The sequence below is a fragment of the Mya arenaria genome, chromosome 14 (genome assembly GCF_026914265.1).
Source record: "Mya arenaria isolate MELC-2E11 chromosome 14, ASM2691426v1".
In the NCBI taxonomy this organism is placed as follows: Eukaryota; Metazoa; Mollusca; class Bivalvia; order Myida; family Myidae; genus Mya; species Mya arenaria.
Window position 1 is genome coordinate 51,837,823 of NC_069135.1, and position 65,377 is coordinate 51,903,199.

The window sequence follows — 65,377 nt, forward strand, 5'->3', positions numbered from 1 at the left end:
ACAGACATCCCCGGCCCATTCTACCCCACCTTTGGTTGAGAACACAGGCATCCCCGGCCCATTCTACCCCACCTTTGGTTGAGAACACAGACATCCCCGGCCCATTCTACCCCACCTTTGGTTGAGAACACAGGCATCCCCGGCCCATTCTACCCCACCTAAGGTTGAGAACACAGACATCCCCGGCCCATTCTACCCCACCTAAGGTTGAGAACACAGACATCCCCGGCCCGTTCTACCCCACCTAAGGTTGAGAACACAGGCATCCCTGGCCCATTCTACCCCACCTAAGTTTGAGAACACAGGCATCCCCGGCCCATTCTACCCCACCTTTGGTTGAGAACACAGGCATCCCTGGCCCATTCTACCCCACCTTAGGTTGAGAACACAGGCATCCCCGGCCCATTCTACCCCACCTTTGGTTGAGAACACAGATATCCCTGGCCCATTCTACCCCACCTAAGGTTGAGAAAACAGACATCCCTGGCACATTCTACCCCACCTATGGTTGAGAACACAGACATACCTGGCCCATTCTACCCCACCTTTGGTTTAGAACACAGACATACCTGGCCCATTCTACCCCACCTTTGGTTGAGAACAAAGACATCCCCGGCACATTCTACCCCAACTAAGGTTGAGAACACAGGCATCCCTGGCCCATTCTACCCCACCTTTTGTTGAGAACACAGACATCCCCGGCGCATTCTACCTCACCTAAGGTTGAGAACACAGGCATCCCCGGCACATTCTACCCCACCTTTGGTTGAGAACACAGGCATCCCCGGCACATTCTACCCCACCTTTGGTTGAGAACACAGACATACCTGGCCCATTCTACCCCACCTTTGGTTGAGAACACAGGCATCCCCGGCACATTCTACCCCACCTTTGGTTGAGAACACAGGCATACCTGGCCCATTCTACCCCACCTTTGGTTGAGAACACAGACATACCTGGCCCATTCTACCCCACCTTTGGTTGAGAACACAGGCATCCCCGGCCCATTCTACCCCACCTAAGGTTGAGAACACAGACATCCCCGGCCCATTCTACCCCACCTAAGGTTGAGAACACAGACATCCCCGGCCCATTCTACCCCACCTTTGGTTGAGAACACAGGCATTCCCGGCCCATTCTACCCCACCTAAGGTTGAGATTACAGACATCCCCGGCCCATTCTACCCCACCTAAGGTTGAGAACACAGACATCCCCGGCCCATTCTACCCCACCTAAGGTTGAGAACACAGGCATCCCCGGCACATTCTACCCCACCTTTGGTTGAGAACACAGGCATCCCCGGCCCATTCTACCCCACCTTTGGTTGAGAACACAGACATCCCCGGCCCATTCTACCCCACCTAAGGTTGAGAACACAGACATCCCCGGCCCATTCTACCCCACCTAAGGTTGAGAACACAGACATCCCCGGCCCATTCTACCCCACCTTTGGTTGAGAACACAGGCATCCCCGGCCCATTCTACCACACCTTTGGTTGAGAACACAGGCATCCCAGGCCCATTATACCCCACCTAAGGTTGAGAACACAGACATCCCGGCCCATTCTACCCCACCTAAGGTTGAGAACACAGGCATCCCCGGCACATTCTACCCCACCTAAGGTTGAGAACACAGGCATCCCCGGCCCATTCTACCCCACCTTTGGTTAAGAACACAGACATCCCCGGCCCATTCTACCCCACCTTTGGTTGAGAACACAGACATCCCCGGCCCATTCTACCCCACCTAAGGTTGAGAACACAGACATCCCCGGCCCATTCTACCCCACCTTTGGTTGAGAACACAGACATCCCTGGCACATTCTACCCCACCTTTGGTTGAGAACACAGACATCCCCGGCCCATTCTACCCCACCTAAGGTTGAGAACACAGACATCCCTGGCACATTCTACCCCACCTTTGGTTGAGAACACAGGCATTCCGACCCATTCTATCCCATCTTAGGTTGAGAACACAGGCATCCCCGGCCCATTCTACCCCACCTTTGGTTGAGAACACAGGCATCCCCGGCCCATTCTACCCCACCTAAGGTTGAGAACACAGGCATCCCCGGCCCATTCTACCCCACCTTTGGTTGAGAACACAGACATCCCCGGCCCATTCTACCCCACCTAAGGTTGAGAACACAGGCATCCCTGGCACATTCTACCCCACCTTTGGTTGAGAACACAGATATCCCCGGCCCATTCTACCCCACCTTTGGTTGAGAACACAGACATCCCCGGCCCATTCTACCCCACCTAAGGTTGAGAACACAGACATCCCCGGCCCATTCTACCCCACCTAAGGTTGAGAACACAGACATCCCCGGCCCATTCTACCCCACCTTTGGTTGAGAACACAGGCATCCCCGGCCCATTCTACCCCACCTAAGGTTGAGAACACAGACATCCCCGGCCCATTCTACCCCACCTAAGGTTGAGAACACAGACATCCCCGGCCCATTCTACCCCACCTTTGGTTGAGAACACAGACATCCCTGGCACATTCTACCCCACCTTTGGTTGAGAACACAGACATCCCCGGCCCATTCTACCCCACCTAAGGTTGAGAACACAGACATCCCCGGCCCATTCTACCCCACCTAAGGTTGAGAACACAGACATCCCCGGCCCATTCTACCCCACCTAAGGTTGAGAACACAGGCATCCCCGGCACATTCTACCCCACCTTTGGTTGAGAACACAGACATCCCCGGCCCATTCTACCCCACCTTTGGTTGAGAACACAGACATCCCCGGCCCATTCTACCCCACCTAAGGTTGAGAACACAGACATCCCCGGCCCATTCTACCCCACCTAAGGTTGAGAACACAGACATCCCCGGCCCATTCTACCCCACCTTTGGTTGAGAACACAGGCATTCCCGGCCCATTCTACCCCACCTAAGGTTGAGAACACAGACATCCCCGGCCCATTCTACCCCACCTAAGGTTGAGAACACAGACATCCCCGGCCCATTCTACCCCACCTAAGGTTGAGAACACAGACATCCCTGGCACATTCTACCCCACCTAAGGTTGAGAACACAGACATCCCCGGCCCATTCTACCCCACCTAAGGTTGAGAACACAGGCATCCCCGGCACATTCTATCCCACCTATGGTTGAGAACACAGACATCCCCGGCCCATTCTACCCCACCTAAGGTTGAGAACACAGACATCCCCGGCACATTCTACCCCACCTTTGGTTGAGATCACAGACATCCCCGGCCCTTTCTACCCCACCTAAGGTTGAGAACACAGACATACCTGGCACATTCTACCCCACCTAAGGTTGAGAACACAGACATCCCCGGCCCATTCTACCCCACCTAAGGTTGAGAACACAGGCATCCCCGGCCCATTCTATCCCACCTATGGTTGAGAACACAGACATCCCCGGCCCATTCTACCCCACCTAAGGTTGAGAACACAGACATCCCCGGCCCATTCTACCCCACCTTTGGTTGAGAACACAGACATCCCTGGCCCATTCTACCCCTCCTTTGGTTGAGAACACAGGCATTCCCGGCCCATTCTACCCCACCTTTGGTTGAGATCACAGGCATCCCCGGCCCATTCTATCCCATCTTAGGTTGAGAACACAGGCATCCCGACCCATTCTATCCCATCTTAGGTTGAGAACACAGGCATCCCCGGCCCATTCTACCCCACCTTTGGTTGAGAACACAGGCATCCCCGGCCCATTCTACCCCACCTAAGGTTGAGAACACAGACATCCCCGGCCCATTCTACCCCACCTAAGGTTGAGAACACATGCATACCCGGCACATTCTACCCCACCTAAGGTTGAGAACACAGACATCCCCGGCACATTCTACCCCACCTTTGGTTGAGAACACAGGGATCCCTGGCCCATTATACCCCACCTTTGGTTGAAAACACAGACATCCCCGGCACATTCTACCCCACCTATGGTTGAGAACACAGGCATCCCCGGCCCATTCTACCCCACCTATGGTTGAGAACACAGGCATACCCGGCCCATTCTACCCCACCTAAGGTTGAGAACACAGACATCCCCGGCCCATTCTACCCCACCTATGGTTGAGAACACAGGCATACCCGGCACATTCTACCCCACCTAAGGTTGAGAACACAGACATCCCCGGCCCATTCTACCCCACCTAAGGTTGAGAACACAGACATCCCCGGCCCATTCTACCCCACCTTTGGTTGAGAACACAGGGATCCCCGGCCCATTATACCCCACCTTTGGTTGAGAACACAGGCATCCCGACCCATTCTATCCAATCTTAGGTTGAGAACACAGGCATCCCGACCCATTCTATCCCATCTTAGGTTGAGATCACAGGCATCCCGACCCATTCTACCCCACCTTTGGTTGAGAACACAGGCATCCCGACCCATTCTATCCCATCTTAGGTTGAGAACACAGGCATCCCCGGCCCATTCTACCCCACCTTTGGTTGAGAACACAGGCATCCCCGGCCCATTCTACCCCACCTTTGGTTGAGATCACAGACATCCCCGGCCCATTCTACCCCACCTTTGGTTGAGATCACAGACATCCCCGGCCCATTCTACCCCACCTAAGGTTGAGAACACAGACATCCCCGGCCCATTCTACCCCACCTAAGGTTGAGAACACAGACATCCCCGACCCATTATAACCCACCTTTGGTTGAGAACACAGGCCTCCCCGGCCCACTCTACCCCACCTTTGGTTGAGAAAACAGGCATACCCGGCCCATTCTACCCCACCTTTGGCTTAGAACACAGGCATCCCCGGCCCATTCTACCCCACCTTTGGTTGAGAACACAGGCATCCCCGGCCCATTCTACCCCACCTAAGGTTGAGTACACAGGCATACCCGGCCCATTCTACCCCACCAAAGGTTGAGAACACAGACATCCCTGACACATTTTACCCCACCTTTGGTTGAGAACACAGGCATCCCCGGCCCATTCTACCCCACCTAAGTTGAGAACACAGGCATCCCGACCCATTCTACCCCACCTTTGGTTGAGATCACTGGCATCCCCGGCCCATTCTACCCCACCTTTGGTTGAGAACACAGGCATCCCCGGCCCATTCTACCCCACCTTTGGTTGAGAACACAGACATCCCCGGCCCATTCTACCCCACCTTTGGTTGAGAACACAGGCATCCCCGGCCCATTCTACCCCACCTTTGGTTGAGATCACAGGCATCCCCGGCCCATTCTACCCCACCTAAGGTTGAGAACACAGGCATACCCGGCCCATTCTACCCCACCTAAGGTTGAGAACACAGACATCCCCGGCCCATTCTACCCCACCTTTGGTTGAGAACACAGGCATCCCCGGCCCATTCTACCCCACCTTTGGTTGAGAACACAGGCATCCCCGGCCCATTCTACCCCACCTTTGGTTGAGAACACAGGCATCCCCGGCACATTCTACCCCACCTAAGGTTGAGAACACAGACATCCCCGGCCCATTCTACCCCACCTTTGGTTGAGATCACTGGCATCCCCGGCCCATTCTACCCCACCTTTGGTTGAAAACACAGACATCCCCGGCCCATTCTACCCCACCTTTGGTTGAGAACACAGACATCCCCGGCCCATTCTACCCCACCTTTGGTTGAGAACACAGGCATCCCCGGCCCATTCTACCCCACCTTTGGTTGAGAACACAGGCATCCCCGGCCCATTCTACCCCACCTAAGGTTGAGAACACAGGCATACCCGGCCCATTCTACCCCACCTAAGGTTGAGAACACAGACATCCCTGGCCCATTCTACCCCACCTTTGGTTGAGAACACAGGCATCCCCGGCCCATTCTACCCCACCTTTGGTTGAGAACACAGGCATCCCCGGCCCATTCTACCCCACCTATGGTTGAGAACACAGGCATACCCGGCACATTCTACCCCACCTAAGGTTGAGAACACAGACATCCCCGGCCCATTATACCCCACCTTTGGTTGAGAACACAGGGATCCCCGGCCCATTCTACCCCACCTATGGTTGAGAACACAGGCATATCCGGCACATTCTACCCCACCTAAGGTTGAGAACACAGACATCCCCGGCCCATTCTACCCCACCTATGGTTGAGAACACAGGCATCCCCGGCACATTCTACCCCACCTAAGGTTGAGAACACAGACATCCCCGGCACATTCTACCCCACCTTTGGTTGAGAACACAGGCATACCTGGCCCATTCTACCCCACCTTTGGTTGAGAACACAGGGATCCCCGGCCCATTATACCCCACCTTTGGTTGAGAACACAGGCATCCCCGGCCCATTCTACCCTACCTAAGGTAGAGAACACAGGCATCCCCGGCCCATTCTACCCCACCTAAGGTTGAGAACACAGACATCCCCGGCCCATTCTACCCCACCTTTGGTTGAGAACACAGACATCCCCGGCCCATTATACCCCACCTTTGGTTGAGAACACAGGCATCCCCGGCCCATTCTACCGTACCTAAGGTTGAGAACACAGGCATCCCCGGCCCATTCTACCCCACCTAAGGTTGAGAACACAGACATCCCCGGCACATTCTACCCCACCTTTGGTTGAGAACACAGGCATCCCGACCCATTCTATCCCATCTTAGGTTGAGAACACAGGCATCCCCGGCCCATTCTACCCCATCTTAGGTTGAGAACACAGGCATACCTGGCCCATTCTACCCCACCTTTGGTTGAGAACACAGGGATCCCCGGCCCATTCTACCCCACCTTTGGTTGAGAACACAGGCATCCCCGGCACATTCTACCCCACCTTTGGTTGAGATCACAGACATCCCCGGCCCATTCTACCCCACCTTTGGTTGAGAACACAGGCATCCCCGGCACATTCTACCCCACCTAAGGTTGAGAACACAGACATCCCCGGCCCATTCTACCCCACCTATGGTTGAGAACACAGGCATACCCGGCACATTCTACCCCACCTAAGGTTGAGAACACAGACATCCCCGGCCCATTCTACCCCACCTTTGGTTGAGAACACAGGCATCCCCGGCACATTCTATCCCACCTTTGGTTGAGATCACAGACATCCCCGGCCCATTCTACCCCACCTTTGGTTGAGATCACAGACATCCCCGGCCCATTCTACCCCACCTAAGGTTGAGAACACAGACATCCCCGGCCCATTCTACCCCACCTAAGGTTGAGAACACAGGCATCCCCGGCCCATTCTACCCCACCTTTGGTTGAGATCACAGGCATCCCCGGCCCATTCTACCCCACCTAAGGTTGAGAACACAGGCATACCCGGCCCATTCTACCCCACCAAAGGTTGAGAACACAGACATCCCTGGCACATTTTACCCCACCTTTGGTTGAGAACACAGGCATCCCCGGCCCATTCTACCCCACCTAAGGTTGAGAACACAGGCATCCCCGGCCCATTCTACCCCACCTTTGGTTGAGATCACAGGCATCCCCGGCCCATTCTACCCCACCTAAGGTTGAGAACACAGACATCCCTGGCCCATTCTACCCCACCTTTGGTTGAGAACACAGACATCCCCGGCCCATTCTACCCCACCTTTGGTTGAGAACACAGGCATCCCCGGCCCATTCTACCCCACCTATGGTTGAGAACACAGGCATACCCGTCACATTCTACCCCACCTAAGGTTGAGAACACAGACATCCCCGGCCCATTCTACCCCACCTTTGGTTGAGAACACAGGGATCCCCGGCCCATTCTACCCCACCTATGGTTGAGAACACAGGCATACCCGGCACATTCTACCCCACCTAAGGTTGAGAACACAGACATCCCCGGCCCATTCTACCCCACCTATGGTTGAGAACACAGGCATACCCGGCACATTCTACCCCACCTAAGGTTGAGAACACAGACATCCCCGGCACATTCTACCCCACCTTTGGTTGAGAACACAGGCATACCTGGCCCATTCTACCCCAGCTTTGGTTGAGAACACAGGGATCCCCGGCCCATTATACCCCACCTTTGGTTGAGAACACAGGCATCCCCGGCCCATTCTACCCCACCTTTGGTTGAGAACACAGGCATCCCCGGCCCATTCTACCCCACCTAAGGTTGAGAACACAGACATCCCCGGCCCATTCTACCCCACCTTTGGTTGAGAACACAGGGATCCCTGGCCCATTATACCCCACCTTTGGTTGAGAACACAGGCATCCCCGGCCCATTCTACCCCACCTAAGGTTGAGAACACAGGCATCCCCGGCCCATTCTACCCCACCTAAGGTTGAGAACACAGACATCCCCGGCACATTCTACCCCACCTTTGGTTGAGAACACAGGCATCCCGACCCATTCTATCCCATCTTAGGTTGAGAACACAGGCATCCCCGGCCCATTCTACCCCATCTTAGGTTGAGAACACAGGCATACCTGGCCCATTCTACCCCACCTTTGGTTGAGAACACAGGGATCCCCGGCCCATTATACCCCACCTTTGGTTGAGAACACAGGCATCCCGACCCATTCTACCCCACCTTTGGTTGAGAACACAGGCATCCCGACCCATTCTATCCCATCTTAGGTTGAGAACACAGGCATCCCCGGCCCATTCTACCCCACCTTTGGTTGAGAACACAGGCATCCCCGGCACATTCTACCCCACCTTTGGTTGAGATCACAGACATCCCCGGCCCATTCTAACACACCTTTGGTTGAGAACACAGGGATCCCCGGCACATTCTACCCCACCTAGGGTTGAGAACACAGACATCCCCGGCCCATTCTACCCCACCTATGGTTGAGAACACAGGCATACCCGGCACATTCTACCCCACCTAAGGTTGAGAACACAGACATCCCCGGCCCATTCTACCCCACCTATGGTTGAGAACACAGGGATCCCCGGCCCATTCTACCCCACCTAAGGTTGAGAACACAGACATCCCCGGCCCATTCTACCCCACCTTTGGTTGAGAACACAGACATACCTGGCCCATTCTACCCCACCTAAGGTTGAGAACACAGACATCCCAGGCCCATTCTACCCCACCTTTGGTTGAGAACACAGGGATCCCCGGCACATTCTACCCCACCTAAGGTTGAGAACACAGACATCCCCGGCACATTCTACCCCACCTTTGGTTGAGAACACAGGCATACCTGGCCCATTCAACCCCACCTTTGGTTGAGAACACAGGGATCCCCGGCCCATTATACCCCACCTTTGGTTGAGAACACAGGCATCCCCGGCCCATTCTACCCCACCTAAGGTTGAGAACACAGACATCCCCGGCCCATTCTACCCCACCTTTGGTTGAGAACACAGGCATCCCCGGCCCATTCTACCCCACCTTTGGTTGAGAACACAGGGATCCCCGGCCCATTCTACCCCACCTTTGGTTGAGAAAACAGGGATCCCTGGGCCATTCTACCCCACCTTTGGTTGAGAACACAGGCATCCCCGGCCCATTCTACCTCACCTAAGGTTGAGAACACAGGCATACCCGGCACATTCTACCCCACCTAAGGTTGAGAACACAGGCATCCCCGGCCCATTCTACCCCACCTAAGGTTGAGAACACAGGCATACCCGGCACATTCTACCCCACCTAAGGTTGAGAACACAGACATCCCCGGCCCATTTTAGCCCACCTTTGGTTGAGAACACAGACATCCCCGGCCCATTCTACCCCACCTAAGGTTGAGAACACAGACATCCCCGGCACATTCTACCCCACCTTTGGTTAAGAACACAGGGATCCCCGGCCCATTCTACCCCACCTTTGGTTGAGATCACAGACATCCCCGGCCCATTCTACCCCACCTAAGGTTGAGAACACAGACATCCCCGGCCCATTCTACCCCACCTAAGGTTGAGAACACAGGCATCCCCGGCACATTATATCCCACCTTTGGTTGAGAACACAGGGATCCCCGGCCCATTCTACCCCACCTAAGGTTGAGAACACAGACATCCCTGGCACATTCTACCGCACCTAAGGTTGAGAACACAGACATCCCCGGCCCATTCTACCCCACCTAAGGTTGAGAACACAGGCATCCCCGGCCCATTCTACCCCACCTAAGGTTGAGAACACAGGCATCCCCGGCACATTCTATCCCACCTATGGTTGAGAACACAGACATCCCCGGCCCATTCTACCCCACCTTTGGTTGAGAACACAGGCATCCCCGGCCCATTCTACCCCACCTAAGGTTGAGAAAACAGACATCCCCGGCCCATTCTACCCCACCTATGGTTGAGAACACAGGCATCCCCGGCACATTCTATCCCACCTTTGGTCGAGAACACAGACATCCCCGGCCCATTATATCCCACCTTTGGTCGAGAACACAGACATCCCCGGCCCATTCTACCCCACCTTAGGTTGAGAACACAGACATCCCCGGCACATTCTACCCCACCTTAGGTTGAGAACACAGACATCCCCGGCCCATTCTACCCCACCTTAGGTTGAGAACACAGACATCCCCGGCCCATTCTACCCCACCTTTGGTTGAGAACACAGGCATGCCCGGCCCATTCTACCCCACCTTTGGTTGAGAACACAGGCATCCCCGGCCCATTCTACCCCACCTTAGGTTGAGAACACAGACATCCCCGGCACATTCTACCCCACCTTAGGTTGAGAACACAGACATCCCCGGCCCATTCTACCCCACCTTAGGTTGAGAACACAGACATCCCCGGCCCATTCTACCCCACCTTTGGTTGAGAACACAGGCATCCCCGGCCCATTCTACCCCACCTAAGGTTGAGATCACAGACATCCCCGGCACATTCTACCCCACCTTTGGTTGAGAACACAGACATACCTGGCCCATTCTACCCCACCTTTGGTTGAGATCACAGACATCCCCGGCCCATTCTACCCCACCTTTGGTTGAGAACACAGGCATACCCGGCACATTCTACCCCACCTAAGGTTGAGAACACAGACATACCCGGCCCATTCTACCCCACCTTTGGTTGAGAACACAGACATTCCCGGCACATTCTACCCCACCTTTGGTTGAGAACACAGACATCCCCGGCCCATTCTACCCCACTTTTGGTTGAGAACACAGGCATACCCGGCACATTCTACCCCACCTAAGGTTGAGAACACAGGCATCCCCGGCCCATTCTACCTCACTTTGGTTGAGAACACAGGCATCCCCGGCCCATTCTACCCCACCTAAGGTTGAGAACACAGACATCCCCGGCCCATTTTACCCCACCTTAGGTTGAGAACACAGACATCCCCGGCCCATTCTACCCCACCTAAGGTTGAGAACACAGGCATCCCCGGCCCATTCTACCCCACCTTTGGTTGAGAACACAGGCATCCCCGGCCCATTCTACCCCACCTTTGGTTGAGAACACAGGCATGCCCGGCACATTCTACCCCACCTTTGGTTGAGAACACAGGCATCCCCGGCCCATTCTACCCCACATTTGGTTGAGAACACAGGCATCCCTGGCACATTTTACCCCACCTTTGGTTGAGAACACAGGCATCCCCGGCCCATTCTACCCCACCTTTGGTTGAGAACACAGGCATCCCCGGCCCATTCTACCCCACCTTTGGTTGAGAACACAGGCATCCCCGGCCCATTCTACCCCACCTTTGGTTGAGAACACAGACATGCCCGGCCCATTCTTCCCCACCTTTGGTTGAGAACACAGGCATCCCCGGCCCATTCTACCCCACCTAAGGTTGAGAACACAGACATCCCCGGCCCATTCTACCCCACCTTTGGTTGAGAACACAGTCATCCCCGACCCATTATAACCCACCTTTGGTTGAGAACACAGGCATACCCGGCACATTATACCCCACCTTTGGTTGAGAACACAGGCATCCCGACCAATTCTACCCCACCTTTGGTTGAGAACACAGGCATCCCGACCCATTCTACCCCACCTTTGGTTGAGAACACAGGGATCCCCGGCCCATTCTACCCCACCTAAGGTTGAGAACACAGACATCCCCGGCCCATTCTACCCCACCTTTGGTTGAGAACACAGACATCCCCGGCCCATTCTTCCCCACCTTTGGTTGAGAACACAGACATCCCCGGCCCATTCTACCCCACCTTTGGTTGAGAACACAGTCATCCCCGACCCATTATAACCCACCTTTGGTTGAGAACACAGGCCTCCCCGGCCCATTCTACCCCACCTTTGGTTGAGAACACAGGCCTCCCCGGCCCATTCTACCCCACCTAAGGTTGAGAACACAGGCATCCCCGGCCCATTCTACCCCACCTAAGGTTGAGAACACAGGCATACCCGGCACATTCTACCCCACCTAAGGTTGAGAACACAGACATCCCCGGCCCATTCTACCCCACCTTTGGTTGAGAACACAGGCCTCCCCGGCCCATTCTACCCCACCTTTGGTTGAGAACACAGGCATCCCCGGCCCATTCTACCCCACCTTTGGTTGAGATCACAGGCATCCCCGGCCCATTCTACCCCACCTTTGGTTGAGAACACAGGCCTCCCCGGCCCATTCTACCCCACCTTTGGTTGACATCACAGGCATCCCCGGCCCATTCTACCCCACCTTTGGTTGAGAACACAGTCATCCCCGACCCATTATAACCCACCTTTGGTTGAGAACACAGGCCTCCCCGGCCCATTCTACCCCACCTTTGGTTTAGAACACAGGCCTCCCCGGCCCATTCTACCCCACCTAAGGTTGAGAACACAGGCATCCCCGGCCCATTCTACCCCACCTAAGGTTTAGAACACAGGCATACCCGGCACATTCTACCCCACCTAAGGTTGAGAACACAGGCATCCCCGGCCCATTCTACCCCACCTTTGGTTGAGAACACAGGCCTCCCCGGCCCATTCTACCCCACCTGTGGTTTAGAACACAGGCCTCCCCGGCCCATTCTACCCCACCTTTGGTTTAGAACACAGGCCTCCCCGGCCCATTCTACCCCACCTAAGGTTGAGAACACAGGCATCCCCGGCCCATTCTACCCCACCTAAGGTTGAGAACACAGGCATACCCGGCACATTCTACCCCACCTAAGGTTGAGAACACAGACATCCCCGGCCCATTCTACCCCACCTTTGGTTGAGATCACAGGCATCCCCGGCCCATTATATCCCACATTTGGTTTAGAACACAGGCATCCCCGGCCCATTCTACCCCACATTTGGTTTAGAAGACAGGCAACCAGGCACATTATACCCAACCTATGGTTGAGAACACAGGCACCCCCGGTACATTCTACCCCACCTTTGGTTTAGAACACAGGCCTCCCCGGCCCATTCTACCCCACCTTTGGTTGAGATCACAGGCATCCCCGGCCCATTATATCCCACATTTGGTTTAGAACACAGACATCCCCGGCCCATTCTACCCCACATTTGGTTTAGAAGACAGGCAACCAGGCACATTATACCCAACCTATGGTTAAGAACACAGGCATACCCGGCCCATTCTACCCCACCTAAGGTTGAGATCACAGGCATCCCCAGCCCATTATATCCCACATTTGGTTTAGAACACAGACATCCCCGGCCCATTCTACCCCACCTTTGGTTGAGATCACAGGCATCCCCGGCCCATTCTACCCCACATTTGGTTGAGAACACAGGCATCCCCGGCCCATTCTACCCCACCTTTGGTTGAGAACACAGACATCCCCGGCACATTCTACCCCACCTAAGGTTGAGAACACAGGCATCCCCGGCCCATTCTACCCCACCTTTGGTTGAGATCACAGGCATCCCCGGCCCATTATATCCCACATTTGGTTGAGAACACAGGCATCCCCGGCCCATTCTACCCCACCTTTGGTTGAGATCACAGGCATCCCCGGCCCATTATATCCCACATTTGGTTGAGAACACAGGCATCCCCGGCCCATTCTACCCCACATTTGGTTTAGAAGACAGGCAACCAGGCACATTATACCCAACCTATGGTTAAGAACACAGGCATACCCGGCACATTCTACCCCACCTAAGGTTGAGAACACAGACATCCCCGGCCCATTCTACCCCACCTTTGGTTGAGATCACAGGCATCCCCGGCCCATTATATCCCACATTTGGTTTAGAACACAGGCATCCCCGGCCCATTCTACCCCACATTTGGTTTAGAAGACAGGCAACCAGGCACATTATACCCAACCTATGGTTAAGAACACAGGCACCCCCGGTACATTCTACCCCACCTTTGGTTTAGAACACAGGCCTCCCCGGCCCATTCTACCCCACCTAAGGTTGAGAACACAGGCATACCCGGCCCATTCTACCCCACCTTTGGTTGAGATCACAGGCATCCCCGGCCCATTATATCCCACATTTGGTTTAGAACACAGGCATCCCCGGCCCATTCTACCCCACCTTTGGTTGAGAACACAGGCATCCCCGGCCCATTCTACCCCACCTTTGGTTGAGAACACAGGCATCCCCGGCCCATTCTACCCCACCTTTGGTTGAGATCACAGGCATCCCCGACCCATTATATCCCACATTTGGTTTAGAACACAGACATCCCCGGCCCATTATACCCCACCTTTGGTTGAGAACACAGACATCCCCGGCCCATTATAACCCACATTTGGTTGAGAACACAGACATCCCCGGCCCATTATAACCCACATTTGGTTGAGAACACAGGCATCCCCGGCCCATTCTACCCCACCTTTGGTTGAGATCACAGGCATCCCCGGCCCATTCTACCCCACCTTTGGTTGAGAACACAGACATCCCCGGCCCATTCTACCCCACCTTTGGTTGAGAACACAGGCATCCCCGGCCCATTCTACCCCACCTTTGGTTGAGATCACAGGCATCCCCGGCCCATTCTACCCCACCTTTGGTTGAGAACACAGGCATACCCGGCCCATTCTACCCCACCTAAGGTTTAGAACACAGGCCTCCCCGGCCCATTCTACCCCACCTTTGGTTTAGAACACAGGCATCCCCGGCCCATTATATCCCACATTTGGTTTAGAACACAGGCATCCCCGGCCCATTCTACCCCACCTTTGGTTGAGATCACAGGCATCCCCGGCCCATTCTACCCCACCTTTGGTTGAGATCACAGGCATCCCCGGCCCATTCTACCCCACCTTTGGTTGAGATCACAGGCCTCCCCGGCCCATTCTACCCCACCTTTGGTTGAGATCACAGGCATCCCCGGCCCATTCTACCCCACCTTTGGTTGAGAACACAGGCATACCCGGCCCATTCTACCCCACCTTTGGTTGAGATCACAGGCATCCCCGGCCCATTCTACCCCACCTTAGGTTGAGAACACAGGCATACCCGGCCCATTCTACCCCACCTTTGGTTGAGAACACAGACATCCCCGGCCCATTCTACCCCACCTTTGGTTGAGATCACAGGCATCCCCGGCCCATTATATCCCACATTTGGTTGAGAACACAGGCATCCCCGGCCCATTCTACCCCACCTTTGGTTGAGATCACAGGCATCCCCGGCCCATTATATCCCACATTTGGTTGAGAACACAGGCATCCCCGGCCCATTCTACCCCACATTTGGTTTAGAAGACAGGCAACCAGGCACATTATACCCAACCTATGGTTAAGAACACAGGCACCCCCGGTACATTCTAACCCACCTTTGGTTTATAACCCGGCATCCCCGTTCATTTTTCCCAATCTTTGGTTTAGAACACAGAGTTCCCCGTTCCATTTTACTCCATCTTTAAGAACACAGGCGCTTCCCCGACCAACTCTATCCAACTTTGGTTCACGTCAACGACATCCCTGATACATTCTATCTCACTTTTGGTTTAGAACACAGGTGTCCCCGGTCAATTCTATCCGACCTTTTGTTTATAACGGAAATGAATAAATTTTGAAAAAGTAACCTTAATTCTGGAAAAAAAGTTTGTAGGAATTTTAGGAAATGTCAGGCTTTGCATACTCAAAAACATGTTGAAATTGATTAACTAATGGCTGTTTTGATATGTAATTGACTTATTGTAATTAAACCTATTTTTAAGCAATTAATTATTAAACACTTATAATTTATTTTCGAACAAAATGGTTGAATCAAGTACATAAGTCATTTATGTTAGGCTTGATGAAAATTATGCTCCCCCGCTGAAGACAGTGAACTGTTAAGATTCGGAAATGTTACATGATTAGTTGGTGGCATTTTTGTTATACGACATGATATTACAATTTGTTTTACTTATTTTTTCAGTTATTGTAATTCACTGGTTTCTACCTATGTAGTATGTACGGCAAATTGAAATTGGGGACACTGCATATGACATTGAAATCGCTACATAAGGAAAGGTCCGTTACATTAATTTGGTGTTAATTTGTAGGGTTTTAACATGTATTTTGTATGACTAAGACTATTAATTGCCAGGAAAGTGCATTATTTCATAAATAATTAAGACCACAAAGGGTAAAGGCATTAACTGTTTACTGTTTAACTGTTTATTTGAAATTACTATGCGATTTGTTGACAGCGTAGTTAAATGTAAAGAGTCGTACATTGTAAACCGTTCACATACATCCAAGGTTGTTTTCAATGGAAAGTGGCCTAGGTGTTCCGAATTGTTCGAGCATTGTTGTTTTTCAAAACATCTTTGAGAGCAAAAACTGTCGAAGGTATCCGGTAATTTAAATGGCGAACTGGTATCGGTCAGGCCAAGAATGATAATGACTCGTAATTATGGATGTTAATTGCTTTTGGCATTTGTCATATGTTTATAAAGGGCTATACACTAAATTAAAGAAACACATGTTTTACTATATTGCAAACACAAGATAAGCTGTCGAGATAGCGGAAACATGGGATTTTATCTATGATTTTTTTCACAAGATGTATTTATAAAACTGCCCTGTACACATTGTCATTGTAATATCCGAAGCATTTTAAGTTATACGCCCGTGTTCTCGAGCAAAACGTCTGTAACAGATTAAGAAAAATGTGCTGCAAACCGGGTCTCGAACCCGGGACCTCCTGACAGGGCAAGTGCTCATCCAAGCCGTTTGCACCCCTCTGCTAACATGCCCCAATGCGTGTAAAGGTAAGATTACCATGACATACTCCCCTGCCAAGTGAAAGGATAGAAAATAAGGTAGAGATGAGTTCAACGAAATCACGGATGGAGGTGGGGTCGGCTTATCCGACAGAATATGATCAGGAATTCCAATGAAATAATTATGTGAGTGATACAAATGAAATTAAATATTCAAAGCTGCAATATCACAGATTGAAAATGAAGACGTAATTTAAGATTATGACTCAGAATCAGCCGATTTTGGTATAATTGTCTTTAATTCAGTCCAATAAGATATCTCACAGTATACCATATCTCAATTGTTTGGAAAACTGCCGAAACTTTCATTTTAGCCAATAGACATCAATCATCAAACGTAGATATGAAAAACTGCGGTCTGATCTTTGCCAGCACCCTTGTGTCACTGGTTTGAAAAAAAATACTCAGAAATGGCTCGTTCCAAAACAAAAAGAAAAGTTGCAAAACGGTTGACCTGTGAGAGTGCAGCTTTAACACACATAATCGAACAAATTGCGGAAACTATCCAATAAAGATCTTATAGTTTTGAAACAGATACCATAACTTATCAGAAATATCGATTGGAAAAATCAATTGTACGATACTTGCGTTGATAAGCCCCATTAAGAACACTTTCAGCCACGGTTGCCCGTTTTGCGCTCAATTAAGAATACGTTCAGCCTCGGTCCCCCCGTTGGCCGCTCTATTAAAAACACTTCAGCCACGGTCCCCCGTTAGGCGCACCATTAAGTACACGTTCAGGCACGGTCCCCCGTTAGGCGCCACATTAAGACACGTTCAGCCACGGTCCCCGTTTGGCGCTCCATTAAGAATACGTTCAGCCAAAGTACCCCGTTGGGCGCTCTATTAAGTATACGTTCAGCCACGATCCCCCTTTTGACGCTTCATTAAGAACACGTTTAGTCACGGTCCCCCGTTGGGCGCCCAATTAAGAATTCGTTTAGCCACGAATCCCCGTTGGGCGCCCAATTAAGAATTCGTTTAGCCACGGTTCCCCGTTGGGCGTCACATTAAGCACACGTTCAGCCGTGGTCCCTCGTTGGACGCCATATTAAGAATTCGTTTAGCCACGGTTCCCCGTTTGGCGCCAAATGTGACAGGATGGAAAAAATGTGCAGACATACTAGCGCTCGATACTGTGAAACGTGCTGAATTAAAGCTATTCGTGATTTACCGAGGGACTTAAGACGGTAGACTTAATGTGAACTACTATAAGAAATTGAACTGTTTTACTTAAAAGCATTATGTGAACTAAATTAGGCTTTAAACGGTGTAACCTTTAATCTTACAATTTACTTCTTTAAGGCTGTAGACGGTGTAACCTTAAAGCTTTGAATGAACTGCTCTAAGGCTTTAAACGGTGTTATCTTAAAGCTTTAAATGAACCGCTCTAAGGCTGTAGACGGTGTTACCTTAAAGCTTTGAATGAACTGCTCTTAGGCTACAGAAGGTGTTACCTTAAAGCTTTAAATGAACTACTCTAAGGCTTGAGACGGTGTTATCTTAAAGATTTAAATGAACTGCTCTAAGGCTTTAGACGGTGTAACCTTAAAGCTTTAAATGAACTGCTCTAAGGTTTTAGATGGTGTAACCTTAAAGCTTACAATTAACTACTTCAAGGCTTAGACGGTGTAACCTTAAAGCTTACAATTTAGGGCTCTAAGGCTTTAAACGTAAAGGATATGAATATTGAGACAGTAACATGTGATAGAAATATGCCGCCAAATATATTTAAATGGTTTAATATCTTGTTTGGCAAACGGTAACTCGACATGTTTATTGATGAGTTAATTCTTATCAAACCAAATCATTTAGATGTGCAAACAAACGAATGATAACCGGTGGACATTTTATCAGAGTTGTATGCATTTGGCTGGTACATGTAATTGCTTTTGTGCGAAGATTGGAGGGTTAAAACAGTCCATTTTGAACTTATTAGTTATTATGAATAGTATTATGGACAGCACGTACATTACACCATTAAATTATATAAATTAATGTGAAACTCTAAAAATAAAAGCATTCTACAATTGATGGGAAAAAACACCATCATATGCATTTAATGTGAATGCAAAAAAAGGCAGGAATTGTGATTGCAAGCTTATCATTTTGCTTGGTAATAGATGCATGTGCCAGTTCCTTGTTGGCAGTATATGCATGCGGTCAGTTCCGTGTTGGAAGTATATGCATTCGGTCATTTCCGTGTTGGCAGTATATGCATGCGGTCAGTTCCGTGTTGACAGTATATGTATTCGGTCAGTTCCGTGTTGGCAGTATATGCATGCGGTCAGTTCCGTGTTGGCAGTACATGTATTCGGTCAGTTCCGTGTTGGCAGTATATGCATGAGGTTAGTTCCGTGTTGGCAGTATATGCATGCGGTTAGTTCCGTGTTGGCAGTACATGTATTCGGTCAGTTCCGTGTTGGCAGTATATGCATGCGGTTAGTTCCGTGTTGGCAGTACATGTATTCGGTCAGTTCCGTGTTGACAGTACATGTATTCGGTCAGTTCCGTGTTGGCAGTACATGTATTCGGTCAGTTCCGTGTTGGCAGTATATGCATGCGGTCAGTTCCGTGTTGGCAGTACATGTATTCGGTCTGACAGTTCCGTGTTGACAGTATATGCATGCGGTCAGTTCCGTGTTGGCAGTACATGTATTCGGTCAGTTCCGTGTTGGCAGTATATGCATGCGGTTAGTTCCGTGTTGGCTGTACATGTATTCGCTCAGTTCCGTGTCGGCAGTATATGCATGCGGTCAGTTCCGTGTTGGCAGTATATGCATGCGGTCAGTTCCGTGTTGGCAGTACATGTATTCGGTCAGTTCCGTGTTGGCAGTATATGCATGCGGTTAGTTCCGTGTTGGCAGTATATGCATGCGGTTAGTTCCGTGTTGGCAGTACATGTATTCGGTCAATTCCGTGTTGGCAGTATATGCATGCGGTCAGTTCCGTGTTGGCAGTATATGCATGCGGTTAGTTCCGTGTTGGCAGTATATGCATGCGGTTAGTTCCGTGTTGGCAGTATATGCATGCGGTTAGTTCCGTGTTGGCAGTATATGCATGCGGTTAGTTCCGTGTTGGCAGTATATGTATGCGGTCAGTTCCGTGTTGGCAGTATATGCATGCGGTTAGTTCCGGCAGTACATGTATTCGGTCAGTTCCGTGTTGGCAGTATATGCATGCGGTCAGTTCCGAAATGGCAGTATCTATATTCGGTCAGTTCCGTGTTGGCAATACATGTATGCGGTCAGTTCCATGTTGGCAATACATACATGCGGTCAGTTCCGTGTTGGCAGTACATGCAAGCGGTCAGTTCCGTGTTGTCAGTACATGCATGCGGTCAGTTCCATGTTGGCAGTACATACATGCGATCAGTTCAAACTTGGCAGTACATGTATACTTGTCAGTTTGAAACAGTCGAAACATCAAATGTATATTTTTCACTTTATTGAAATTTTAGCCCGCCTTCAGTTTCGAATCGAACGACAGAGTGCACAGGGCTAGGGCAACGACGCCATTTCCGAAATGACGTTCCGTGTGCATACAAATTGGCGTGTTTTTCTAAAGAAAATAATTAAATGATATCTCCATTTTTATGCATTTAATTAAATTAAAAAAAAATCGTTTCCAGTAAGATAGCAATGTACCCTGTGATCACTCGAGGCTTCGTTATCCTCATCATCATCATCATCATCATCGTCGTCGTCGTCGTCGTCGTCGATTTTTTTGTTATTTCTACCATTTCTCTTGTACAAAGTATTGAATCGTTTTTATCATGAAACATATGATGAAAAAAATCAATATACGTAACTCAAATCAACAAGCAAGGTTAACTTTCCTGTCCAAAAGGGAATAAACTAATTAACTATGAAATAATTATAGGTTAATTTTGACAAATCGTGAGTTTCAAGCTATAACAATTACAGGAACACCCATATATATCGACAGAATTTTCAAAGCTGTTAAGTGGGTATTTGGCATGTTAAATTGAATAGTGTAATACAAATGATAATCTATTTTGAATAGAAAGTACGATTAAATTCGAAACTGACTTTCCGGTCCAAACTGGAATGAAGTCCTAGGCAATAATAGGCAAATAATGTGTTCTGTTGTACATAATTATATAATCACATTTTGACAATTGTGAAGATTTTACGTAACATTTCTGCTTTAACTTCCTGGTTTATATTTAGCGATTACGTGTCACCATTAATACGGATTAATCTATAATATTACCATCGAATATTGAAAAAGAGGGTGTTTAAGTTTTTAACACAATATTTGAAGTAATATTAACACATGACACTTAATATATAACTTTCCGAAAACATTTGGTTTAATTGCAAATGATAATGTCTACAGGGGCGGTTCTATGATTTGACATAAGAGGGAGCGTATCTTAGGATCACAACCTCTTGACATTCGCCCTTCCTTAGATTTTTTTAATGTTGGCAGGTGGTGGGGGTTGGTGTACCCCCTAAGAATTTCTATTCCGAATTGGTGCATTTAGAGCGTATTTCATTGCATCATTTTTTCCAGCATAAAGGTAGGCGTTGACGATGTCATATATATAATTTATAATTATTTAATCATTTGTTGTTGTTGTTGTTGTTTGTTTGTGTGATTTGTTTTTTGTTTTTTGTTGTTGTTGCGTTTTTTGGGGGTGGGCTTGCGGCGGGTGTCCCCCGCCCCTGAATCCGCAAGTGTACATGACTGTTGTCCTTTAACTAGGGAAATCATATGTACTTGTACTTCGACCTTAACTTTGAGCCGGCATGCCTGACGAACGTTAAACTTCAGAGTCTTGAACATTTCTTAATGACTTAGGAGATATACAGCAGACATGAAGTATATAACTCTAACTATTTAACTTAAACTGCGACTTTGACATGGAACCGGTGCACCTGTAATGTGGGTTTTGAATGTCATTTCAATACAGTAAACATTTGATACGAGATGTATGGAAATCATTCCAGGGATTTGGGAGATACGAACCGAATACCAAAATATATTACTCAAAACTTTGATAATAAGCTGTGACCTTGACCTTAAGCTGGTCGCCTGCAATGCAATTGTGCACTTCATCTCGATATTGTAAAATTTGACTCGAGACTCATGCAACTACTTCTAAAGCTGTAGAAGAAAGGGAGATGATACATCTATTGCTCCAATATTTGACCTTTAACTGTGACCTTGACCTTGAATTGGCCATTTGGTGAACATTTGAACCCAGTTTCACGAATTTTATTCAAGGAATACGAGATACGAAATGGACACTTAAGTGTGAATTACAGAATCCCCGTTAAAATTTAAGTTTCTCCCGCATTGCATGGAGGATACATAATAAATGAAATCAATTATACAAGAAATACTTAATCTCTTGCTGAAATTATTTGGAAGTTTTTAATCATAATATGCCTGAATTTGTATGAAAAGTCCCTGTATGTATTCTATTTAATCTTCGTTTTTCCTGCCTTCCATCGTGTGCATGGACTTTCCGGACAAACCTTGTATAACCATACTTTGTACAATATTAAACATATACATCAGGATCAGCAGCCCAATGTTTTACCAAGATCCTGATAAAAGGCTCAAGGAAATTTAAAAAAAAAACAAAAAACAAAAAAAACGTTTTCATATTTTAGTATTGTTTGGCAGTTTGAATTTTTGGAAAAAGGCAATAACATGTATTTGTAGCAACTAATTGCACAGAAAAAAACACATAGATGGTGAAATTTTGAATATATTCCCGTTTTTGTGTGAATATTGCTTTTTTTGCTTTCGATTGTTGAAACAAACGTTTTAAAAACCTTAAGGCATATTTTTTCAACAAACACACATACTGATTTAAGTTGATTATCAATATTCCTGAGTTACTGACATTCATATCCTCGCTTATTAATGTGTATTTTATTATTATTCCCGTCATACCTTTTGAAGTCAAAAACAAAATGAAATCATGAATATTAGTTGTGTCTTCCAGATTTGACAACCACGACCAATTCTACAACGACAACTCAGAGTACGGTCGTTTTTCATATATTAATATATGTATAATACTGGCATTAACCATTGTTCTTTCACCCCTTTGCGTTTCGTTTGTGCAAGCTTTTTACAATCATTTACAGAAAATGATTTGACTGAAGAAACTTATGTAAAGGAAACAACTCGGTATTCATTACTACTAACTATAAGTACTAATTGTCTTTCTTGTGCACGGCGTCCGCGGTCTGCGTTAGTTAAACATTTATTTTCATATCCTAAGTGTATGCTTATGGAAAACAGGAAAATCGTGAAATCGTATTGATAAATAGCAACTGACTGAAATATAAGAAAAATATAAGCGATATTTTGGCGCTTTTTAAACAGATGAGTTTATGGCCACGTAGCTATTAATTGACTTTATTAAGGCTTATATCTTTTTATCTGAACACAAATCAGGTATGTTCTTTTGAGGGTTTTTTATCATTCTAGTCAAATGGAATTATTGTAATTGAACATTGAAATCAAAAAGATATTTTTGCATCATCTTATAGTATGCCGCTTTACGCCTTAACATAGGAATATCCTGAAGCAAATTGATGAATTGTTAACTTTATTAAATTGTATTGATTTTGTTGTATTTCAATGACCGGTTGACTCCTTTTTGGGTGATGCATTAACCAGATGTTTGTAGTATCTAGCCTATATTGAGGGCACATATAAAATATATTATTTACGTCACAATAGATCCTGGCGACCACATCGTTCGACAGTGTTTACTTTAATTAGAAACGACATAACTCAAAATAATATTTGATGCTTCGATTTTCTGCTCCGTTAGTTAAGCAATATATTTTTTAAATCCAGCCTTGTTGAGTATAGAGGTCTGTGTAATTCTGAGAAATAGTCTGAGCCTGAAGCTAATAAAAACATTTGTATGCAAAGCATAAAAATCGTAAGTTCTTGTGTACTTTCCACAAGCTTTCGTTCGCTTGGTTTGCTTGCTTGTCATTTACATGATGCAAACTCATATTTGTATAATTGCTTGTTAAGTGTATTAAAATGTAATATATAGTAGTTCTTGGTTGCACTGAATTAAGGCTACGTAGGCATATACATGTACAAATCGGGAATGTGATATTATGTATCTTAAAATGTCCCCCAAACTGTCTACATACTCATAAACGCATCCATTCATTTATATATCGCCTTATTCCAGAAGCCCATAATGCTTTGCGACAAAGGTGACTTCCGGTTTATTTCCGCATTCAATTTCCTAGTTATCGATACGAGTGAAAGGAAGAGCATACTTGGCAAAATAGATCGATAGGTGAGTAAAACATGTTAGGAACATCAGGTTATACATTCTTCTATAAATATATACCGTTTTTTGTAAATGTCAATGAAGTTTTTGACGTGTATACCCAACTTCAATACACATTTAAGTGGGTGGGGTAAAATAACAAATATAATGGTAAAGACTTTCATAGTAGTTCTCAAAGACTTCAAATACATATTGGTTGTTATAAAGTATGCATTCAATTGTGGTTTGTTGAGTTTGTTATTAAATTAAATGAATGATATGTTGCAATTAGTGTGAAATTGTTAAAATCTGCAACTTCAAAACAGTCAAGTAAATGAAGCTTAAATGTGATTAAGAAGGGCATTTAAATACTGACTGCTGTGCTGTATGTAAACAAATATGCAGGTCTTAAAATAACAGCTTATTAATATTGTACTAGTAAATTGTAACTATTTAAATATCTGACTGATATTAAAGCTGCACTCTCACAGATTAAACATTTTGACAACTGTTTTTTTTTTGTCTTCGACTGCCAATTTATGCAAACGTGCAAGAAAACCAGTGATATAAGACTGCTGACAAAACATTGGATCGCAGATTTTCATTTTTAAGTAAATAAAATAATTTTTAATGCATTTTTCTTAAACCGTTAGTAACGCTTTTAGAATTAGTCATAAAATAATAATTTTTAAATGGAGATATGAAAATCGGTGATCAGATCTTTTTTGTCAGCAGGCTTATATCACTGGTTTGCAGATATTTACGCAGAAATTGCCTCTTTCCAAGACAACAAATAAAAAAAGTTGTCAAAACGGTATATCTGTGAGAGTGCAGCTTTAACAGTTATGAGTCTTTTTATATTTTTATTTTTTCTGGCTAAGTTGGATGATGATAAAACTATTTATTTTATTTCAGAGATGTCCATTCTGGATGTTTGATTCCACCAAGTTGATGCTCAACAGGAGTAGGCAGTTGATACCATTGATCTGATAGCACCTGCTATATCAGTGGTTTTACAAGAAAAATTTGTGCAAAACACAAGAGACGGAATCGGTTCAAGAACAGAGATAAAATAAATGAAGTGTGTCAATATGAATGAAAACTTTCCTTGACTGCAAGGACTAAAGAAATGCACACAAGTGACATAAATTTAAATGTTTGGTACAAAAAGTAGACATGTAGAACTTAAAATTATGACACAGGATGTGAAACAACACTTTATAGCCGATAACAGTCAAACAAGAGATTTTTCAAAAAGAAGCAAGATGTGGTTTTTTAACCCTTGGCAAATGAACCTTTAAAGGGATTATTGCATACCAAGGACAATTTATTGTTATTGAATTATATCGTGTTTAATGTTATTATTAAATTGTAAAAAATACCGTTGTTATTAATATGATTGTCTATGATCTTTTTATTCCAATGACTGTGTAAACTCCCATGGTTAATATTAAAAAGACAAAATCGAGTTAACGTTTGTGGGCAATAACTAGCCACCCGGTTAACTTAGTTTGTAGGAGCACCGTGCTTTTTCTGGCAGCCCTTGGTTCGAGCTTTTTCCTATCATGTTACTTTAGTATTGTTATAGTCAATAAGCCTAGGTGTCGTTAGCGCAGTACTGTAGGCCGAATATTTTCTTGGCCCAAATTCAAACAGCCTTGAGATTTAAATGAAACTTGGTACACATGCAAATTTCCAGAAACAATAGGCTCATGTCCAGCAAGATCATACATAATATTTCAAGACTTGAATGACTCAATACATCTGCTCCTATGTATTTTAATTTCAATACATCTGCTCCTATGTATTTTAATTTTCATAACTAAAATTGTTCATCATTGTAAATACAGTGCTCAAGTTTAAAGCTGCATTCTCAGACTGACCATTTTGACAAAACAATGTCTGAAAACCAGTGATATAAGATTGCTGATGGAAGATCAAAAAACATTTTTACAGAATTATCTTGACCGTTTTGACAAAAAAATGTCTGAAAACCAGTGATAAAAGATTGCTGATAGAAGATCAGATAACATTTGTACGTATCTTTGTTTGAAAATGGATATATTTATGGTTAAAAAGTGTTTCTAACACTTTAAGAAAATGGAGTCTTTTGACAGTGTTTCAAACAACTGAGATCTGTTATTTTGTGAATCATCTATATGACTGACTGAATTGAAGGCAATGATATCAAAATCAGTTAATCTGTAAGATTGCAGTTTTAAAGGTGCATGTCCCTAAAGGTCAATTGGCAGGAGATCTCATCAAATTTAATGAAGAATCATACATTCAATGATGCAATTCAACTTATTCATTTTGATGAGAATCAGCATTCAAAGAAGTTGCCATGAGCTCTGATTTTTTTGCTGTGCTTTTTTTATGACAAATTTATCATTTCTGTAGAAAATGTCTGACACTATCATACAAATTGTAGCAAAAGAAACAAAAAATGGTTGCACAGAATTAATGTTTATTTAAATATCTATAAAGAGTTTTTTTATTATATGATGCACATTGTAAATGTAAAACATAACTAAAGTACAAGGACATAAAAAAATATTTAATTTTATATATTTATATGATTTTTGAATAATAATATTTCTTATAATAACAATAACAATAATAAGTGTTGAATACTAAGCGCTTAACATATTATACATGTATGAATATCAATAATAACAGTCAAAAAACAACAGTTCAACCAACAAAAGAGATCCAACAAGTACTAGCAATGGGAATCAAACCAATATGACCCAACAGTGATTCAAATAACACTAGTTGTCTATCACACATTCTGTCCAACAAGCAGTCCAAACAACACTGGTGGTCCAACCAACACTTCCAGTCCAACCATTTATAATTGTTCAACCAACATGTATGGTCCATCCAATATAGCGGCCCAGTAAGCAATAGATGCCAAACCAACAATAGCATGTCAGGTACTAGCTGTCCATCACGTTGCTACCAATCTAGCAGCCCAACCAATTGTAGTGATGTTCTTCATTGAAAGTAATGATCTCAGAAGGTAACATCAGCATATTTGAATCATATCTGTAAAGAAAGGAATGGAACATAAAAAGCATATTTTTATAAAAAAGTAAGTTACTCTCAGACTTATTTATGAATGGGTTTTAAGACAATCTGGAAACCGATTTAATTCCAGGCCTGGGGGTATGCGACTAGTCCGGTGGCCATCATAATATTTGAAAATAACAAATCATTCAGAAGACTACACAGGTGACAGCATGACATAATTACTCTAAGTAAAATGTTTATTACATAGTAATAAAATACACACAGCAGTATAAATATCATAATTTATATTGATGATGATTTATTTATGTTCATTCATAAGACTATTAGTTATACCTGGTAATGTACATACAGATTCCTCATTAGATTATGACTGTCAGATAGTAAAACAGACTAATGTATTATTTGTGTTAATTTTCAAAACAAATGTTTTAGAATAGATGAGAATTTGTTGTTTATAATACTCCAATAAGAATAGTAACTGCAGTCTTTTCTGAACCATCTACCCCACCCACCAGAACTAACTGTCCAAGTAAACAGTCAAGCGATTTATAGCTCATGACATTCAAATAATATCACAATAATGTAATATAAACTCATTAAAATGACAAATCTAATAAAAATAAATAAATTATAACAAACCTGGAATGATAATTTGTCCGTATTTATCGCTGTTATTGTACCTCGTCATAACCCGGAAATAAACCGGAAGTCACCATGCCGCAAAGGATTATGGTCTATTGGAAAGTCGAGATGATTTCGCCTTATTCCAGAAGCCCATAATGCTTTGCGACAAAGGTGACTTCCGGTTTATTTCCGCATTCAATTTCCTAGTTATCGATACGAGTGAAAGGAAGAGCATACTTGGCAAAATAGATCGATAGGTGAGTAAAACATGTTAGGAACATCAGGTTATACATTCTTCTATAAATATATACCGTTTTTTGTAAATGTCAATGAAGTTTTTGACGTGTATACCCAACTTCAATACACATTTAAGTGGGTGGGGGTAAAATAACAAATATAATGGTAAAGACTTTCATAGTAGTTCTCAAAGACTTCAAATACATATTGGTTGTTATAAAGTATGCATTCAATTGTGGTTTGTTGAGTTTGTTATTAAATTAAATGAATGATATGTTGCAATTAGTGTGAAATTGTTAAAATCTGCAACTTCAAAACAGTCAAGTAAATGAAGCTTAAATGTGATTAAGAAGGGCATTTAAATACTGACTGCTGTGCTGTATGTAAACAAATATGCAGGTCTTAAAATAACAGCTTATTAATATTGTACTAGTAAATTGTAACTATTTAAATATCTGACTGATATTAAAGCTGCACTCTCACAGATTAAACATTTTGACAACTGTTTTTTTTTTGTCTTCGACTGCCAATTTATGCAAACGTGCAAGAAAACCAGTGATATAAGACGGCTGACAAAACATTGGATCGCAGATTTTCATTTTTAAGTAAATAAAATAATTTTTAATGCATTTTTCTTAAACCGTTAGTAACGCTTTTAGAATTAGTCATAAAATAATAATTTTTAAATGGAGATATGAAAATCGGTGATCAGATCTTTTTTGTCAGCAGGCTTATATCACTGGTTTGCGGATATTTACGCAGAAATTGCCTCTTTCCAAGACAACAAATAAAAAAAGTTGTCAAAACGGTATATCTGTGAGAGTGCAGCTTTAACAGTTAAGAGTCTTTTTATATTTTTATTTTTTCTGGCTAAGTTGGATGATGATAAAACTATTTATTTTATTTCAGAGATGTCCATTCTGGATGTTTGATTCCACCAAGTTGATGCTCAACAGGAGTAGGCAGTTGATACCATTGATCTGATAGCACCTGCTATATCAGTGGTTTTACAAGAAAAATTTGTGCAAAACACAAGAGACGGAATCGGTTCAAGAACAGAGATAAAATAAATGAAGTGTGTCAATATGAATGAAAACTTTCCTTGACTGCAAGGACTAAAGAAATGCACACAAGTGACATAAATTTAAATGTTTGGTACAAAAAGTAGACATGTAGAACTTAAAATTATGACACAAGATGTGAAACAACACTTTATAGCCGATAACAGTCAAACAAGAGATTTTTCAAAAAGAAGCAAGATGTGGTTTTTTAACCCTTGGCAAATGAACCTTTAAAGGGATTATTGCATACCAAGGACAATTTATTGTTATTGAATTATATCGTGTTTAATGTTATTATTAAATTGTAAAAAATACCGTTGCTATTAATATGATTGTCTATGATCTTTTTATTCCAATGACTGTGTAAACTCCCATGGTTAATATTAAAAAGACAAAATCGAGTTAACGTTTGTGGGCAATAACTAGCCACCCGGTTAACTTAGTTTGTAGGAGCACCGTGCTTTTTCTGGCAGCCCTTGGTTCGAGCTTTTTCCTATCATGTTACTTTAGTATTGTTATAGTCAATAAGCCTAGGTGTCGTTAGCGCAGTACTGTAGGCCGAATATTTTCTTGGCCCAAATTCAAACAGCCTTGAGATTTAAATGAAACTTGGTACACATGCAAATTTCCAGAAACAATAGGCTCATGTCCAGCAAGATCATACATAATATTTCAAGACTTGAATGACTCAATACATCTGCTCCTATGTATTTTAATTTCAATACATCTGCTCCTATGTATTTTAATTTTCATAACTAAAATTGTTCATCATTAAAAATACAGTGCTCAAGTTTAAAGCTGCATTCTCAGACTGACCATTTTGACAAAAAAATGTCTGAAAACCAGTGATATAAGATTGCTGATGGAAGATCAAAAAACATTTTTACAGAATTATCTTGACCGTTTTGACAAAAAAATGTCTGAAAACCAGTGATAAAAGATTGCTGATAGAAGATCAGATAACATTTGTACGTATCTTTGTTTGAAAATGGATATATTTATGGTTAAAAAGTGTTTCTAACACTTTAAGAAAATGGAGTCTTTTGACAGTGTTTCAAACAACTGAGATCTGTTATTTTGTGAATCATCTATATGACTGACTGAATTGAAGGCAATGATATCAAAATCAGTTAATCTGTAAGATTGCAGTTTTAAAGGTGCATGTCCCTAAAGGTCAATTGGCAGGAGATCTCATCAAATTTAATGAAGAATCATACATTCAATGATGCAATTCAACTTATTCATTTTGATGAGAATCAGCATTCAAAGAAGTTACCATGAGCTCTGATTTTTTTGCTGTGCTTTTTTTATGACAAATTTATCATTTCTGTAGAAAATGTCTGACACTATCATACAAATTGTAGCAAAAGAAACAAAAAATGGTTGCACAGAATTAATGTTTATTTAAATATCTATAAAGAGTTTTTTATTATATGATGCACATTGTAAATGTAAAACATAACTAAAGTACAAGGACATAAAAAAATATTTAATTTTATATATATATAAAATTAAATATTTTTTTATGTCCTTGTACTTTAGTTACACTTATTATTGTTATTGTTATTATAAGAAATATTATTATTATTCAAAAATCATATAAATATATTTATATGATTTTTGAATAATAATATTTCTTATAATAACAATAACAATAATAAGTGTTGAATACTAAGCGCTTAACATATTATACATGTATGAATATCAATAATAACAGTCAAAAAACAACAGTTCAACCAACAAAAGAGATCCAACAAGTACTAGCAATGGGAATCAAACCAATATGACCCAACAGTGATTCAAATAACACTAGTTGTCTATCACACATTCTGTCCAACAAGCAGTCCAAACAACACTGGTGGTCCAACCAACACTTCCAGTCCAACCATTTATAATTGTTCAACCAACATGTATGGTCCATCCAATATAGCGGCCCAGTAAGCAATAGATGCCAAACCAACAATAGCATGTCAGGTACTAGCTGTCCATCACGTTGCTACCAATCTAGCAGCCCAACCAATTGTAGTGATGTTCTTCATTGAAAGTAATGATCTCAGAAGGTAACATCAGCATATTTGAATCATATCTGTAAAGAAAGGAATGGAACATAAAAAGCATATTTTTATAAAAAAGTAAGTTACTCTCAGACTTATTTATGAATGGGTTTTAAGACAATCTGGAAACCGATTTAATTCCAGGCCTGGGGGTATGCGACTAGTCCGGTGGCCATCATAATATTTGAAAATAACAAATCATTCAGGAGACTACACAGGTGACAGCATGACATAATTACTCTAAGTAAAATGTTTATTACATAGTAATAAAATACACACAGCAGTATAAATATCATAATTTATATTGATGATGATTTATTTATGTTCATTCATAAGACTATTAGTTATACCTGGTAATGTACATACAGATTCCTCATTAGATTATGACTGTCAGATAGTAAAACAGACTAATGTATTATTTGTGTTAATTTTCAAAACAAATGTTTTAGAATAGATGAGAATTTGTTGTTTATAATACTCCAATAAGAATAGTAACTGCAGTCTTTTCTGAACCATCTACCCCACCCACCAGAACTAACTGTCCAAGTAAACAGTCAAGCGATTTATAGCTCATGACATTCAAATAATATCACAATAATGTAATATAAACTCATTAAAATGACAAATTGCAATTATTTATCTCTTTAAAAATGTTGCATTTTTGGTCTCAAATACACAACACCTACCAGTTTTATGACGCTTAACATAAACCCAGTTTGGCCTAATTGAACGACTTGCTGTGAATTCAAACAAATAATTACACTGTTTATTAAACACATCATAAAGTTATACATCTAAACTGTTGAACATTTCTATTTAATTCAAAATGTTTATGGCTAACATTTCACAACTCTAAAATAATCACTCATGTTTAAAATATATTGCAGACTAACTAAAAAATTCTTTTCAACTTGAAGTTTTAGAGAAAAATATGCTGTTCTCAAGTTTTAAACACCCCTGTTCAGTAGTCTAGCTATATGCCACTTGGCAGCATTGTTTCTGGAGTATAATAAAAGTGATTCTGTGTAGCAGATCCAGGCTCGGTCCAGCCTATTCTCCAGTTCACAGCAGTGTCCAAGCATGTTGAAGGCTGTGTCTATGTGGCCATGGCCTTTACTTTCAAAAAATACATAATGTTTCAGATGATCACGTGCTGCTTGTTGTCTGAGGGGCATGTTCAGTTGTCTGTATGTGAGATACTGCAAGTAGTAGAGAAATGGGACACAGTCAATCACAATATAGTCCATCCATTTATATAATGAGGCTGGGCGTCTTTGCTGTCTGTCTTCATCTCCAACCATTCTGAACATCTCATACAACAGAAATAATGGTACACAGCATATTTCATGGCGTGAAAAAGACACACAACTTGCATAATGATACTTCATCATTTCCTTGTTTGATTTATATGAAGCCTTTTCTTTGAACTCTCTGCTGGGATATTCCTGCCGTCTGCCTTTACATGAACAGCTTTGCCACACTTCAGGCCCTAGCAGGCCTTCACAGTAGTTGAGGCAGTTTCTTGCTGCTTCATACTGCCCACTGCAGTATAACATGGAGGCAAACTTTAGTCTGCTGGACAGAAGGTCAGAGTCAAAGGACATTTTATACATTTTGAAAATTGCTGGTGTAACTGGTTGACTCTGAGAGATTTTTCTAGAAGTCTTTATGGAGGCAAGTGTTCCGCACAGTTTTGGTTTCAACAACAAAACTGCTTCCTGTTCTATACTGGTTCCTTGATCATATATTCTGGTAAGCATTGCTATGTGGTGAATAAGAAGCAAAACATAATCAACGTTGTCATCACTTTCATTTAGTATAGTTTCATTCAAGTGATTCGGACGTCCTACATTATTTTTAAAAAGAAATGTATTTATAAGTGAAATATTTGTGCATCTAGTTTTTATCGATTGCAAACTCACACAGTTTTCTTGTGAACTCATTTTTCTTCCTATGTCATCAATCTGTATACTGAATACACAACTCATATTGTCACTGATCATTTTCAAAATCATGTTTCTTATCAAAGTTTGTTCATGTTTGAACAGCTTTCCAGTGAACAGATTTACCTCTGAGATAGTGTAGTGAGGACAATACTTGATTTTCACACACCTAAGAAGTGTGGTCAGACAGTAGATAACACACTGTACAAGGTTGTCCTCCCTCCATATCTCTGATGGGTAAGTCTCTATTGTGAATAACATGGTAGTTTTCATATGGAAAGTGCTTAGTCGATCTCCAACTATTGGTTTGAAGAACTGTTTTCGCAATATTTTAAGAAACACAAATGTCTTGTGCTGTTGAATGTTCATGTCAAACATTAGCAATCTCTCCATTATGGCTGTAGAAAATCTCCATTGTCTCCTTGATTCAGGATAAGACGGATCATCTGTGATGTGGAGTGCAGTAGAGCGGCACCTAGATGGTCTTGAAGGAGACTCAGTGTAACCCTGTGGCACCAGAAACACTCCAGACTCTTTGGCCCTCTCCAGTGTGTGAGGTCTAGGCCAATGTCCGGGCCGGGGTCTATTGAACATAAACTGGCACTCATGTGGCAGACTTGGGCAACGGAAGCCTGCAACAATATCTATATTTTTATCCCAGCTCTTGGATGGACCATGGCGCACTATTACACCCTCTGAGTTGAATTCTCTCACACGCTGATGAGTTTCAATCTGAGTGTTTGTATACAGCACTCTGCCCTCATTGTCGACCACATCATTAGGACTGCGCACCTCCGTCAGTGGTAACGGAAGGTCATGTCTCACGCACTGCAGCAAGCAGTGTTGGGGTGGAAACAGCTCATTCTTTAACACTAACAAATTAGTTAGTCCCTGCTTCCAGTCCCTCCAGTTCAATATTACGGGAGCAGCATCGAGGCACATCAATAAATCTATGTCAGACTCCATCCCAGGTGTCGTATTACCCTCACTCTGGCTGCCAAAATGATAATAACACATAAGTTTAACTCCACTTTTTATTCTGAAATTTATTTCCCTCAGTTTCTCTATCTCCAGCCACGTCCCCCTCCTCTTGGCAATAATGTACCGACTGATCCCAATGTCTTCCATCACCCGAGACAATCGAAAGGACATAACCCTCTGATCCCCTCTGTCCATCTGTATAATAGAGAGCCCACTTGATATAATCATTATGATTGACAAACTTTTACTTACAATTACAGATGTGTCTATATTTCAAAATCTGGTAAATGTACTATTTTAATATATATATATATATATGTGTGTGTGTGTGTGCGTGCGTGCGTGCGTGCGTGCGTGCGTGCGTGTGTGTGAACATAATTTACCTTAACGTGATGCTGACTTACCTGTCCAAATGAATATGAATGCGAGTTTTGACAAACCTCGAGTATCAATTAATAAATGTTACAGGAATATCCATATATAGCAATTTCAAGGTTGATTTCGGTGTATTTGACAGTTTTGTCATGTTAATTTGAACAATGTAGTACAAAGAATAATATATTTTTAACAAAAAGTAAAATTATATTAGAAACAATTTTTAACTTACTTTTTGAATTCGGAATGAACTTTCAGACAATAATATGTTTCCGTATTGTAGTTATTCAAAACTGAAATTATTTAATCCGTTGTTTATAATTAAAACTTATTTTGACAATTGTGAAGAATTTACGCAACTTTTCTGTTTTAGCTTCCTTGTTTATATTTAGCGATTACATGTCACCAATATGTCGGCTTTTCCGCTGTAATATCGATCTCCAAAATTGAGAAGGTGTGGGAGATTTAAACGTCTGTATTACACAATAAATACAAGATATGTTACAATATCAACACTTCAAAATTAAGTTACTTACTGAATCCATTTTGTTTCAATGCAAATAATAATCCCCTATATCAGGGGCGGATCCAACAACCTATTGACATTCGCACCTGCACCCCCAGAATCGTAATTTGAATTGTTAAAATGTTGGCAGGGGGTGGGGATTTACTGGATGCCCGCAAAATTATTTTACAATTTCTTTTCCGAAATCGTGCATTTAGAGCATATTTTATTTTTCTATCTTTTCCGATATTGACATAAAAAGTAAACCTGGACGATATTTATCTTTGTTGGGCCTTGATCCATGTACGGTTCATTTCTCTTGCAGCCCTTGAATGAGTCTTATGAAGTTGGGAACACATAGTATCATGGCGACGTGAGGAACCAATGTTGAAGGGTCAGTACACAATACAAGGCCTAAGATTTGAGTTCATTGTATCATGTCTTTTGCATCTCTTAAAGGATTGTAGTAAGATTTGTGACTCATGTTCTTCAAGCAGTTACCAAGGCTAGTATACTTAAAACACGACTAATTACATTTTAATGATAACTCTTAGATATTTACATTTATTTACACATCTATATCAGAGTCAAAACAAACAAAGTAAGTCTATTTAACAATGAAAATCAGATGGAAATAGTAGTAATTATGATTTGTCCCATTGAATGTGAATGAAATTTTAAAATGAAATTTTATTGGGTGACATAAAATATTGATATAAAATATTGGTGATATACCATTCTGACATGAACTATGGAATAACATACAAGTATGATATAAAATATGGAATTACAAACAATTTTGAACTTTTCTCAAAGTTAAACAATTTATCTCGGAAATTTATAATAGATAAAAAAAACATCAGCAAAATAAAAGCTCGTAATAGATGAAGTACCCTTTGTACATGTAAGACTGTGAAAATGTATACATGCTATTAAGATATTTAACCAAACATTATTGGATTGTTTTAAATATAGCTTTCTTTGAAAAGATCCTTCTTATGTTTATGGACATACTAGTGAAAATCTAACTTTTAAATCTAAGTCATGTACATTATATAATTTAGAATCTTCGCATTTTGTTTAAAACAAAAGGCCTGTCAACTTCGTACTGTTACATATCGGATTTAGAAAGTTGTAATCAATCCTTCATGGATTAAAATGAACATAAAAACTCAATTATGAGCACTATGAACTACATGTAGAACAATTAGTTTGATACAACAGCGCTGTGGGAAAACACAATTCTGTTTATCTTTGGGGAAAAAGGGGCATAACAAATATTTATGCCTAGAGTTATCGGTCCTGCTGTACATGTTCATTTTATCTCTTGAAACATGTTGACCAAATTTCATTAGAATGTACGGAAAGTTTTTTGAGTACAGAGCAAAGTTAAAAGTGTTTTCACTAAGCAGACAGAGCTCCCGCTGATGATGACGAGGACAACAATACCAAGACTATGACAATACCACGATGTTTTGTTTGTGAAAATAGATGACCTGAAACTGAAAACACAATAAATCCTCAGTCATATCAGTTTTCCTATCAGCATTATTATATTGTTTATGATACACTGTAAGATGCGAGTTAAAAACCATTGTCAAGCATATATCTAAAGCTAATGCTGAGGAACAGTAGATCATGGCAAAAATTCACTAACATTTTGAGTCTGAATTTGAGTATCAGGCTCAGAAAATTTCCAAATGTCATAAAACATCATCTTTTTATTCTATTTAACAAATTATAAGTTTGCAATTGAAAACCATAATATATCTGTAACTGATCCAGCAATTATCGCCAACAATTATATGTTTTTTGGTAATTTTACACCTGAATGAGGTCTCAAACGCAAACTCCGGATGATACTTAATATGAGCCCAACAGTCCCAAATTTCCACTGATACAGGATTCAAAGTCTCTCTTCCTATACATGTATCTCTCAAACACAAAAGATGCTGCCAGAGATGGATTGGTTCAAATTCCTCATTCCCAGTGTATCAGTGGGATACAGAACTCAGTGGTTCAGCTCTTATGCTGGTATAGTCAATAGATCTGTCCGTATCGTCGTCCACCTCACCAATCACAGCACTGGAATAAAAGTCAAGAACGATCAATGTGATAATAAATTGAAAGAAAATGTTTGTATCCATGCACTTGTACTCATAGGTTCCTGAGCGAATAGCAGTTGCAGATGGCTGTATTAAAATATGTTTGCGAAATATCCCTTTTCGCATGCACCTGTCGGCTCACTAACGTTTTCTTGTGATTTTGAAAAGCCTATACCTGTTTGACGTGGATCATAATTTTGACATGTGTGCCAGATATCAACTACACGCTTGAAGCATGTACAAGGAACTCACACCTAAATGAGTGAAAGAACCCCCAAAATACAAGAGAAAGAACCAGTATCATATGACAAGCTCTGACATTCAAGTAGTATTTTGCAACCACACTTTTATTGAAAAATCTATTATGAGAAGATAAGCAAGTCCATTCCACGTAACTATTTAGTCACTAATGACCACTGTTTAAGTTTAAGTTAAATATATTATTATGCAAGGAGCCAGTATGAAAGGCAGCAAAATGCCTCTGACAGATAACACACTCTAAACATCTTGGCTCTCTTTAGCTTCGTTGTGACAAATGCTTAAATCATAAAGAATCGCGCTCATGTTTGTTTTCAGAGTAGAGTCGAGTATAAATTGATGTCCCCTTGTTGGGATCGATCCCACCTCTTATATGAGAATCATTTGCACCTTTACCACAGAACTCCTTCAACTTATGTTACTGTAACGTACATGGCAAATCTTCCCCTTAGAAAACGATTTAAAACTATGCAGTTCCTTTTGTTTTATTTTCATCTCATTTATAGTTTATCTCTTTTATTGATGCAACTTCAAACATTTGTTTGAGGTCCGTATTCCTGCAGATATAAGAAAACGTACGTGCGGCAGAGCAATCACAAACTCTTATTTGTGGTTGCTCAGCCAATATGTGCAAAATTCAGCCACTCTTCTATTGTTTTGGTCAAAGTTATAGCCCTTGTTGATCATGTGCATAATGTTTCATGCAATATGTAGGGTTCTCAATAAGTATCCGTTGCCCTGTCACAAATAAGTCACTGAACAGCTCCCATTCATTCTTATCAATTTTCACCTCATTCAATATTTTTCCAAATTTTGTACGCCCTTATGCCATTTCAACCATTATGGCCAGCAGCCCGTTCTTTTTCAGAACACTGATTATGAGTACCATGATTCATTTGAATAACTTTAACAGTTTAAGAATAATGAACACAGTCAATATTTTAAAACAACAGCCTTGCTGACAAAGACAACACCACCAAGACATGCAATACCAAAAGCTTTTTCTGTGAAAAATAGGCAAGCTGAAATGCCCTACTAAATAAACTTGCTTACACATTATCTCCCCTGACGATATACAGCCCTAGAATGACCTGCTCCACACCTTCCGAACTGCTGTACACACGTTCATGGCTCTCATCCAGTATCAGGTTGATAGTTTGGTCAAAACCTTTCAGCATTCCCTGTAATGAATGATCTGTCAATAAGACCATAAAAAAGTCCAATCCATGGATGCTGCCAATTGTTGTATTGTACACTGCGTAGATTCACTAGGATAATCTCAACAGTTTATAACTGATTATAATAATAATAAAATTCACTGTTTATTGCTTTAATTACAATCAACATGACAATTTTTGTCATTGATCCATTCAATTTACTGATCGAGGGTTTGGACTTCGTCAATTGATACAGAACATGGTTGAATAGTCCAATGGCATCCTTTGACCATCTCTTACAAATTGTTTCGGACAAGTGAACAGCCGGAATGAGACTCCAATAAGATGATGTTTAAACTTATATGTTGTTATGAAGATGGTATGCACATTTAACTAAACTATATTCCTTACAGAAACAAAGGCACACACATAGAAATAAGATGATATTGCCATAGGGCATATCCAGGTACAGGACACACAAAATGGACGTAGGTCACGAAAATTCACTAGTTTCCAGCATTGTGGTAATTTACAGTTTCAAGAGTGATGCCTTTGCAACTGAGGGTTTAGGTTGCTCCAGAAGCTCTTGCCAACAGACAGAAAAACTGTTTACAGACAAATGACGTCAGACTCCAAAACCTGTGTTTGCTGGGTATAAAAATAATCAGAAAATATCTACCTACCACAATTATCCTTCCATCAGCTGTCACTATTGAAACTGTTTCTAAAGATCTAATTAAGGATACTAAGAGGGCACATTGTTGGTATGATTGTTACAAATGCAAGCCAAAACACAAGAGCTAACAACTCAACTCAATGTTTATTTTTCAAATAAAACAAATATTAGTCTTTTTGCTTATCGACATGTATTCCAATAATCATTGCACTTACAAATTTATTAATTGCTTAGATAAACATCAAATATGACCCGTTAAGGGATAACCAGTACAGATGAAGTACAGTGCACTCAACGAGTTAGACCTACTTTCCGTTTCCCTCGGCAGATTTTTGCTATTGCCGCTAACACAATGATTTTATCGATTGTCCGCGTTCCTCTGAGTTTGAATTTAAGGCCCTCGGAGGGTGATCAGTCTACCAAAGAATAACGAACTCGGCGTTCCTCGGAGGGGTTAACTCCGTGAAACTCTGCGGACCCTTGATAAGAATCTACGCTAAAGTTATTTTATTTTATTAAAATTTTCAACCGATTACAACGGCTCCATTAAATTGCTATTATTCTTTTTCCTCTGCCCGTTTTGCATGAAGTTAGCTTACCACAAGAATGCAGTCTTATTTCACTAGTTGCACATGCATCTAATGAATGTGTTTTTGCTGATGACTGATAAACACATTTCATCTGAGAAATTCTAGGTTACACATTTTCGGAAAATCAGGAGGTCAAACACGCGTTCAAAGTTCACAGCGCATGGTTTTGAGGCCTTCTTTCCTTTTTCTGTGGAAAATTCCATTAAACGTCATAGCTATTTTTAACCACCAATAATAAATAGTATATTCTACATTGTATTTATCATGCGCTTGACGTCAGAGGTCATGGTTCAGAATCGTGTAAATAGTCGGCTGCTTTATGATGCAATAAAATTAGTGGCAATACATGTACCTTAATGATTCAATGATTATTATTCAAGACAATATTCAATTGGCGTTTACGGACATAAATACAAATTAAACGTTGGTACATATAAGAATCTTTTACGCTTAACAATGTGCATATAAGCATAAAAAAAATAATTCTAAAAAGAATGATTTCTTGCTTATCTGATTAGACTCGGAGTTCCGCCGCGGGATCATAAAATCGGACAATTCTCAACACTATTGTTCAAATTAAACTCGCCGGTAAGCCAGCCAATTGAGGAACTCGGGGGGATTTTAGCGAGGGCAACAGTTTTACCCTCGGAGGAAACCCGTGATCATCAACTTTATCCCTCGGAGTGAGCGAGGAAAGTGGGTTTAACTCATTGAGTGTACTGTACTAATGAACTGAAACTTTCAGCTATGATTGGAGATTCAATCTGATTTAAGAGTTCGGGCAAAAGTGACAGTAGCTGATAAGCAAAATGCAAGTTAAGTATGCCTTGAATTTGAAAGCTGCCCAGTAAGTTCAGTTGGTAGAGCTCTGTCATTGTGCTCCAACAGCTTAAGTGCGGCAACCAAAGGTTTGAAACCTGCATCATACATTTATAAAGTTGTTAATGTATATCGTAGAATGTAACTTAAATGGGTGGTTTGGTCGGCGATATAGCCACAATAATGCGCATTAAGTGAACTTTTTAAACATTTAGACAGTTGCCAAAACGAAAAATCGTCAAATACTCTGAAGCAGCTGATTATATGGACTAGTCCCCCGATACAGCCCAGATTAAACAGAAGCTCTAAAGATATCACGTTTTGATTGAAATGGATGTGTTACTTTAATTTCGATATTGAATAAAGATATTAAACACTTGAATACGAGTAAACAAGTTTAAAATGTGTTTCAAGTGTTTCTGTCCGAAAGAGTTAATCCGAAATATATCCCTTTACACCCGTTGAATTTTATGCAAAGAACGTGATTGAATCGGATTAAATGCTGGAATTGTTGTCCAATATATGAGACTTAAAAGTAAAATATTAAAAAAGGATACTATTGACGTAAGATTCTAGCGCTGAAGCCATAATTCTGCCGTTCGGTTTGTTTTCAAAAGCGAGGTGATATTTTTTGTATCAACACCGTTTTAGGGACGTTTATTACAATAAAATTGAATTAAAAGTTAACATTATTAGAAAATAAGAAAAATAAGTTTTATGGTATAATAAAGTAATAAAATCAACTTTTATGATTTTTGAATACAAAAAATATAACATTTATTATCATTTTTTGACTTCAACTACACCGCGACACACTCTTTTAATAAAGTATCCCGTCAGAGGACGAAAAGATGGCTGCGCCCATGTGAAACATTGGAAACATATTTACAAATATAATTGCTGTCAAACTTTACAATGCTGGTTTTAAATACTTACAGAAGCCTGTTCTGTACACTCAACAAATGTCTCCCATTGAGCAGGTAATAATCTTTTTTTCAACCCGTATTTTCAATATTAAAAACGGGACACATTTATTCTCTTATCAGACAAAAACTTTTCTACTGGGCAGTTGTAATTCCGGATCAATTTTGAAGTTTTCTTAAAACACTGTCGAAATTACTGAACATCAATACACGGAATTTGATATAATAATGTTGGGTCCTATATTAACCAAAATGGAAAAAGAATTAAAGAAAAAAACAATTACTGTAACTATAATTTAATATTCAGAACGAAATCAGGACATGAACCACGTCCGAAACCTGCATTCAGAGCCTAAATATTTGGATTTTTTAAAAGAACACAGTTAACATCATCAAGTCAATATACAAATATTTAAATGCTATATGGGTCCTTCTGAGCTATTGAGTAATATTTTTTTGTTTTTTATAAAAATGCTTGTAAAATTGCAATTATACTTGGAATATAAATAAATAACATTTGTGTTTTCAAAACTTATATCAAGGATATAGTAAACGATAACTAAAATGTCCTGTTTATTAGGAATAATTTTTAAACTTTAAATATTTGTTAAAAAACGACGATTTTGGGGACGTTATTTGTGACATTTTCGAGTGCTATCATGCAAACTGTAAAAAAAAAGTAAATATTGCTTCATAATTACAGCAATTAGAAACAAACAATACAACAATAAAGTATGTATATAAATACGCAAATAGTTTGATTAAATCAGTTTGTTTTCTTGTATTTCTGTCCCGATAAACAAGTGCATTAGGACGTTACTATGTCGGTCCATTTTTTTGCATGAAAACATTGGAATCTCGATACGTCCATGCATATAATGTTGTGTGATGTGAGCGGTCTTTTACAAGAAGAAACACTGGTTTCGCGATATTTATGCGTTGCACCTGAATCTGATGATCAGAAACGCCACTATAAACTTTTATTCACAAAGTTTAATGTGTCGGTCCAACCTATAACGTCTGGTTATTTATCATTAAATACAAAACTACGTAATTTTATAAACATGTTATACTTCGGAAACGCAGTGTTGTGTACTACGTCATCAATTTTGGGCCCCGGTGTACACAACGAAAATTAGCATGGATGCAAAGGAGGTAAGTTGGTGTCGGTCCATCATGTTCTTAAGCGCATAACGGGCGTAGTACAAACCGAAAATGATTGTCATATTGTGTTTCTACTGTATTCATGTATTGGGGTGATTTATTAACCTCCTTATACATGACAAATGACAATGTGTTGGATTTTCGATGTTTTCACTCGGCATACTGGGGGCCTCCCGATAGTTATCGTCTGTATTGAGCATGCTCGTTACGTTTGGACCATTATTTTGTTTTTCCCGTTACACGTGGACAACGCTATGCATTGAGTCTACACTGCCAACGTAACGTCCACATACTATATTATCATTCTTGCATTGTATTATAGTTTACAATCACCATCTTATTGGTAAAAAACACTTCATGTTTCACATAATGTATCTGTACAGACAGTGTATTGAGAGAATGTCGTTGAAGTACATGAAACACTTGAATATCACAGACGTTATTTTGGACAATGACTTTTTGTTTTTTTGTTACGTCAACCCATAACATCTGTACATACAGATCTACATTCCGAATGTATCTGATAGAATATTGTTTCATTACTTGCAAGATGTGTTACATTTGATTTGATGATCAAGTAAATGAGACAAACCAGATCCGAAGTAATATTATAGAGGAATAAAACTGTTTTCATGTATGGACGTTACTTCTACACCTAAACTGTATGTCAATGTGTTCTACATAACGTCCAAACAGATTTTGATTATATCTATAAACAATCTTGTGCTAAAACTTGTATGAATGAATAATATGTATGTTTATTTAAGAAATATGATTGCACATGAAACATTTAAGTTGAATAAAACAGAATTCATATAAATAACAACATTTGTGTACGGACGTTAAATTTGACATGATATTAGTGTCGTAAGCTTATTGACGACTGATCCGTGTTGACATGATGTCGAAAAACGCTGTCTCATATTGTCTCATTCAATTGTCTCAGTCTGTCCATATTATAAATAATTATATATATATACTGGTTGAATTTCAACTTGGGTGGATTCGTGGAAGTTGCCTTGCCATGCAGTAAAAACAGAAAACTGTTTGTAGCAGAGGTATACACTTAAAACAAAGTTGTCTCTTGCTTTGAACGAATTCTTTATTTTGTTCTTGTTAATAGTTATTGTTCACATTATATGTTTGTGTTTGAAACATTGTTATGTTACAGAACTTTCCATTTATTCTTGGATTCACAAACATTGATAGGAAGCGGTAGGTCCCGTGTTCGATCCGGCCGGAGGGCGGGCTCTATTAGTTTCCGAACACCGCTTCATTGGACAGGATGTCATTCATGTTGATTTTCATGATAATCATACTCATCGGCCCTATATGACCTACAATGTCCAGTGTTTTTCCTGCCTATCAACTCCATTCTGAAGTAAATTTTGTTTTAACCCACCAAAACTCTTTTCCAATCATAAGATGAATTTATTGTATAAGATGAATTTATTGTATAAAACACCTAAATCCAGACATAGTCGTATGATGTACATGTAACATACCTTTTATAGTAAATAAAGGGATATATGTAGTTATACTTAGCTCTAACAATCCATGATGATGATGATGATGATGATGATCTACCTATCCATGGTGATGATGATATCATGGTGACTGCCTTTTTCATTCAGCAATAGTATGATGATGTCAACAAACAAACCAGAATGCTACAAATGCTGTTACAATACTAACAGACAGGTGCAGCACCCTTAGTTGAATACCATTTGTTGCTTTTCTGATGCTGATGATAATGATGATGATGATGATGATGATGATGATGATGATGATGATACTAATGATGATGATGATGATGATGATGATGATGATTGGTATAATGTCCAATCAAGGCATGCAGGTGCAACACTCATATCATGAGTGTTGCTTTACAATTGATGATGATGATGAAATCAGAAGTTGATGATGAATGACTGCCTTCTTCCATTCAGCTATTTTATATTGTTGTCAACAAACACCAGAATGCTACAACTGCTGTAACAGTACTAAAAGACATGTGCAGGAGCTGTATTCACACAAAATCTTAAACTTAAGTCAAAATTTCAAATGCAGACTTCTCTATTACTAACTATACGACTTCAATGAAACTTTTTATGACAAGTTTCATTGAAGTATATCTGAAAATGAATTAGAAATCTGCATTTGAAATTTTCACTTACGTCCAATGTCTTTCCTAAATAGCTTTGTGAATACAGCCCCTGCACTCTAGTGCCTTTTATTACTTTTACATCTATAGATAATGATGATGATGATAAAAATGAGCATTAAGTACACTATATTACTGATTTGTAATGATTGAATGTGTCAATCTGACTAATTATTCATCCAATGTCTTCATCTGACTTCAGGTTATTGATGTCCAGGAGGATGGAGTGTTGTTTCGTTACATGGAAGCTGCCAGAGGTGGATTTAAATGGCCAACAGTTGAAGATGTCAGCTGGGAGCATCATTCATCAGTTACTCGCCACCTTGATAACCCTGTTCTTGACATCCAGAAGAGTTCAAACCATGTTCAGATTTTTAAGTTAAATTAGACTTTGACTTTATCACAGGGGAGAACCCTGTTCTTGACATCCAGAAGAGTTCAAACCGTGTTCAGATTTTTAAGTTAAATTAGACTTTGACTTTATCACAGGGGAGTACCCTGTTCTTGACATCCAGAAGAGTTCAAACCGTGTTCAGATTTTTAAGTTAAATTAGACTTTGACTTTATCACATGTATGGGAGAACCCTGTTCTTGACATCCAGAAGAGTTCAAACCGTGTTCAGATTTTTAAGTTCAATTAGACTTTGACTTTATCACAGGGGAGAACCAATCATTTGTTGTGGTATTTTTTCTATTATAATTTAGGCGATTTCAGTTAAACAAATAAAGTTATGGAAATACTTCAGTATCGTTTATAACGTTGGGGCCAGGTCCGTGTGCAGGGTCCATCCTAGAGGGTAATAGTCGATTTGCCAGATAGAGATCACTGTGCAACTTGTCCGGGGTGAGCAATGATGTGTAACAATGAAAATGATGTCATCACAGATAAAGTTGCACAATAATCTCTATCTGGCAAATCGACTATTAGGGAGAAATACTTGTTAGCCTAGAGCTATAGATTACCAAACTTCTCCAATGCCGAACTCAAGAAGTGTTTTTATATATATAACGTTGCGGCACACCAATTCGCCCACCAAAAGAATATATTTAAACGGTGAGGGAAAAATAATAAAGTTATGAAGCTTTTATTTTGTGTCCACCCAAGAGAACATGTGACCTTGATAATTGTCATAACATGTTTCCAACCGGGTTCATATAAAGGTCAGTAGTACCGTCGTCAGGTGTCTCTCTCTCTCTCTTCTCTCTCTCTCTCCTCTCTCTCTCTCTCTCTCTCTCTCTCTCATGCATTTTAGGTACCTCTTACCCATAGGGCATGTAATTTGTTGGTTTTTAATATAATATGGTGCTTTAATCCAATGCCCTATGTCAATAGTAACGTCCAAACAGAATTTTGGTCAAACTGTCAACAGTAACATCCGAACATTATTTTGTCCAGAATTGTTTCCTACCTTCAAATAAACATTTACAAAGTACATACATTATAGTCTACGTTGTAATGAAGAGATTACAAAGCTAATATAAGTTTAGAAGTCAAATCTGATATGTAGAAACAAATGTAAAGTCCAAAAATTTGGGTAACGTCCGTAACACTTACAATTTAATGTTTTATTCTTTTTTACATTACAATGTTTGAGAAATGATCACTATGGGCATGTACACTGTGCATCCAACTTGTTGTAAATTAACATTCATCTCCAATTTAGCACTTTATTTTTATGTCAAACCAATGTCAAAGCATGTTGAGTAACGTCCGTAACTTTCAATGTAGCTCATAAAAAAACTTAATTTGTATATATTATGCATTCTGAACTATCTTCTAACGTACCATTTATAAATGGTGAATAAATCTGCCATAACTAGAACCCATGCATTACAGGAGATACTCAATTCTATTTATTCAGGTGTTGTCAAAAAAATATTACCCAATAGCTCAGAAGGACCCATATAAATATAAATCATGCATTAAATGTTAACCTGTATATAAATTTTATCCTCCGAAGTATATATGTATTTTCGGCCTATCCGAATTTGCCAAATTTTGAAAGTACGAATCTACTTCATTTTTGCTTCGTTTTCATATCAAAAGCTGCACAAAACGAAAACAACTTCATCGTAAATTTATTGACTTTATATGTATTTGGAATTGTATTTCGTGATTGACGATAAGTCATAAACTTTGTATAGTAGGTCTAGGGTTTAAAGACAACCCTTTCAAACCTCAATTTAAAAGCTCGCGCTGTGTGACGTCATCCCCCACGTGACTAAATATTGACATTTGGGAAAGCGAAAGTTTAGAGGTATTTATTTACGGGCTATTCTCACATAGTTGCACTTGTGTGTTGTTTCTGTTGCTATGGAGGTCAGTTGCGTAGACTGTGATCATTCTATATTGATCACTGTCGCCGAAACGCCTTTTAAATGATTTCCGAATATATAGGCAAATCCGGAATTAGGCAACTGCCCAGTACAAATCTTGTATTGACTGAATATGTCAGAAAACAAAAGATTCAAAATTGAAACCCTAAAATGACCCTTTTGAAATGGTTTATTGTACCACATGACCAATATTAAAACGGGACACATTTTTCGTCTTTATATTAGACAAAAACTTTTCTTCAGTACTTATATTGGCTGAATATATCTGAATATGTCAGAAAGAGAAAGATGCAAAGTAGAAACCCTAAAATGACCCTTTTGAAATGGATAATTGTACCACATGACCAATTGCATCATAAATGCTACGTCGGAAGGTAGTCCACCTAATTGGCTGCCAACGAGTCTTTTGATGATTTTTTTTACCAAGGCAGACTAGTGATGTCCACCTTCCCAGCAAAAAGTAGCGAACGGCCCTTGTGCAGAGAATCCTCGCGGCCACAATTTTAAAATTATCTCCATTCAAATTTCCACAAAAATATCACTGCCTACTTTGAAATACATAATTTTTTATTTATTTATGTCATTATGCAAAACAAAGATGTTCAGATATCATTAAACACTTACATGTGTCAATTGTTTATCAGGTATCCTGATATATCTGTGAATCTGGGACAATTCTGACAGGTTGTGTACATGTATGACGTTATTCATGACCCAGAATGTATTTATGTGAAAATAATGACTAATGACAAATTAAATCCTGTTTAGATCATTGTTGGGTATATATTGAACAACTTTGTCATTATTATTAAAAAATTGATGTATAATAAAACAATATGTTCTTTCGCCCGGTGTTGAATGGTAGAGAGTTGTAGCGTTAAAGGGATACACAAGGAATGTCAAAATAATAAAAAAGTATCACTGATCGCTCATGTCGGAAAGCAACATTTTGCTTGGTATGAAGACTGTAAACAAAGATAACTTCACTATTCTTCACGATTTTAAATTAAACACAGCACAGTCTACGGTGCTTACGAAGCCTGGCCTTCGGTCTTTTACCAGAGTTTGATTGAGAGTTTTGTTTCTTAAAGCACTTCGAGGAACCTTTTCACAAAGCGGCCGACTGATGGAGCACTGTCAAAACATTATTTTGAAAACAGGTTTGTCGAAGTGTTTGATGAAACTAATCAACTTATTAAACTCCGGTAAAAATGTTGGTTGGGCTCTTTAAGCGACCTTTGTTTCATTTAAAATGGTGTAGTAAAAGAAAAGTTATCGTTGTTTTGCGGCTTCATTTTAAGCTATATATTGCCTTCTGACATAGTATATATGATGTAATTTATCACGTGGTATACAAACACTGTGAACAACAGCAGAAAAAATATTGTGTTCAGGCTCCAATTGCTAGGAACTTTTTTAAGTCCTTTTATATGAAAACAGGATAAAGCTTAGCTCAATATTTGTGTTTTTCAATAATTTGCATATATTTACCTCTGCTGCACTCTCTTTAAGAAGTTTTATACTTAAGATTTGAATAATTTTTATGATAATTATTACGGTACAATCAACCATTTTTCATTTTTTCAAAATTCAATTTAAGTATGTATTTTGGCTAATTGAAATAACTGTTTAAGCCTCTTAAGCTTGAGAAGTTTAGGCAAGGAGACTTAAACTTCCGCAATTCAGTGAAAAAATTTCAATATGTTGGACAGGACGTTCGTACTTCCACTTTCAAATTCTTAAAGAATTGGTCCCAATTTTACAATCTCAGAAGCTATTCAAAAGCTAAAATGGATATCAGACTTTTTTCGACCCTTGAAATAATTGTTTGAATGCAAATCAGGAAAAGTCAACATTGTACATGATTATTTCAACTTCAGAGGGCCAGGCATAACATCAACGTTTTGTACAAAATACGCTCCACCACCACCAGTTGATGAAAACCGGCCTCAGCATACTTTGAGATACAACAAGCCCAAGTTGAAATTTGTGGTTCAGGGGATTGATCTTAAAAAATACACCCATAAGCCTTTGAAGTATCCCAAAACCGGGGGACGATCAGCTGTCACAGGTTAGTTTAATTTCTAAGGAATATAGTAAGTACATTGTATATGTTTTTAGGTTGTGAACTTGTCTTCTTTTGAAGTCAAGGGGCCAGTGTTTTGTTTGCCTTAGACCAGTGTTGTAGTTTGCGGCATTGATATTGTCGAAAGCTTTTAAGAGTGGGCCCTTCTTTTTCTACTTTTCCCTAATTTTTGTCACGTTTCCCAGTTTTCCCAAATTTTTGTCAGGTTTCCTACTTTTCCCAAATTTTTCTTAAAAAGTCCTACCATCCCTACTTTTTTTTGTAAAAATGGTTCGAGAACTTTTTTATTTTTTTTAACTAAACGCATTGATTGAAATAATCTAAATCTTGATTCTAATCAAAAGCCATTTCTAGTATTTTTGTACGATTAGATTAATGCAGTAGGTCTCCAGTGATGTAAGAGGGGTTCATTGATGAGAATGAGTGGTACATGTTAACAAATCAGAGACACCCATTTTAGGGTGAAATAAAAACAACAACTACAAGGCCCCTAACATACATGTACGGTATACCCCATTTTTGCCTGAAAAAGGAACAACAAGGCCCCTAACTCTTGCTGTAATTATTATTGAGTAACATGTATGGTATACCCCCTTTTTGCCTGAAAAAGAACAACAACAACAATGCCTCTAACCGGGCTGTAATAATTATTGAGTAACATGTACGGTTTACCCCCTTTTTTGCCAGAAAAAAACAACAACAACAACAATTCCCCTAACTCTTGCTGTCATAATTATGAAGTAAATGACTATTCCCCTTCTTTTGACTGAAAAACAACATAAACAGCAACAAAAGATGAGTAAACTGTTTCCATTTTAAGTTGAATATGTATCTTTATTTAAAGGGAAAATTTTCAACCATCGGTATGGTGGAGGAGCCAAGCAGAGCTACCGAATGTTGGACTACACCAGGTTCAACAACGAAGATGGGACTCCGAAAGAAGAAAAGGTTTTATCATTATTGTCTGCTTTCCGATTATTTTTAGACACTTATCATAGAAATAAAACGGGTATTAAATCTTTTCAAATAGAAATTTTTTCTCTGTATTGAACTTTAAGCCTGCTCTCACTTCTAAATCAAAAGTGAGCACACGAAGGGCTTGGACGCAATTTCCACGATGTCATTTGCTAAAGCATGTTATGTTGCCATATGATTCGGCACGCTTTTCTAAAAAAACTACAATTAAGTGTCATTATATATTTTCTTGAGGCATATGATAAAAAGAAATATTGTTAGGTTCAGAGTTAGATCGCAATATCTTTCTCTGTGTGAACACTAAAAGTAATTTTATTAGGGATGGCAACGAGTAGTTAAATTGGTACTCGAGTACTCGGAAAATCTTCCGATTGAGTACTCGGCTACTCGATTACTTGGATAACTTGAATTGGTATGCGGGAAAGACAAGTTCGTTTATACATGTATTGTTCATGTACTTTGTGCGATGGTCGTAATATTGGCCATTTCATCTTTAAATATGACTGTCATGTACCTTAACAAAAAATCAATCAAAATAAAAAACAACATTGTTTCATGCTTATATTTGTCCTTTTCATTTCATTTTATACAAATGTACTAAAATATAATATAAAAAGTTAAACTTGGATCATATTCGGATAGATGATCCAGACTACACTCAATAATGAACAAATTTCAGAAATACAATGAACGAAAATTATTTATAAATTTGTTTAGTTGTTTACTCTACGAAATGATATATAATATGACAGTTGTTCACAGTGAAATATTGTTCCTAGCTCATTAATATGCATAATACGCCCATTAAGGAACCATTGCACGTAACAGTCGTTACTTATACGCTCGTCAATGTCCATTGTTTGGTGAAAACTTTCTAATTGGTAAACAATACAATTGTGTAGGCGATGTACCGCTATCAAAACTTCGTTAATTGACATCAGTGTTATTTCCAAATTAGGGCCCTTTGTTGACAGTTTGCAACTCTCACAACAACTGTCAATTAAGTTATAGGGGTCAATTGTGTACACAGTGGGGATTAGAGGGGCCGTAAATTGTCTTCTTGGAAACGCGCCAGATCTGATACTTACGTCTGTATATCGTGTATTTGGTGAATTTTATAAAAACAAATAATTATTTGTCCGAGTTCTTGAGTAGTGATTTGGTATTCGTTGCCATCCCTAAATTTTATACATCCTTGATGAACTATAGCTTTTTGTGCTTCATTAAGTCAGTGAAAAATATAACTAGCTAACACTGAAACAATTCTCTATTCCCTTCGGTTTTTCTTCAGTTAATATGAAGCAATTATGTGATTAATTGTTTGATAATCGCTAAAGCCTTAAAGGTCAGTGTAAAGGGCTTCAACAGTTGGCCTGTCCGGTTAACGCAGTGTTAAGCGCACTCGCTTCTCACCAAGGTGACCAGGGCTCAATTTCCCGGCCTTGGTGCATATGAGTTTGGTAAGTGGTTACCAAGCCAGACAAGTGGGTTTTCTCCGGGCACTCCGATTTCCCCCACAACACAAGACCACACTCTCACACAACATCGTGATTGCATGATAAGGAAAATCTTATGATCGCTTATGTTTCTCAAGTGCAGTAAAATGAATAAGTTTAAACTAAATTATTACAAGTAAAGTTGCACAACAAAGGTTAATTCAAAATAACATTTTTTTTATAATTTTAATGCATTATCATTTGTCTTTGATGATGAAAATAATAAAAATAAATATAAAAAAAACAGCAAATAGTTTTTGTACATATATAGGAAAATTTTGGCTTATATTTTTTTTGGAAATAATAGCTACACAATGCCACAAATTTCTCATTAAAGAAAAACACCAAAATATTGCTACCGGTAATATTTTTTATCCGTACATTATTCATATGCATTTTTGTTTCAATGATTTAAAAATGAAATGGGTTAAACATAATGTATTAAAAAAGAAAAAAAAGTTGCATCAACCTTTATTGCGCTGCTTTAAAGGCCTAGTTTAATGATAAATCCTTCTATAAGTGGCCCCTCAAAATTGTGTATAGTACACGACTTCTGTGTATTGATCTTTATCTAACTCATAATATGTCTTAACCTGCTGTGCAGTTTTCGAGGTTTGATTAAAGAAATGGACCCTAAATGGCCCTGAGCCAATAAACAAATACACAGGAAAATGGCCCCTTCTGTGACACCAGTGCAATTAGCAGGAGATGCACAGCAGGGGATTGTCATGCCAAACATTCCTTAAACTAGGCCTTTAAGAAAGTATTTATTCTTTCAGATTATAAGCATACGGTATGATCCCCTCAGGAGTGCTGACATAGCATTGGTCGGTGAAGGACGTCTCAAGGTGAGAATGGGGTGAGAGTGGTCTAGTGGTTTAGGCACCTGCCTCTCACCCAAGAGGTCGTTGGTTCGATCCCAAACGGGTACATTCTCATGGCCTCAGTACTGGTTTCTTCCAAGGAAACAGACCTAAAAGTGATTCTATAAGATATCGGCTTATGGCACAATGGAGGTGAAATAAATAAGAATGTACTAAGATAAGAATGGGAAATTCTCTTTGTTATGCGGAAATAAGAACTGAGCGTAGTCTGTGGATATTCTTAACTACTGTGATAGCTTTAGTTTATTATTAGGTTCATAATTCAAATTGAATAAACATCCTGCTGACCTGTTTAATACTTGCTTCTCCCCAATATATCTTGGGCTTAACTCCTGACCTGGTCAGATTTTAGTTCACTCCTGCATAACATCGAGAAATGAGAATGAATTATATAAAGCTGTTTATAATGTTAATGTACATTATGTTGTTAATATTTGCAGATTTAAGCAAAAATTTGCTTATTGCATGACAAAAAATAAAAAAAGTTGTAAAAATGGTATATCTGTGAGAGTACAGCTTTATCAAAGTTCTGGAATATGGCCCAATATATTGTTAATATTCAATTTTGGGTACTTAATGCTGCAATACTGTATTTTAGCGCACATAATGCTGCAATATATATATAATGTTGTGATATATGTTTTGTGTACAGTTTAAGTTTTAGTGAAAAAACTATTTACATATATCACAGTTTTTATGCCCCCTTTTGAAAAAAGTGGGGTATATTGTTTTGCACATGTCGGTCGGTCGGTCGGTCTGTCTGTCGGTCGGTCGGAATACCAAATGGTTTCCGATCAATAACTTGAGAACGCTTTGACCGAGGGACCTCATACTTGGTATGTGTATTGGTCATCACCAGCAGATGAACCCTAATGATTTTGAGGTCAGTGGGTCAAAGGTCAAGGTCAGTGTGACCTTTACATGAAAAACGGTTTCCGATCAATAACTTGAGAACGCTTTGACCCAGGAACCTCATACTTGGTAGGTGTATTGGTCATGACCAGCAGATGAACCCTATTGATTTTGAGGTCAGTGGGTCAAAGGTCAAGGTCAGTGTGACCTTAACATGAAAAACGGTTTCCGATCAATAACTTGAGAACGCTTTGACCCAGGGACCTCATACTAGGTAGGCTTATTGGTCATGACCAGCAGATGAACCCTATTGATTTTGAGGTCAGTGGGTCAAAGGTCAAGGTCAGTGTGACTGTAAGCTGAAAAAAGGTTTTCTGATTGTCCATATTTTATTTATTTCCTATTAAATTACTGCTGTTTTTATATTTTCAAAAACGATGTAGCTTCAATTGTGAATATATCTATTTCACTTGACACTTTTCTCTTCTAAGCGCTGGATAATTGCTGGGGAAAACATGAAGATTGGAGACATCATTAAAAGCCATGGCGAAATCCCAGATATTCCAAGTAAGATTATAACAAGTTCCATACATGAATACACATGACACGTATATTGGTTTTTATTAGGCAAAAAAACAGCAACATTTGGTTTGGGTTACCCGACCCTACGAAATAGGCGCAGACCCTATCATTTTTAGCTCGACTATTCGAAGAATAAGGAGAGCTATACTACTCACCCAAGCCTTGGCTTCTGCTTCGGCGTCGGCGTCATCCCTTGGTTAAGGTTTTGCGTGCAAGCACACATAGGTTAATATCTCAGCAACTACTTGAGGTATTGCATTGAGACTTGATACAATGGTACTCGACCATCCAACCTATTTAATTAACCAAGTTTGATAACTCTAGTTTGCATTTAATGCAAATAATAGGCCTTTATAATTTGACTTAGAAATTCTGGTTAAGGTTTTGCGTGCAAGCACACAGGTTAATATCTCAGCAACTGCTTGAGGTATTGCATTGATACTTGATACAATGGTACTCAACCATCCAACCTACTTAATTTACCATGTTAGATAACTCTAGTTTGCATTTAATGCAAATAATTGGCCTTTATTTGACTCAGAAATTCTGGTTAAGGTTTTGCATGTAAGCACACATATGTTAATAACTCTGCAACTACTGGATGAATTGCACTGAGACTTTATAAAATGGTAGTGAACCATCCAATCTACTTAAATAACCAAGTAAGATAACTCTAGTTTGCATTAAATTCAAATAATGACCCCTTTTTTATTCAACATAGAAATTCTGGTTAAGGTTTTGCATGTAACCACTTTTAAGTCAATGCTTCAGCAAATACATCATGTATTGCATTGAAACTTTAGACACAGGCTCCCAACCATTTAACCTTCTTATTTAATTAAGTAAGTTAACTTTGTCTTTCATATTATATAATTTTTGCCCCTTTATATGCGACTTAAAAATTCTGGTTAAGGTCTTGCATGTTAGCACACATAGGATAATATCTCAGCAACTACTTGATGTATTGCATTGAGACTTTATACAATGGTATTCAACCACCCAACCTTATTGAATAATAAAGTTAGATAACTGTGTTTTGCAAATAATGGCCCTTTATTTTTACACTTAAAAATTCTGGTTAAAATTTTGCATGTCACCATATTTATGTTAATATCTCCGCACATCATGTATTGCATTGAAATCTAATCTAACAGTGATCCATGCATGTTTCGCCAAAACTTTTCAATACTTACACTGAAAAGCGGCGGAATAGTCGAGCGCGCTGTCTCTGTGACAGCTCTTGTTATATACTAAATTGGTAAAAAAAGAAAAATGAATTAAGAATGTGTTTTAATATGTAGTTTAAAACCTTTGAAGCTTTATTCAGAAGATTACTTTAACACCATTCTCCAAGGATGACAATAACGTTCTTAAATAAAGCTCCATAATAAAAAACAAAAATGCTACCTACCCTACCTGTTTTTGAAACGAATGTAACCCTAACCAAACCCTTTTTTTTGGCCTTATTCAAAGCAATCACAAGTTCAGTCAACGTATTTGCAGCAAAAATTGGCTGTTTGTTTTCCCACTTGCAGTGCATGTGCTGCGCTGCAACAGGGATACAAAACAAAACTGTTTGCTTGCGTTAGGTAACTACGAACAATTTGGTATATGAAACAACTTATTGGCAGACAGACCAGTTACCCCTTTAAATATGCAAGTAATGTGATCTGATTTGGAGCACTAATCGTACAAACGTACAAAAATGTGTGTTTCTTTGTCAACTTTTTCACAATAAAGTAGTTTAAGGTATGCTATAAAAATATATGTCATGTAAAAGTCATAGAAAAATCTGCCTGTCAGTCATTCTGTATAGCTGATAATTTGGCAAGCCTTTTATCAACATTGGATACAGTATGTAAAGAAATGCGCAAAAAACACCGTATTTCTACCTGATGAGACTATAGTAGACCACAGTTAATCTTTTAGCATTCATCAATCATTTAATATTTTTGCTCTTTCTGCTATTAAATGCATGGTTACTGTCTTGTTATCAGTAATTAAAGTTGTCAATGAATACATTATTTAATAAGTAGTTAAAGATTTATCAGTCAAAATTGATATTGTTTGTACATCTGTATTTAAAGATTTTTAATAAGAACAGTCACAGTCAGTTAATTTCCTAAAAATTTCGTGGTCAAATTAAATGAAAAGCGTTTTGATAAAATCATTTAAAATCATGTACTTAAGCTTTAATTAAGTACATCATATGATAAAAGAAATACTTAAGTAAGGAAAATGAATTTGTAAAGAAATGACTTAAGATGTTTTATGAATACTGGCCCCTAGTTTTCATAACTTGACCAAATTCAATTTTCAGCACTCTTATCTTGAGCATTTTTATCCAATCTTTACATAACTTGCTGACAATATTTATGGGTATGACATCTTGATGAAGTTAAGTCAACATTCAGGTTTTTATTATTATGTCTCTTGTTTAGCATTGCAGACATATCTATATGCTGTGGCTTCACTCAAACTCAATCAAAGCTGCACTCACACAGATTGACCGTTTGGACAATATTTTTTTTTGTCTTGAAATGAACCAATCTTTGCATGAATATCTAGAAACCAGTGATAAAAGACTGCTGACAAAATATTAGATCAGTTTTTAATACTTGCCTTCATAAATTGAAGTTTTGTGGCTAAAAGCAATACAAACGATGTAAGAAAAATAAATTTATTGTGGCATACAACATCAGTTTTCGAACGTTATTATCAAAAACTGTGGTCTGATCCTTTGTCAGAAGTTTTGTAACACTGGTTCTCAGACACTTATGCAAATGTTAGCTTTTTCTAAGACAAAAATTAAAAAAGTTGTCAAAATGGTACATCTGTGAGAGTGCAGCAGATTGCCATATTAAAAATTTCCATGATAAGCTTTAAGCCGTACCTATGCTTAGGCTATTTGTGTGTTCAAGCCCTGCAAGGGCAAGTAATATTTGATTCTCTTTCAAGTTTATACCCTTGAAAAAGACTAAAACGTAATTTAGATGAGCGTATGAGTGTTTCTCAACACAAATGTTTTGGTATAAATCTTAACCTAACCAGTTCCATTTTGTCCCAGTTAACCCGAGGGTTGGTGATTCTCACCCAGTGGGGGCCCTTCCGGTAGGGACGCTTCTTCACAACATTGAGGAGATACCGAACATCGGAGGCGGCCTCGTTCGTGCAGCTGGAAGTTTCGCAAGCATCCAACGTCGCCTCGAGGATGGCATAGTAGTTCGTCTTCCATCGGGGCAAGAAGCCAAGCTCGACTTCCGGTGCCGGGCGACCATCGGTAAAGTGTGTCTTCCAGAGCGCAATTTATTACCCATTGGGTCAGCGAAACGAAGCCGGTGGTTTGGTATTCGTCCACGCTCAGGACTTTTTCACAAAAAGACAGGTTATCATGGACGGAAATTAAGTCCGCCCAAACCAGTGGTAACTTTTGAGAAAAGAACAAAAGATAGAGTTTATGAAATGTTTGATGTTTAATTGTATATGTTTAGTTGTATTTTCCTTATATAATAAAACTTGACCATGTTTGAATTTGTCTTTACCATATGAAAATCTAGGAATTTTCATGGCTTTGGTTTGTCGTTGTTGTCATCGTTGAAAGTACCTAATGTTGGACATATTTTGGAAGGTCATTTTGGAAACTAATAGGTTCATCAGTAATGGTGTGGGTAAACAATATTGTCATGAGACACACAAATTGTAACATACAGACAGGAAGTAGGGCAAAAGAGCACATTATTTCACAGGTAATGTATTAGCAAATTGGTCAAATGTGTGTACATTGACATGCCATATTTGGAAAATAATTTTTGAATGTTCTCAAGAAGTAAACGTCCTGAAAGACAATACGCACATTTTCAGATTTAGCTTATGGATTGTTGCATGTGGTAGGCTAGGTCTCTAATTTAGAAGGGAGGTAATAATGTAGAAATATGCAAATAATTTACTTGATTAGTGCTCTTTTGCACTGCTTCCTGTGTGTACGTTACCATTTGTGTGTCATGTGACAAAATTATTTCTCCAAATTGAGAGAAGTAAAAATGATATTTCACTGGTCCAAACACTTGATATATTCATTGTTTTTACATTTGAGGCCGCATACGTACCAAATCAAACGTCAATGCAGGCAGTTCGGACACAATTTCAAAGACTGTTCTGAAATGAAGGTACATTTGTATTCAATTTGTCATGCTGAAAAACTATACTAAACTATCGTTTTATAGCCTTCTAAGCCATATAATGAAAATAAAAAATGTTTGTTTCAGTAAAAGATAACTATATATTTCATGAAAATCATCAGTAAATATTTCACATGTGAAGTGTACCTTTTGGTGCTCTTTCAGTGAAATATATTGCGAAGCTCTTGACACTAATGTACATAAGAAATAAAAGGTTTCAGTGTTTTTATGCCCCCGAAGGTGGGCATATTAAATCACACCATATGTCCAGCTCATCTTCTTATGTCCAGGCTTTAACTCATTTGTATGGGCAGATATGTCGAGCTATACTATAGAATGCTGCATATAAGGACATGGAGTATAGGTGGTCGTGTCCGAGCTTGAACTTTCTCATGTATGGACATATTTTAAAATAACTTGCCACATGTGGTTCACATAACAAGAAGAGATGTCACATGTAAAAACCATGTCTCAACCTCTTAGTTCAAGGTCACACTTAGTGTTTGAATACTGTGGCATCCTGCAAATGAGATATATTGTATGGGTGGTCATGTCATGGCTGTAATTTTTTCAAGTATGGACAGATTTTAAAATTACTTGCAACATGCGTTTGGCATACCATGACAATATGTTGCATGCAAGACCTGTGTCCCTACCTTTAAGGTCAAGGTGATTGTTGATTATGGAATGCTGCATATAATGATATTGAGTATATTTGGTTGTGTCCTGGCTGTAACTTTCTCTTTTATGGACAGATTTTAAAATAACTTGCCACATGTTTTCGACATATCAAGACGAAGTGTTGCATGCAAGACCTGTGTGACTGCCTCTTAGGTCAAGGTCACACTAAGTGTTTGTTTACTATGTTATGCTACATATAAGGACATAAGAGTGTGGGTTGTCAAATATTGGTGGTATGTTTTATGTTCAGAGGCAATTTGAAATAACCATATGTATTTGACATGTAAAGGCAATGCTGCATTTGCAAGACCCAAGCTGTCTTGTTGTCAAGCATAGAGGATTTTCAAACATATGGCATAAACATAGTGCCATGTGGTCTTGCCAATAATGCCATATGGTAAAGCAAAAGCACCAGCCATTTTGGTTATATATACATCATGCCATGGCAGTGGTCTTACAAATGCATCAGCTATAATTGTTTTACATAATGCCATGTAGTATTGCAAATGCACAAGTCATGTTAGTTAGACATGATGTCATATGGTCTTGAAAATGCACCTGCCATGTTGCTTAGATATAATGCCATGTGGTCTTGCAAATGCACCAGCCATGTTGGTTAAACATAATGTCATATGGTCTTGCAAATGCACAAGTTATGTTGGTTAGACATGATGTCATATGGTCTTGCAAATGCACCTGCCATGTTACTTAGATATAATGCCATGTGGTCTTGCAAATGCACCAGCCATGTTGGTTAAACATAATGTCATATGGTCTTGCAAATGCACCAGCCATGTTAGTTAAACATAATGTCATATGGTCTTGCAAATGCACCTGCCATGTTACTTAGATATAATGCCATGTGGTCTTGCAAATGCACCAGCCATGTTGGTTAAACATAATGTAATATGGTCTTGCAAATGCACCAGCCATGTTGGTTAAACATAATGTCATATGGTCTTGCAAATGCACCTGCCATGTTACTTAGATATAATGCCATGTGGTCTTGCAAATGCACCAGCCATGTTGGTTAAACATAATGTCATATGGTCTTGCAAATGCACCAGCCATGTTAGTTAGACATGATGTCATGTGTACTTGCAAATGCACCAGCCATGTTGGTTAAACATAATGTCATATGGTCTTGCAAATGCACCAGCCATGTTAGTTAGACATGATGTCATGTGGTTTTGCGTATGCACCAGCCATGTTGATTAGACATAAGGCCATCTTGTCTTGCAAATGCACCAGCCATGTTGGTTAGACATAATGTCATATGGTCTTGCAAATGCACCAGCCATGTTGGTTAGACATGATGTCATGTGGACTTGCAAATGCACCAGCCATGTTGGTTAGACATGATGTCATGTGGACTTGCAAATGCACCAGCCATGTTGGTTAGACATAAGGCCATGTGGTCTTGCAAATGCACCAGCCATGTTGGTTAGACATAAGGCCATGTGGTCTTGCAAATGCACCAGCCATGTTGGTTAGACATGATGTCATGTGGACTTGCAAATGCACCAGCCATGTTGGTTAGACATACGGCCATGTGGTCTTGCAAATGCACAATCCATGTTGGTTAGACATAAGGCCATGTGGTCTTGCAAATGCACCAGCCATGTTGGTTAGACATAAAGCCATGTGGTCTTGCAACTGCACCATCCATGTTGGTTAGATATGATGTCATGTGGACTTGCAAATGCACCAGCCATGTTGGATAGACATAAAGCCATGACTGTTGTCTTGCAAATATACCAGCAATGTTGGTTAGACATAAGGCCATTTGGTCTTGCAAATGCACCGGCCATGTTGGTTAGACATGATATCATATGGTCTTGCAACTGCACAATCCATGTTAGTTAGACATAAGGCCATGTGGTCTTGCAAATGCACCAGCCATGTTGGTTAGACATAAGGCCATATGGTCTTGCAAATGCACCAGCCATGTTGGTTAGACATGATGTCATGTGGACTTGCAAATGCACCAGCCATGTTGGTTAGACATGATGTCATGTGGTCTTGCAAATGCACCAGCCATGTTGGTTAGACATAAGGCCATGTGGTCTCGCAAATGCACCAGCCATGTTGGTTAGACATGATGTCATGGGGTCTTGCATATGCACCAGCCATGTTGGTTAGACATGATGTCATGTGGACTTGCAAATGCACCAGCCATGTTGGTTAGACATAAGGTCATGTGGTCTTGCAAATGCACCAGTCATGTTGGTTAGACATAAAGCCACGTGGTCTTGCAAATGCACCAGCAATGTTGGTTAGACATAATGCAATGGGGTCATTCTAATGCACCAGCCATGTTGGTTAGACATAAAGCCATTACTGTGGTCTAGCAAATGCACCAGCATACTTAAATTAGGAAAGTGACTTAACAAATTGTAATAATACCGCCACAGGCTTATGTTTTCGTGACCCATTGTCATCTCATTTTCAGTGAACCAGACCAACTCTTCTGAGTACCATATATGACACTGGGGTGGCTTTCAATGCAACTTAAGTTGATCTTTTGGTCATAGATCATTGACTTCATTTACCATATTGGTCAGTTTCAATAAACAAGTGTAATCCGATTAGCTACATCGTTCTTAGATCCAATTAAGCCCAATATTGAATATCGGCCCTGAACAGCAGATTTAAGCTTTGGAATAAATGAAGATTTAAATTGACTTTAATTGTGGCAAGTAAGAACTTCTTTCCTTGACTTAATCTTAAAACATTCATTATGATTTTTAACTTAACATTTGCCTGAGTAAAAAATCATACTGCGTGAAAATGGCATGCGGGGTTAGTCATTATTTATATGATAGCTCAAGTTGTATTGGCAATGTTTACACAGACGTGTTTTAAGTTCAATGTTAAGAGATTAAAATGAACGGTATAAGATGAATGCACTCAAAAGAGGATAGAACTTGTCTGAGGTAATTTTGCAAACATAAGCAGACAGTGATAACAGCTGTTGTTAAAGTGAATCGTAGTTAAACAAAACTATTTAAGGAAAACACCGACACTTTATTAAGTAAAGTGATTCATAGTTCAACAACTAACATTTGGTACAACACCGACACTTAACCTCGCCAAGTTTATAACAACTAGTTCATTTTCGTATCTCAGAGTATATAAGGTAACTTTACATAGTACTTGAAAGCATTGGATGAAACTATTAGCCTGGTTGAAGGCCCCTACTTGAGACCTTATCGTGCTTTGTCTGTTTTCATGAGTTCTCAAAGGAATCGACCCAATTTCAGCTAAAGTTTTGGAGTGTCATTTGCTATTATGCAATTTTAAGATCATTTAGTGAACTTATTAGCACGGTGAAATGCCCCCCTCTTGAGATGTTATCATGTTATGTTCGAATCTTAAAGAAATTGACCCAATTTCAGCTACACTTATGAAATGTCATTGGCGTTTCGAAGCAACCTGAGTGTACATTTATAATGCCGTAAAAGGAATGGAACAAACAATGTACTCTAGCGATTGACGTGGCTTTAAAATATCTGCGTAGCACTTTATAATGGGACCTTATTTTTAAACCTCTTCATGATTGACACTCAAATTGATTCTGACACAGAAAATAGATATGTATCCTAAAAACACAACTGCGTCAAAAACGAAAGGCCACAGCCTGGTGATAAGGTATACCTCTCAAGTTTTTGTGACAAGTAGATTGATTTGCTGAATGAATAAGTTAATTAAGGGACATGCATCTAAAAATAATTCAGTTCGAGTTATGTTACTTTCTTTAAAGAAGCATGTTCTTACTTGGATCATCTGTATACAATTTAAAGTTATTTTCAACTTAAATGTAATTCAGAAAACACGTTGAGGTGTGGACGGACAGCCAGATGGACGTGTCATATATATACGTGTTGTAATTTAGTGGCATACCCGAAATTCACCTCAAAAGTCGAGTACGCCTATTTCTATTTGCATACAAAGATACCAGCTGCAGATAACCCCCTCCGGAGGCGGTTTCGTCGGTTAGTTCCATCCGAAAACTATTTCACTTTGAAAAAAAAAAACATGGCGGACAGTAACCCGACACGTGTGTGGAAACACCATTCAGTTAAAACAGGCTTACGACCATCTGTAGTATCATTGTTTTGAAGAAGTTCAGAAGTAATGGCTACATGCAGAAGCTCCAACATGTTGTTTTAACTGTATGCAAAACCATGCATGTGTAACTTTTAACTGAACTTTCAAAACAGGTGTCCAAACCGGAAACCAGCGAACCTAAAACTGAAACTAATAGGGTGTAAACACGCATTAAGATTCATAGGAGTAAAGTCCTAATGCTTTGCTGCTAAATTGAAATTACTTCGCGAACTTCTTGCAGCGTAGTTAAATATTAAACACTGTAAACCGTCCATATTCATCCGAGGCTGTTATCTATGGAAAATGGCCGAGGTGTTCCGATTGACATCAGGTGCATTAAACACCCACGATAACCAGGTGTTATGCCACCTTGCCCTTTATAATCTAGGGTTTTGCCGACATACCGGGGTAGCTTAAAAGCTTCAATGAGTCTTTCATCACACTATCTTAAGTCGTGACTGGGTGCCTGTGTAACTATCGCCTATCTAGAGCTCATTAAGGCGCAATACACGTAGTTTTATCATCAAATAGCTAATTATTCGTGTGTTAAGACAAAAGTAAATTTGATTTGGGTTACTGGTGTCAAAACTCGCTTATTAATAAAGAAAATGTTTAGCCAACGATATTTTCTGAACTTGATATTTGAGACAAACTTTATTGGTATCTGTTTTCTTTTTATAATGTTTTACATATTCTGACCGTTTTTTTGTTTTATAAAATAACGCTCTCGTCAGCAAAAACACCTTTAATCATTGGCTATTACAAATTATGATCTCTCAGCATTTTTTCATGCTCTACTCATTTATGACTATAGACCATAATTATGAAAACGATGGTTATTTATTGTGTTTTCCTTTTAAAGATTGCATTGTGTCAGGATATAAACGAATAAACAATGCAAGGACCACCCTGGCTTTCTCTGGAGGGGCGTTCAATACAAATGGGCATGCAATCTGTTGAGGATTGGGTGGGGTCCGAGCAATTTTGGACCGAAATTCGTAACCATTCCCAATGTTAAAAATCCAAATTGATGTATTATTGGCCTCGTGATACTGGTTTGTATTGATAATTCTAGGATTGTTTGGAGGAAATACTATAATTACTGATTTTGACCATCTAGTGTCCTATCCCTTTAAAGAAACCACTGTTATCATATAGTTTTGCTTTAAATCATTCTTGCCTTGTTGAATCTGTGTAAAATGGTATTTGCTATTCTTAAACAAGTTTGTTGAAAACATTTCTATTCCTATCTATTTTGCATATGCAGTCGAACCCCGCTGGCTCGAACTCGCTTAGCTCGATATCCGCGTTGGCTCGAACTACGGATAAATGACCGATTTCTTTCTACTGAAGGTAGGCAATCCCGCTTGGCTCGCATTTCCCGAGGCTCGAGGTATTTTCGCCGGTCCATGGGAGTTCGAGCCAGCGGGGTTCGACTGTATAAGTTGAATTTGCTACTCTCCCATTGTTTACGGTAACGTAGTTTAAAAGTCCGTTTCTCACTTATGTTCCCTCCCTCGAAGCGTAAACATATCTCATTTTGTAGAGTTTTGTTTAAGCTTTAGGAAAATCATAACCTTCAAAATCAGCTTAAGGTCTAATAACTGTATAATGTATGTTATGTCTTTGAATACTCAGTTTGTGCCTCTGAATTGTATTGTTTTCATCAGTTACATCAATTTATCATGTTGTGCAGAAAATAGAGTGAATAAATGTGTTCACTTAACTTGAATTGTTCATTTTTTGGCACACATTATTATCCCAATTTTTGTCAAAATAACTAAGTAAGGAAATGACTTGTGATGATTTATTAATACGACCCCTGGGGATTTATTCATCAAGCATCTTAAGTCATTTAAGATTTCATAGTTAAGCAAATTAAAAGAAATGTATAAGTGTTTTTTATCATTCAAGTGTGATTTTTTAATAAGGTATTTAGGAAATTCTTTAGTTTTATCTTATTTTACATGACAGCAGAGATACTTAAATTGGAAAAGTGAACTGAGTTAAGAACTGACATAGGAAGTTTTACTAAGACGACCCTGTCCTATATCAACTAACATTCTTGAATTATTATTCCTATGAAAGAGATAAACGTCATTTTCATTATTATCAATATTGTGGTGATACTTATTTTACATATCTTTATTTTTTTAGTCTCTAACTCATACTCAATACATGAGTAAATACTCTCCAAGTTTGTTTTTTTGTGAATACAGATCAGGTAT

The 65,377-nt window shown here is 39.9% G+C and overlaps 3 protein-coding genes and 1 long non-coding RNA gene across 4 annotated transcripts; 2 read left to right on the plus strand and 2 right to left on the minus strand.

The window, feature by feature from the left end:
* The first annotated feature begins 28,088 nt into the window (after positions 1-28,088).
* LOC128217337 (uncharacterized) lies at positions 28,089-29,655 on the plus strand. The gene is made up of 2 exons (XR_008258222.1): positions 28,089-28,213; positions 29,103-29,655. It is a non-coding gene; the product is annotated as an uncharacterized LOC128217337 (long non-coding RNA).
* Positions 29,656-32,060: 2,405 nt separating this feature from the next.
* LOC128217333 (uncharacterized) lies at positions 32,061-35,144 on the minus strand. The gene is made up of 2 exons (XM_052924421.1): positions 34,840-35,144; positions 32,061-34,427 (listed from the first exon to the last, which is right to left on the minus strand). Exon 2 carries the CDS (start codon positions 34,425-34,427, stop codon positions 32,256-32,258), a length of 2,172 nt encoding a protein of 723 aa, XP_052780381.1. The 5' UTR covers positions 34,840-35,144; the 3' UTR covers positions 32,061-32,255.
* A 530-nt stretch (positions 35,145-35,674) lies between these two features.
* On the minus strand, positions 35,675-41,383 carry LOC128216703 (U6 snRNA-associated Sm-like protein LSm8). Its single transcript, XM_052923349.1, has 4 exons — positions 41,275-41,383; positions 39,316-39,356; positions 38,529-38,656; positions 35,675-37,197 (listed from the first exon to the last, which is right to left on the minus strand). The coding sequence occupies exons 1-4, from the start codon at positions 41,303-41,305 to the stop codon at positions 37,107-37,109; spliced, it is 291 nt and encodes a 96-aa protein (XP_052779309.1). The 5' UTR covers positions 41,306-41,383; the 3' UTR covers positions 35,675-37,106.
* A 177-nt stretch (positions 41,384-41,560) lies between these two features.
* On the plus strand, positions 41,561-57,705 carry LOC128218598 (39S ribosomal protein L2, mitochondrial-like). The gene is made up of 6 exons (XM_052926306.1): positions 41,561-41,697; positions 49,186-49,376; positions 50,236-50,339; positions 52,642-52,710; positions 54,090-54,165; positions 57,248-57,705. Exons 1-6 carry the CDS (start codon positions 41,633-41,635, stop codon positions 57,655-57,657), a joined length of 915 nt encoding a protein of 304 aa, XP_052782266.1. The 5' UTR covers positions 41,561-41,632; the 3' UTR covers positions 57,658-57,705.
* The last annotated feature ends 7,672 nt before the right edge of the window (positions 57,706-65,377 follow it).

What these genes read in the sequence shown, in the direction of transcription:
- LOC128217333 (XM_052924421.1), bottom strand. Translation starts at nt 34,427, where the DNA reads ATGGACAGAGGGGATCAGAGGGTTATGTCCTTTCGATTGTCTCGGGTG.
- LOC128216703 (XM_052923349.1), bottom strand. Translation starts at nt 41,305, where the DNA reads ATGGCTTCAGCGCTAGAATCTTACGTCAATA. An exon ending in CTGATGGAAGGATAATTGTG is followed by an intron (nt 38,657 to 39,315) that starts GTAGGTAGATAT and finishes CATTCATTACAG; the next exon opens with GGAATGCTGAAAGGTTTTGA. An exon ending in ATCGTCAGGGGAGATAATGT is followed by an intron (nt 37,198 to 38,528) that starts GTAAGCAAGTTT and finishes CTTTTATTCCAG; the next exon opens with TGCTGTGATTGGTGAGGTGG.
- LOC128218598 (XM_052926306.1), top strand. Translation starts at nt 41,633, where the DNA reads ATGCTGGTTTTAAATACTTACAGAAGCCTGTTCTGTACACTCAACAAA. An exon ending in GGACTCCGAAAGAAGAAAAG is followed by an intron (nt 50,340 to 52,641) that starts GTTTTATCATTA and finishes TTATTCTTTCAG; the next exon opens with ATTATAAGCATACGGTATGA. An exon ending in TCGGTGAAGGACGTCTCAAG is followed by an intron (nt 52,711 to 54,089) that starts GTGAGAATGGGG and finishes TTCTCTTCTAAG; the next exon opens with CGCTGGATAATTGCTGGGGA.